Below are 72,089 nucleotides of genomic sequence, written 5' to 3'. Positions count from 1 at the left end.
ATACACCATTTTGAGCGTGGCCGTTGCCAGTACCACCTGACTGGCCTTTGTGCGGGTGACACGTAAAAGCACCCACTACACTCTCTGAGTGGTTGGCGCTAGGAAGGGCATCCAGCTGTAGAAACTCTGCCAAATCAGATTGGAGCCTGGTGTTGCCATCCGGTTTCACCAGTCCTCAGTCAAATCGTCCAACCCATGCGAGCATGGAAAGTGGACGTTAAACGATGATGATGATATATATATGAATATATATATATATAAATATATATATATATAAATATATATATATATATATATATATAAATATACATGTATATATATAGATGTGATTTCTGCGGGACAACCTGTTGAAAGCCACCGACCAGATTTGTGGGTGGTGTAAGGTCCCCTCCCGACCCAGAGTAACGTGGTGGTGGAACAAGGAGGTAGACAGGGCTATTAGACAAAAGAAACAGGCTTGGAAGGACTGGAAGAACGGTGGTAGCAGGGAATTGTACCAATGTGCCAGAAGGGAGGCTAGGCGACAGGTTTATTTAGCCAGAGGGGAAGCAGATAAGGAAAGATTTGCCAATGTTCTGCGCCGTGAGGACCAAAGACTCGAGGTATTTCGTGTTGCAAGACAGTGTAGGAGAGAGAATAGTGATGTTGTAGGACAGAAATGTGTTCGCATGGATGATGGTACGCTTGCATTAAATGAGGATGCAAAGAAAGAGGTCTGGAGATGCCACTACGATAGATTGCTTAATAAAGAGAATGAATGGGAGAAAGAGAGCCTGCCGTATGTCAACCCAATAGAGGGACCAGCTATCCGAGTTGATAGTACCAGGGTAGATAAAGCAATTAAGAGTATGAAGACCGGGAAAGCCCCCGGCCCATCAGGAATCACTGCAGAGATGCTCAAAATATCTGGCAGTGTTGGCTATAGCCTAGTCACCCGTATTACGAACCAGGTGATACACGAAGGAGTCATACCCAATGACTGGTGTAGCAGCATCATAGTCAACTGCTACAAAGGTAAAGGTGACGCTTTAGATACAAATAATTACAGAGGCATCAAGCTGTTAGATCAGGTTATGAAAGTTACAGAGAGGGTCATAGCCCAACTAATTAGGGAGCGAATCAATTTAGATGAGATGCAGTTTGGGTTTGTGCCAGGTAAAAGCACTACTGATGCCTTATTTATAGTGAGACAGTTGCAGGAGAAATACCTAGCTAAGGATAAACCTCTGTACCTGGCTTTCGTTGACATGGAGAAAGCCTTTGACAGGGTCCCCCGATCCCTTATCTGGTGGTCAATGAGGAAACTTGGGATAGAAGAATGGTTAGTGAGAGCTGTGCGAGCCATGTACAGAGATGCTGCCAGTAAGGTGAGGGTTGGAAATGAGTACAGCAATGAATTCTGGGTAGAGGTAGGGGTCCACCAAGGTTCCGTCCTCAGCCCCCTCTTATTTACCATAGTCCTCCAGGCAATCACAGAGGAGTTCAAGACAGGTTGCCCCTGGGAGCTCCTCTATGCTGATGACCTTGCCCTAATTGCGGAGTCACTATCAGAACTAGAGGAGAAGTTTCAGGTGTGGAAGCAAGGTCTAGAATTGAAGGGCCTTAGAGTCAACCTAGCTAAAACCAAAATCCTAATAAGTAGGAAGGTAGATAAAACACAAACCCCTTCAGGTAGATGGCCCTGCTCAGTATGTAGAAAAGGAGTAGGTAGTAACTCTATAAGATGTACCCGGTGCAAGCTATGGACACATAAGAGGTGCAGCAACATCAAAGGCAGGTTAACTAGCAAGTTAGTTTTTGTTTGTGGCAGATGTTCAGGTGCAATAAAGACTGCAAACAAACAAGAAACAACTTCTATCTCATTCCAGGGTGAAAAACTAGAGGTAGTCGATAGCTTCCGCTATCTGGGCGACCAAGTTAGTAGTGGGGGTGGGTGCGCTGAAAGTGTAGCTGCTAGAATAAGAATAGCCTGGGCAAAGTTTAGAGAGCTCTTACCCCTGCTGGCGACAAAGGGACTCTCACTCAGAGTAAAAGGCAGACTGTATGACGCATGCGTACAAACAACCATGCTACATGGCAGTGAAACATGGGCTGTAACTGCTGAGGACATACGTAAGCTCGCAAGGAATGAAGCCAGTATGCTCCGTTGGATGTGTAATGTCAATGTGAATACCCGTCAGAGTGTAAGTATCTTGAGAGAAAAGCTGAACATTAGAAGCATCAGTTGTGGCGTGCAAGAGAGACGATTGCGCTGGTATGGACATGTGGTGAGAATGGATGAGGATAGCTGCGTGAAAAAGTGCCACACCCTAACAGTTGAGGGAACCCGTGGAAGAGGTAGGCCCAGGAAGACCTGGGCTGAGGTGGTGAGGCAAGACCTTCGTACATTGGGCCTCACCGAGGCGATGACTACTGACCGAGACCTTTGGAAATGTGCTGTGCGTGAGAAGACCCGGCAAGCCAAGTAAGATCGTTGCCAGTGCCCCTGGACTGGTTCTTGTGCGGGTGGCACATGAGATGCACCATTTTGAGCGTGGCCGTTGCCAGTACCGCCTGACTGGCTCCTGTAGGATTTTCGAGCGAGATCGTTGCCAGTGCCCCTGGACTGGCTTGTGCGGGTGGCACATAAAAGACACCATTTCGAGCGTGGCCGTTTTCGTGCGGGTGACACGTAAAAGCACCCACTACACTCTGAGTGGTTGGCGTTAGGAAGGGCATCCAGCTGTAGAAACTCTGCCAAATCAGACTGGAGCCTGGTGTTGCCATCCGGTTTCACCAGTCCTCAGTCAAATCGTCCAACCCATGCTAGCATGGAAAGCGGACGTTAAACGATGATGATGATGATGATGATGATATATATATATATATATATATATATATATATATACATAGAAATATATATATATATATATATATATATATATATATATATATATATATATATATATACACATAGAAATATATATATATATATATATATATATTGCCTCGGTGAGGCCTGATGTTCATATATATATATATATATATATATATATATATATATATATATGAACATCAGGCCTCACCAAGGCAATGACTAGTGACCGAGACCTTTAGAAATATGCAGTGCGTGAGAAGACCTGGCAAGCCAAGTGAGAGCATAACCCGTGGCCTATGCCAGAGGTGTAACCAGCCCATTTATGCGTACCTTTCTTTCATATACACCAAACTCTGCTTGCGAAGACTTGTTGAGGCAAGTGAAATTGAAATCAAATCAAATTTGATGACTGGCACATATGCCAGTGGAGCGCTAAGAGCACCATCTAAGTGTGATCATTGCCAGAGCAGCTGACTGGCTTCCATGCCGGTGGCACGTAAAAATACCAGTGGCATGTGAAAAAACATTCGAGCAAGGTTGTAGCCAGTGCCGCTGGACTGGCTCCTGTGCAGATGACACATAAAAAACACCACTTGAGCGTGACCGTTGCCAGTACCACCTGACTGGCCCTCGTACCGATGGCACATAAAAGCACCCATTACACTCTCGAAGTGGTTGGCGTTAGGAAGGGCATCCAGCTGTAGAAACTCTGCCAGATCAGATTGGAACCTGGTGCAGCCATCTGGTTTGCCAGTCCTCAGTCAAATTGTCCAACCCATGGTAGCATTGAAACAGCTGGTAAGCGATGATGATGATGAAGATGATACATATATATATATATATATATATATATATATATATATATATATATATGTAAGCGATGATGATGATGATGAAGATGATACATATATTATATATATATATATATATATATAATAATAATAATAATAATCATAATAATAATCCTCTGTCTTGAAATGTGACCACTGATTGTCAACAAAGAATCACTGTTCATAGACAAATGGTGTCATCTATTTGCAGTTTCCCATGAAAATATGTCCAGGCTGTTCATTGATATATTAGGGGAAATATTGTTTTGCTTGGAAGCAAGTGAAGATTGGCAACAAGAAGAGTGTCTGGTTATAGAGAATTTTACATTGAAGTCACATCTGAGCCAATCAAGCATAGAAAAGTGGACATTAAAAATGAAAATGAATCTCTCTCTCTCTTTATATATATATATATATATATATCGAAAGAGAGAGTCAGATAAATAGAGATACACACATATGTGTATGTATACAGAGAGAGAGAGAGAGAAGGAGAAAGAGATGTGTATGTGTGAATGTCTAATTCAGAGAAATGCTGTGTGTTTGTGTCATTAGATTATTAAACTTGTACAACAGGAAAAGTGAAAAAGAAGGAACTGATGAAACGGTTAGGAAGTGGATCAGTGTTGTAGTTGTTGTGCAAGGCCACAATGAGTGGCTGTAAGGGATGCATATACTCAGGCTGACAACAAAATATGACCCATAGATCCATCTTCTTATTTATACCATGTGTTAACTTAGCTAAAGAGTAAACTGCACAATCTGATGCTGGTTTATTAGAATCTGGACATATTCCACTTTCTCCATTGTGCAGTCAATTTCTTACAGCCATAGGTTTTTGTGGTGGCCACAGTGGAAGCTGGCAAAGTGGACTTATTCAAAATACAGCAGTTATTGTTCAACTGTTCTTATTATTTGTAGTGTGTGAAGGAGGCAAGCTGGCAGAACTGTTAGCACAGCAGGCAAAATGCTTAGCAGCATTTCATCTGTCTTTACGTTCTGAGTTCAAATTCCACCAAGGTAGACTTTGCTTGTCATCCTTCGGGGGTTGATGAAATAATTACCAGTTGAAAACTGGGGTCAATGTAATCAACTTATCCCTCTCTCAAAATTACTGGCCTTGTGCCAAAATATGAAATCATTATTAGTAGCGTGTGAAGGCAGACAACTAGCAGAAGCATTTGCATGTTGGACAAAATGCTTAGCAGCATTTCTTCTGGTTTTACATTCTGAGGTCAAATTTTGCCAAGGTCAATTTGCCTTTCATCCTTTCAGCATTGGTGAAATAAGTACCAGTTATGCACTGGGGTTGATGTAATTGACTAGCCCCCTCCCACAAAATTTCCATTTAGCCCTCAGTCAGCCCTTAACATGCATACCTGTAATCAAAGATATTAAAGCAATGACAATCTCAACTTTTTCCCCATGTGCAAAAAACCTATGTCTACATTATAACAATGTCTCCTTTTTTAAAATAGTAGGGTTTCACTTCAAGGAAATTTGGCTGCTATTTCTGGCAGGTCAGCTGGCCTTGCAAAAATTTGCCTCATTGCTATTGTAGTTATGTTCTGGGGTGTTGTGTATGTATCTACATGTTTGGAGGTGGGTTTTGTTTTACATGTGGTGGCAGGTCTGTGATTGTTGAAACTTGGGTGTGGCAACAAAATATGCCTCTCACATATCCTGGTGGTCTTTCAATTTTCTCATTTTTGTTTTGTTGTGTTGGTACTTGGTGCTTGAAATTGCAAAATGTTCCTCAAATATTACTCGGTATCTTAAAAATGGATAAATCATCATCATCATCGTCATTGTCATAGCTATCAGTTTTACATCTACCTTTTCCATATTGGTAGAAGCTGGACGAAACTTATTGAGGCTGTATGTTTACACTGGGTGTTCTTCTTGACACCAACACTTGATTTTCAAGTATCTTTTATCTTTGTCTTTCAGTTATTTGATTGAGACCATGCTGGGGCACTGCCTTGAACAAATTTTAAGTCAAACAAATTGATTCCAGTATTTTATTTTTAAAGCCTGGTAATTAATCTTTCTGTCTCTTTTGCTGAACTACTAAGTTATGGGGACATAAACACACCAACACCAGTTGTCAAGCAGTGATGGAGGTTAAAAATAGACACACACACACACACACATGCAGATGCACACACATACAACCAAGCTTCTTTCACTTTCTGTCTACCAAATCCACCTACAAGGCTTTGGTCAGCCCGAGGCTATAGTAGAAGACACTTGTCCAAGGTGCCACACAATGGGTCCGAACCTGGAACCATGTGGTTGGGAAGCAAACTTCTTACCACACAACCACACCTTTTTATCCTACTGATTTTCACAAAGGATGAAACCACTGAGCTACAGGACACACTGTGTTTTTGCCAAAATGGTGACAATATGAAGATACATGAAAAGACTCACACATACCCCCACACACACACACACACAATAGGTTTCTGTACAGTTTCTGTCAACTAAATCTCACCCACAAAACATTGGTTGGCTCAAAGCTATTATAGAAAACACTTGCCCAAGGTTCCACACAGTGGGATTGGATCTAAGAAATATGGTTATACAATGAACTTCTTAACCACACAGCCATGCTTGCATCTATAAATAGACCAGATAAACATATCCTGAATATAATATGCTAGAAAAAACTACAAGTTGGTCATGACTTAAATGTCAGTTGATCAATGTTTTTTCTTCAGACAAGTGGACAGGTGTAGAAACGAAATCTGAGGATGCAAAGAATGTGAGTTAACCAGGTAATCATAGAATATAGTTGACTAAGCAAATCTTGAAAGAAAGTAATTAAAATTAACTCTAGTATGTAGAGAGACACACAAATGAAGTATTACAAAATATAAAACAGCAATATAAAAAAAGGAAGTCATTTTTGACTCTTCCAACACTATATTAGAAAACAAAAGGAGCAAATGTTAATATACATATGAAAATTAAACTTGATAATATTAATAATAAATTGTCAAGAATATATATACACACACATATACACATGCATATGCATATGATGATGATCAGGTTAAGTGGGTGGATACATTTTGTTTACATTTACATTTAATAGTTTCACAAATAGTATTAATCTAAATTCTTTAGAAATAGAAAATGAACTTTAATCAGCTTGAGCTATTATGAAGAAATATACTTTATTTCAACTACTTCAGTATAGTTTTCTCTCAAGGGTCTTTGTCACATGATCAATTCAATTTGCTTGTTTGGTCCTTTTTTTTTCTAATTTTGTTTTTGATTATGAGTGTGTGTGTGTGTGTGTGTGTGTGTGTGTGTGTGTGTGTATGCATGCATGTGTGCGTGTGTTTTGTTTAATTTTTCTATTGTTTGTTTTTTTATACTTTTAAAAATCATTGGAAAAGAATATAGGACAAACCTGTTATATTAATGATTTACAACAATTGCTGTTTTCTGTGGAAGAAATGGAAGAAATTTGTATGATAAATTGATTTTTTTAAATATATTATTTTATTACTTATTTATTTTATTTTGCAATTTTCTATTTACAGTCTAACAGTAATGTTAGCAACTAGATGAAGGTTTTAGGGTTTAGAAATAGCACAAGAACTACTGTGTAGATGGTGCAGTTGGAGGTGGAAATGGTGGGCAAATTGATGTAGAAAAAGCAAAAGTTACTAGATAGGAAGGCTGGCAGTGAAATAGGTTGGGGGATGTTTGTGGTTTGGATGGGGGTGTAAATATCAATGTAAAGTGTATTGAAAAGAATGCCAGAGAAGAGTTGGATAGGAGGAATTGAAATTTAAGAGAAACAGAAAATAATAATTACATGATGAAATGAAAGGGGAAAAATTTTTTGAAAAGTGTGGTGGTTGTTGTGGGAAGTAGTTGTGATAGTGATTATAGTATTTGCGATAGAAGTGATGGTGGTGGAAGCAGATAGTGTGGGTTGGGGGGGGGGGGAATAAGTGGAGATGAGTTGGGGTTGAATGAAGTCAGATGATGTTGGTGGGGATAAGATGTGTGGTGGTAAAGATGGTTATGAAGTTAGATGCTGTCGGCAGGAGAGGAAGAGGGGTGGATGAATATGTGGTGATGAAGTTAGATTGTGCTGGTGGAGGAATGCCATATGGTGGGGGTGGGGATGGTTATGGAGTTAGATGTGCTGGGGGGTGGGGGGGTGGATACATACATAAATGCATACATATATCTATCTATTTATCTATCTATCTATCTATCTATCTATATATATATATATATATATATATATATATATATATAGTGGTGGTGAGGAAGTTTAGATTATGTTGGTGTTGGTGGTGGGGGAAATATGTGGTTGTGGAGTTAGGGGATGGAGCAGCAATGATAGCAGTGGAAGTGAAGGTGGTGGAATGCCAGGGGGGGATGGTGCTGGAGTATTAACAATGATGTTGTTGGCAGTGATGAAATAATGGTGAGGTGTGGTAGGTAAGTGAGTGGTTAGAAGAGAAAGTAAAAGAAAGACGCTAAGAAAAAAAAGCAAGACGAAAAATAGCTGGTCAAAATGAAAGAGAAAGTGAAAGTTGGGTCTTTCACACTGAGTTTTGGTGGGAACTGTATGGGATGAAGTGTAGGAATTGAGAATATTTCACAGATGTATAGTAGATGGCCATGGTGATAAACTTGACAGGAAGAGCCTATAAAATATTGGCATACATTACTGACTGTTTACTTAATCTCTACACAAAAGGTTATTTTAGTATATTCAGGTATCAGTAACAGACTCTGGTCTTTAGAGAAAAGAAGTAAAGAAACTATAAAAGAAAATAATAAAATAGAATAAAATAAATATCACTTTGGAAATACTAATCAAAATGATAGAGAGAAGAAATGAGATGTTTGTTCAAGGGAAAGGGAATAAGGGTTGTGGGGGAGAAATGAAGAGAAAGTGGGAAGAGATAAGAACAGGAAGAGTGAGAGAATAGAAAGCCTGAGTGTGAGAGGCAGCAAGTAGGAAGGGCCAAAGAAGCTTGTAGAGAAAGAGAATGGATGTTCGTGTGTGCGTGTGTGTGTGTGTGTGTTGGTGTTGTTGTTGTAGTGGTGATGATGATGAAGAGAGGGAGTAAATGGGGAGCTGGAAGAACGACATGAAGCGAAATGTGACAGAGAAGGAAGAAAGACACTAGAGAAGGGAGGAGGAGGAGGAGGAGGTAGAGACAAAAGGATGGCTGCAAAGATGCGTGTGTCTCTGCGTGTGTGTGTGTGTGTGTGTGTTTATGCGTTTGCTTGAGAGAGAGAGAGAGAGAGAGAGAGAGAGAGAGAGAGAGAGAGAGAGAGAATAAGAAAGAGAAGGAAGTATAATTGATAACAGAGGGAGAAGTCAGAATGAGAGAGAGACGAGACAATCACACATTAATGAGTAGAGAAAGAGTGATAAAGACAAGCGCGCGCGTGTGCACACACGCACATACGCGCTGACAGACACACAGACACACACACACAGAGAAAACAAAGTAAAAGTGAGAAATATAGATGTAAACAGCAAAGAAGAGAGCGAGAAAAAAAAAACAAAAGATAGAAAGAAAAAGGAAAATAAAGGTTAAAAACAATTGTGTATATGTGTGTGTGAATGTGTGTGTAAGAGTGTGTATGTGTGTGTGAAGGTGGTGACATTAGTGTTTCTGTGTGTATGTAAAGGTTGTGAGATTAGAGCGTATATGTGTGTAAAGGTGGGGAGATTACTGTGTGTGTGTGAAAGAAGGCAGTGAGTGAGAGAGAGAGAGAGAGAGAGAGACGAAATAGGAAGAACAGCGTGTGAGTGGGGCGCGCGTGAGAGTGAGACGATGTGAATGAGCGGTAACAGTGGAATATGTGTATGTGTAAGGAAAAGGTGAGAGAAAGAGAGAGAGTAAGAAAGAAAGAATATGAACAGTGGAAGAGAGAGAGAGAGCAATGTGTATACATTAAGGTATAAGAGATATGAGTGGATAGCGTATACGAGAGAGAAAAAGACAGTGTGAGAAAGTGAGTGATATCTGTGATAAAGAGAGTATAGAGAGAGCGAGAGTAGGAGAGAGAGAGAGTATAGAGAAAGAGAGAGTAGGAGAGAGAGGGAGGCAGAGAAGAAAGTAAGTGAAATAGAAAGAGAAAAGTGAAGAAATTCTTTCATCATTCAAAACTAATCTGTCCAAAAATTGTCATCGGAAACATAGATTCTTTGTTGTCAGCAATGTGCATAGTTAGTGTGGCTGTTGTGGTGGCTGCAAATGGTGCAGTACAGTAGCAAGAGCGGCAAACATGCAAAATATAATTGAATATTGGAGAATAGCATCTTTCCCCGGAGGGAGGTGGGGCGGGGGTGGAGGGTGGTGGCAAGAGACAGCTTCTCCTGAAAATTGTTGTCTTGCTGGTAAACGATAACGTTAGCAATGTAGTGTGACATTCAAGGCATTGACTTTTAGAAATAAATCAAGTAGGTTCCATCCTAGTCTGCGCTTTCATTTCTTTTCACTTGCTTATATAGTTGTTTTCTTTCTATCCATCCATTTAGCAAGGGCTTAGATCTTTATTATATTTGAATACAAACTTTGTTCGTGTGTGTGTGTGTTTGCGTGTTATTGAGTGCTCCCCACATTTCCTGTATACAAAGCACCTTTTTGCCCTTGCTCCTCCACTGGTGACATGGTGGAAAGCTGTCAAACCATACCACCGTTAGGACTAGTGACATTCTCTTTAGTGGTGGTACCATAGCAAAGTACCCTGTGCATACAGAAAATGGTTAACAAATGAGTAGAAAAAGCATAGCACTACAAGATCCCTATAGTTCTGTCACGCCAAGGACTGTAAAACTCTCTAGACTTTGTACCACAAGAAAATGCACCTAGTACACTCTGTAAAGTGGTTGGTAAGAGGAAGGGTATCTAGGCATAAGAAGAAACCAAATGGCATGTATGAATACCAGCCTATGGCAGCAAGTGGAACCCACTAACCGATGACTAAGACGATGATCACCAATCTAACCCATTCCAGCATTGAAAGTGGACATAAAAGGATGATGTTGATGATGATGATGTGTGTGTGTGTGTGTGTGTTTGCTGTAGAAAAGAGCAGAATCTCAAAGGTAAATGTTTCCCTGATGTTAATATATATTGCAGTATGAAGGATGTCTTATTTGAAGGACATGTCTGTGTGTGGTAAGAAGTTTTAGAATTCCTGATCTATTCCCATGGCCACAGCAGTTTGAATAAAAGTCTTCTATCATAACCCCTTTAGTTGACTAATATTTTGAGATGTGAAATTTGGAAGCTGGATACCCATCACATGTGTGTGGGAGTGGGGGGGGGGGTGAGGGGGGGACATGCATGGCCTAGGATTTAGGGTATTATCCATAAGGATAACCGTTTCGTTTTTGGACCAGGCAGTGTATTTTGTCCTTCAGCAAAGTGCTGCATTTCACATGACTTCAGCCTACTAACCTGAAATGAGTACTAGTGGCTGATGGTCATTAATCTTGCAGCAGACAGGTGCTTTGTTCATGGCATGTCTTATACTCTCAATGTTTATACTGTTTGGAAACTGTGCACTGGCATAATGAGCCTGTAAACTCTAGGAAAATCTCTCTCTTTCTCTTTGCTCCCCTTTCTCTCTCTCTCTCTCTCTTTGCGCCCCTTTCTCTCTCTCTATATATAACACACATATACATACACACATACATATTTATACATGTACATACACATATTTATACATACATACATACATAAAAGAAAAGGTATAAATAATGGGCTTTATACATTTATTTGTGCATTGTGGACTTACAGCTGTTTCTGACATGTATTTTAGGTGCATTCACCATGCCAGAACTATCATAATGTGGTCATAAATGTATATACATATGTCCAGATATATACACACACACATATACACATATATATATATACATATGAAAATGATGATGGTGATGATTGATTGATACATACATGCATACATTCTGCATCAAAGCACGTTACATATTAATGATATCATGTGTGATATCTGAAAAGGATGGCATTCCCTACTATTTCAACTTTGCATAATCTATGCAAGTCTTGTGTAATTCATCACAAAGTTAATTATTTGTTTGTGGTCTGAAGTGGTATGCTACTGAAACAACTGTAACCATGTTAAACTAATGTTATGCTGGTGTCTTCATCTTTGTCTTCTATTTTACTCTGCGATAATATGTCCCAACTCATTCTATCAGAGATGTGTACCTGAGCTTCTTGCACCAATGGAGTGTATTTTATGGAATCACAACATTGAATACCAGTCTTAACATGCAAATAGACAGGGATTTGATTTGCACACTATATAAAGAACATTCAAAGATTTTATCAATTTGTTTTGCAAGATTCCTGATGTGAAGTCATGAGTTGAAACAGATATTGTGATATCTTGGATGTTTTTTTTTGTTTTTTTTTGCTTGATCAGGAGGAAACATGTGGATTGAAGAGTCGCTGAAGAGGTCACAGATGTGTGACAAAAGACTTACAGACAATGGACATAAAATGAAATAATAACAATAACAAATGAGTGAATAATGAATATATAGTGAGTGTGTTTATTTGGCAAGGAAAAAAAAATGACCATTCCAAAATATAACGATACTTTAAGATTTTGCTAAATACAAACTTAACTCTTGGTTGAGGTGGCTTTTCCTTTGTCTGGCAAGTTATTTTGGGACCTCACTAGGTACTCTCTGTATCAGCATCATCATCATTTAATGTCCAGCATCCATGCTGGTATGAGTTGCACATTTTGAGAAGATCCAATAAGATGGAGGATTGCATTGAGCTCCAATATCTGTTTTGGTAAGGTTTCAACAGCTAAATGCTCTTCCCAATGCTAGTCACTTTATAGAGTGTACTGGGTACTTTTTCCCTGGCACCAGCACTAGAGTGGTCACCAAGTAACTCACAAGACAAAGTAAGATGGGTTTATGCCAGGTTACAAGAGTCTAAAGTATGACAGAGGGACAAGCACAGGTGTCTTGCTAGAGAGGAGAGACATGGCTACTCTGCGTTAAATAAAGTAGTTAGCAAGAAGATAAAAATGGAGTTGACAAGATACAAGAAGGTGAGTACAAGAGAGAAAATGGACAGAGGATAGGGAAGTGTGGGTGGGTAGGTTCATAAGAGTGTGAGAGCAGAGCGACAGATATCTAGAGGTGGGATAGGACTGAATGTAATGAATCATAAATAAGGATGATTGTGGGTTCAATGATAAATATTTGTTTTGGGGGAAAGATGAAAGAAATAGGAGTGACTCAGGAAGGAGGCGATAATGCATATGGTACAATAGGGGTGAAGAGCAGTAATATAATAAACTGTAGATATTTTTAAAATAGGGAGGTAATGTGTGAGGTGGGAGAGTGCAGGGAAAAAGAAAGAGATATACAGTGGCAGAGATGGTTGTCATGAGTACATAGGGATAGAAAGAGTGAGTGGAAGAAAAGATGGATGGGGTCTGTGGACATCAGATCTAAGAGGGTGTTGAAAATAATAGCAGATATGAGAGAGCGTTGAAGATTAGATATGGAAGTCAAAAGATGTAGCTCAGGTGAGAGGGAGAGATAATGGGAAGCACATAATACAGTGATCAGTGAAAAATAAAGGGGGAAGAGATGAAATTGAGAATGAGGGATAGATGTTAAAAAAGGAGTGGTTCCAGAGAGAGGTGGAGGCGGGGCATAGAAGTGGCTGTCTGGTTAAGAAATTTTCTCATCCCAAACATTGGTTTCAGGTTCAGACCCACCACACAGCACCTTGAACAAGGGTCTTCAACTACAGCCACAGGCCAACCAAAGCCTTGTGAGAAAATTTAGCAAATGGAAACTGAAAGAAGCCTGTTGTGTGTGTGCATATGTGTGTGTGTGCATATGTGTGTGTGTGTGAGTCTCTGTGTGAATGTGTGTGTGTGTGTGTTTATGTGAAAGAGTTGTATTTCCCTTGCCTTCATATGTGCTTGCTGGTTTTAAATAATGTCCTCGATGACAGTGTCACCTGCTGACAGTCCCCTATGAGAGCATGTCTGGGCTTCTTGATGTGTCTTGACATGTGCAATTTTTATAAATAAAAGGCTCATTCAAATGGTGTATTTTATATCATTGGTGTTTATGCTTGAGTACCTTCTTCAAGGGTTCAGTTAATTTAGTTAATTCTATCAAACCCTGATGCTTATTTCAGGATGGTATTTATTTTATAGGTGCAGGCATAGCTGTGTGATGAGAAGTTTGCTTCCCAACCACATGGTTCTGCATGGCATCTTGGACAAGTGACACCTACTATAGCTTCAAGCTGACCAAAGCCCTGTGAGTGGATTTGGTAGACAGAAACTGAAAGAAGCTTGTTTTCTCTGTGTGTGCGTGTGTGTGTGTGTGTGTGTGTGCATGCGCATGCTCATGCATGTATGTGTGCACATGCATGCACATTCATACATGCATGTGCGTGTGTCTTTGTGTTTGTCTCTCACTAATGTTTAACAATTGATGTCCTCTTAATTTAGCAGTTCAGCAAAAGCAACCAATGGAGTAAGTACCTGGCTTAAAAAGTAGAAGTATTAGGATTGATCTGTTTGACTAAAATTCATCAAGGTGGTGCTCCAGCATGGCAGCAGTCTGATGATTAAAACAAGTAAAAGATAAAAGATATTAACGAATGATGACTGTATAAGTACAGTACAGAAAGAGACAACACAAACAATAGGCGCAGGAGTGGCTATGTGGTAAGTAGCTTGCTTACCAACCACATGGTTCCGAGTTCAGTCCCACTGCGTGGCACCTTGGGCAAGTGTCTTCTACTATAGCCTCGGGCCGACCAAAGCCTTGTGAGTGGATTTGGTAGACGAAAACTGAAAGAAGCCCGTCGTATATATGTATGTGCGTTTGTGTGTGTGTTTATCCCCCCACCGATGCTGGTGTGTTTACGTCCTCGTAACTTAGCGGTTCGGCACAAAGAGACCGATAGAATAAGTACTAGGCTTACAAAGAATAAGTCCTGGGGTCGATTTGCTCGACTAAAGGCGGTGCTCTAGCATGGCCGCAGTCAAATGACTGAAACGAGTAAAAGAGTAAAAGAATAGTAGTAGTAGACATCCGTCGACCATGGATGCCATGGATCTGTGCCCAAAGAAATTGTGTCAGCTGCTGATGGTGGTGCAGAGTCTGTTGTGGCTGTATAGGCCCACACATGAATGGCAGTCATGCATACAGAGACTGCATTTGATGGAGCTCTCTGCTGGCGCTGCTAGCTTTCCTTCCTTCGAGTATGCTTTTCTTTGGTGGCAAGTTCCTGTTTTTCTTCCACTCACTTCATCCCCTTTTGCAATATTTGTCTCCAGTGTGGGTAATCATTTGCAACCTCCTCCTATCTTAGGACATCCACATCAAGTGACTTCATATCCCTCTTACAGACGTGATTGAAGCGAAGATGAGGTTGTCCTCATGCTCTTGTGTCGGTGGCCAATTCCCCATACCGGAGGTCTTTTGGGATCTATCTGTCCAACATGCGATGTAGATGACAGAGCCAGTATAAACAATGCTGCTGGAGCAGGGTGAGTATGCTGGGTGTCTTGGCATAGTTGAGGACTTTGGTATTGGTGATGTGGTTGGTCCACTTGATATCCAAGATGCGTTTCAAATTATGAAGGTGAAAGATGTTGAGACACCACTCCTGTTGGGAGTACAGGCTCCATATCTCATTGCCATAAAGTAGCGTACTAAGGATGCACACCTTATAGACAGCAATCTTGGTGTTTGCAGCCAGTTTTTTGTTTCCCCAGACTTTCTTTGTGAGTCTGGCAAATGTGGAGGATGCTTTTCCGATTTGCCTGTTGATCTCTGGGTCCAGGGAGAGGTCATCAGCGATGGTAGAGCCAAGATAGGTTAATTCATGGACTACCTCCAGCTTGTAGTTGTTGATGGTGTGGGGTGGAGTGCTTCGCACTTTCGCCTACCACTTTGGTCTTCTTCAGACTGATAGTCAGGCTGAATTACTGCCAGGCCTTTGAAAGTTTATCCACGAGGTGCTGCATTTGCTCTTCAAAGTGTGTTGTTAGTGCTGCATTGTCCACAAACAGCATTTCTCTGATAAGTACCTGGCGCACCCTGGATTTTGCTTTCAACCTCAGATATGGTGTAAAGGTAAACACTATCAGTTGATGTCCCAAATGCATGATCCAGCATGACTGCAAAAAAGATGCCAAACAGAGTGTGAACAAGCACACAGTCCTGCTTCATGCTGCTACGTATGTTGAATACCTCCAAAGAAGTGTCATCAAACTGAACAATGCTTTTCATATCCACATGAAATGATTGGACAATCCTGAAGTCTTGGAGAACAACCAATCTTAGCAAGGATTTTGAACAGGCTGTCTCTACTGATGAGGTCAAAAACTTTGCAAGGTCAATGAAGGTGATAAAGAGTGGTTGCCTTTGCTCTCAGTACTTCTGTAGCTGTCAAAGAGAGAAGATCATGTCGATGGTGGAGTGTTCTGATCTAAAACTGCACTGAGACTTGGGTATATCCTCTCAGTAATTTTCTGTTGTCTGTTTAGGACCATGTGGGCAAAGACCTTCCTGTTGATGCTTAACAGCAAGATGCCTTGGTAATTATTGCAATCACCTTTGTTCTTATATAGGATGACAATGTTGCAGTCTCTCATGCCTTCTGGGACTGATCTCTCCTCCCAGCACTGACATAGTAGCTTCAGCAAGTGGCTAAGTGAAAATCAATGTTAACATCAACACAAACACACATATAGATACTTACACATACACACCTTACATATATACAAGGGTGAGCTGAAAAGTTTATAGGCTGACTATGAAACAGTGATGCTACAGCTGTGAAATCTTGCATGCATTAATATCAACTCTTCTTATTAATAACTGCATTGTTTCTTTACAGGTGAACTGACATCTGACTATTCAAAGAAGACTTCAAAAGTAACTAGTAGTGGCTTTTCTTGAAAATGGACAAAATTTGGCATCATGGCGTTATCAGGTACCAGCAGAAAAAAGGTTTGGCCCCATAGGAGATTTGTGCTGACATGGTTGTTACATTAGGGGATGACTCTCCAGCTTACCAAAAGTGCAAAAGTGGGCAGCTGAACTTAGGAGTGGAAGGGAGAGTCTTGAAAATGATGCAAGATCTGGATGTCCTGCAACTGCCACTACTGAAGAAAACTTTGATCATGTTCAACACATGGTAATGGATGACTAGTGATTGACTATAACTCAAATAGCCAATGCTATTAGCATATCCTGTGAAAAAGTTGAGAATATTCTGCACAATGAACTACTCAATAGGTGTCACATCTTCAAAAGTATACTAGGCTGATCACACCATGGGAAAATTTGACATTGTTTCAGGAAGATCCAGCTGATTTCCTCGAACATTTCCTAAAACAAGGTTCATCACTTTTCCAAACACAAAGAGACATTCCATGCAGTGGAAACATCCCTCCTCATCTGCTCCAAAGAAGGCCAAGGTTGTTTTATCTGCAGGGAAGGTGATGGCCTCAGTTTTTTGGGATGCAAAAGGCTTTGTGTTTATCGGCTATCTTTAAAAGAGCCATACCATCAATGGAGAATACTATGTCAACTTGCTGAGGCAGTTACAAAAGGCTATCAAGACCAAATGCACAGGAAAACTGATGACAGGAGTTTTGTTTCATTGAGACAATGCTCCAGCATACAAATCTTTGGTTTCAATGGCTACTGTGCATGATTGTGGCTTTGAACTGATTGATCACCCTCCCTATTCTCTTGATTTGGCCCCATCTGACTATCATCTGTTCCCCAACATGAAAAAACACTTGGCTGGGAGACAGTATTGCAGTGATGATGATGTCGTATCTGCAGTTGATGACTTTTTTGACCAATGGGATCCAAGCAGAAGTGTGTGGACTGCAAGGGGGACTATACTGAAAAATAAACCTCATTTGGCCACATTCCAAGAGAGAATCTTGGTCAGCCTATGAACTTGTCAGCTGACCCTTATGAAATACTCCACTGAATCATGTGATGGGGCAATGAAACGGAGGTTCTATGTTTCCTTGTGACCTAACACCAACAAAATATCCTGATAATAAGTCATTCTCAATGAGTGACAGCATCTATTAACTTTCACTCATTTGATATGGATTAAATCAAGGCTATGAATGGTAGAAGACACATGTCTAAAGTGGTGCACAGTGGAATTGAACATGTAACCATGTGGTTGCAAAATGAAACTCTTAACAAAACAGCCACTTTTGCAACCATGTACATAAAAGATGTTGAAAATTGAATTAACAAATACTACCATAACAGAAATGAGTACATAGCACAAGAAGAGAGACAAGATTTCGGATGACTTTAAAGAGATTTAAACTAATCCATATCGGATTAGTGTAGCTGCTTAATGTATGTTACAACTATTACTTATTTTATGAAGCCAAAAAGAATTACTGGAAAAGTCAACTCAGCAAATTAAAGTTCAGTTACTGATTGCCAATAAATTCATTTATTCTCTGCTGTTAACTGGTTAAAACTATTTGATATGACTATTATGAAGTAATTACTTGAAGTCAAGTCAAGTAGACTGACCTAAGAACGAATAAAAATACGTGTGTTTCTTTAAGCAATGAAAACAGTTATAACAATACATGAAGAATCAGTAAGAAGACCTTGTTGAGTTGTGAGAAAACATTATTATGGGTCAGTCAGCCAATGAGATGACAACCCCCCAGCCCCCACCCTAGACACAAAAAAAAAAAAAAAGAAGCACTGTCTCTATCTAGAGCTGTGTAAAACATAGTGCCAAAATGTCGGCAACAACTCTAACAGATAGCTGTCACTTGAGATATACTAGTAGCTGAAATAATCATTCAATGTTTAAGTAAATAGATTAAGATTGCCTTTAAGAGCCAGAGGGTCTTTTCTCAGCTGAACAAGAGGAACAATTTAACAACTGACATCTAAAAGAAAGTCACAGTTGTATTTATTTGGTCAGGTATTAAGTAAAGGTTGAAGATAAGGTGAAGAAAGTGCATGTTAAAGGTTGTGTATCACTGTAGGGAATGATGATGAATCAACAGCACATGAACAGATTCATATGTAATGGAGGATGCAGAGATGAATGATGATAGCAAAGAACTGGAAAAGTGGCTTGCTAATGGACGCATTCAAATTGTCTATCCATTATTAACATTTGGGCATTGTTTACAACAAGTTGCTCTTTCTATTTCACTCTCTTTGCATTTCTTTTTCTTTCTCTTACAAACTCTTTCAATATCTCAGATTTATATTTTTCTTTCATTTCAATCCTCACTCTCAATTCACTTCTCTTTTTCTCTTCACTCCTATCTGCTTCTTGTGTGTGTGTGTGTGCATATATGCATACATATGTGTGTGTGTATATATGTGTATACATATATATACACACACACACTCATGTATACATATGTATATATATATATATATATATATATATATATATATATATATATATACATACATATATATAGACATATATATATACATATATACATATATATATACATATATATATATATATATATACATACACATATATATATGTATATATATATGTATGTATATATATACACACGTGTGTGAATATGCATATTTACATGTTTGTACATGTATATATATATGTACATATTATATGCGAATATGTATATCTACATATGGATGTATATATGCACACACACACACACACAAGTACATAAATATATAGTTATACATATATATATACACATACACACACTCAGGTATTTACAAGTGCATTCCAGAAGTTTTAAAACTTTTCAAGCGATACATGCAAAGAAGTACAAAACCCTAATCTCCTTCAAAGTAGGATCCTCAATTGTTGTAGTGCTCCAGCCACTTCGTGAAGTCCCCCATGGAAGTCCTCTAAAGTGACGGCATCTAGGATTCTTGTCATAGCCTCCTTTATTTTTTTCTTCAGCTTGGGGAACAATCAAAAGTCACAGGGATCAAGGGCTGGACTGTTGGGAGGGTGGGGGACAGTTTTGTTGCCTATCTATGTCAAGTAGTGGGTTACCAGGGTGGAATTGAGGACTAGTGCAGATGCTCTGGCCTTTTGTGATGAAATGTCTTCCCGAAGTCCCGTTGTTCTTTACTCAAATTCTATTTAAGGATGATTGTAAATGCCATCAACTGAAATTAAGTTACATAAATACAGTTCTTTGAAAAACAATATATCAACCTGTTTGAGCCTAGCTTGCCGCGATCTACGAAACCTCTAGGGTTTGGGAGTTGTCCGCTTTCCTTGAATGACTTACTGATAACTATTTCGACAGCAGCGATAACGAGATCTATGCCATCACTTATTTCTGATTCATTTCGTTATCAACTTAATTATATTGGGGTCGATGGCATAGAAATCTACCAGAGAAAATGCACTAAAAGTTATTGATTTAGACATTGCTTATTGTCATAATTGAATATCTTATTAAACAAATAAATATGTTTGTTTGTTTAGCTTTGAAGTAAATATATTTTGTTGCGCATAACATAAAATTAAAAGTGACTAAAATTCTTTTTAAAAAATAATTACTCACACAAACAAAACTAGAAAGCTGAAGTTCGTGGTAATAGTCAGCTGTGTGAGAGATTTCCTTTTAATTTGTCATATATATTAAAGGCTGAATGCGTAATACTTTAACGTTGAAAATATAGTAAACAAGATGACATTAGAGACTATATTTTGAAGAATAAAAGCATGCAAAAAAAATAGACATTAACTAATGAAGAACGATTCCCCTTAACAGGAAGACATGTAATGGCAGCCATCATAATATATTCTTATTTACTGAAATGGAATAATTTTCTCATAAAGAATGCACGATAGAAACAAAAATATTAATCTAAACGAAGGTCAGCTCACATAATTTGCAACTGAAATCCTATTCAGAGTTTAAATCAAAACTTATTCTTTGTAATTAAATTTTAACTCTTCTCAGTGAAACAATTTCACGAATAGTTTAATGGCATTGATTGCAAATATACATTTATGAATTTTATTTCGTTTCTGAATGCAAACCAGCTCAATTGCTTAAACATTAACATTTCTCCCTTATTATTTTACATCGTAAACTGGCTTTAAAATAAATGAATTCTTTTTCAATAACTATTAAGAATCACTTTCAAAAATGGGTTCGTAATCAAAATATCATATATACACAAGAAATTGCTAAACATTTAATGTTTTCGTTCTTCCTGCGTTTTACATGTACCAACAATTACACTATTTGATAATATAGGAGTGTATGCCTGAAATTCAAGATAGTTTTCTATTTACAACATAACACTTTAATCACTATTACTCTGTCAGAGAGAAAGAAAAGTAGCACCAATGAACTTCTTCAGAATCCCAGAGACTTGTGGAGGAAATTATCTTCAGACTCGAGACCTAGTCTAAATGATTACAACAAAAAGAATTTACAATGAGTCGCTCGGTCAATACCACCCTCTGACAACTTGGGCGCCTTTAGCGGAGTACCAATGCATTTGAGCCAGATCTCCGCTTCGAGGGTACCTTACCTGCTTTCTTCTACCATCCTCGGAGGCCCTGTTAAAGGTTATGGACATTGCCTTCTTGCTGGCTAAAATTTTTTTAGAAAAACAACTAACCTCCAGAAAAATAAAAGGCACACAAACATTTTGTAGCAGTGGTGTTAAACCGAAAATCGGATTGTCTGTTAGCTAGACAGTATGAATGTGCCACCTAACGGTCTTCCGCACAGTTTCCATTTCTGTGTCTGGGGTAAGTAAGAATCACAATCTATTTAAACATCTAAAATACTTGACGTATAAAATAAATACCCACTAAAAGAAACAGATCTTATGTGAATTTATGCAATATTTCTACGTTATTTAGGTAAATTGTTGAGACACGCTTATTGCATTAAGTTCAAGTTAAGTTTTTTTTCCTACTCTGTTGTCAAGACAGTAGATACGTAAATCATTGAAATGATGCTCACTGAATTATGTTAATAACTTGCTTCAGCGATACTCTAACATTGAAACCATGCAATGGTGAACTTGGTTCTTGAAGAAGGACGATATTCAATTCGTGAAACAGTCTATATTTTGTCTTGATGGCAGTCAGTGCATCATTATGAGATTCGGTATATTGTTGATTGAGGGATAAGCCTGTAATTAGTGAGTATCAATGATTAAATCCTGCAAATAAAGCGAAGACCGCTCCTATTGATAATATTTAATGGAAATGTGCATCTTACATATGTGTCGAGGAGCATAATATCAAAGGACATGTTGGGACAAGTAAAACAATAATAGCCCCTCTTACATTAAATCCATATTTTTATGATAATTTATTGGGTCAGTGTTTGGATATTAAAATGTTAAGTTTAATCCGTGGAACGTTTTACTTCTGTTGTCTCCTTGATAGGGATGAAGGGTGGGGCACAACGAGGAGTTTTTACTGCATTTTTTTTTTACTCAGAGAAGAAATATAGTTTTTACAAATGTACACTACTTTAAAGAAAAAAACCTATATCAGCTAAGCAAATGATCTTCACTAAATGCAATGCTCACATTATAACATAATCTGAATGATATTTCAGAAAATTATCTCCGTTCTCTTTGAGCATGTAAAAGACACATTTAACTGGGGCAAAATGAGTCAGCCAAGATAAGGTAAATTTGCCTCTTTATTTCTCCAGAATCGCATTTGAAAACAGATGCATACACGTCAATATCCATTCTTTGACATCAGAAATGCAACAAAAATTTTAGGTAAAATAAAAGAGGGTTAGGGAAAAATGGCACATGATGAAATTAACGAAACTTGACTAAATAATAAAAAAAAAAAAACTCAACATAAAACATCCTCTATTGTTTGTTCACAATCTACTGGAGTGGATCTCTTCCTGTTACATCATGCAGTTAAAGAAGAAATTATTGAAATTAGTTATGGTTGATTTTGCCTCATTTTAGACATCGTTTTTTGAACATTGAAAATTATCATTAGTGCGGGGAAAAAATTGACTTGGAATCCAACGGAGGAAACAATATCGAATGTTAAACACCAAAAATTCTCCAGATTTATTAGCAACCTCAATTACAAGTTGAAGAAAAATTTCTTGAAAAAAAAAAATGTACCTGTCACCTGATTATGTTCCAAACTCTATCAACTTCAACAATTATGCTGACCAATTTTTACTCCTAAAGATGATGCAGAAGTACAAAATGATGATGCAATACTTGTAATAATTTCAGTAAATTTTTGTGTAATACCCACACGATTTTCACTAAGTAAAAAAAAAAAAAAATCCTCGGATTTTTTTGCGTGGAATCAAGTACCCTGACCTCCTAATATGTTGTAAATCCCTTATTCTGGTTCGGAAAAAGGAGGGGGCGAGGGGGGGGGACCCCACCCCGTCCCGGAATCATTGGATTTTTTTTTTTTTTTCGTTGAATGAATTCCTGTGACCTCCTAATATGCTGCAAAACCCTTTTTGGAGTCCGAAAAACGGGGTGGGGCGAGGTGGAAGCCTCGTAAATTTCACCCCCACCCTACTCCATTGATCTTTTCACCAGCACGATTTTCACTAAGGAAAAAAAATCGGACTTTTTTTTTTGCGTGGAATCAAGTACCCTGACCGGGTGTACCAAAGTTGCACCTCTTCTAATACTTCGTAAACTTTCTATATATCATCCATAATCATCTCACGTAATGAATTTATCGATACAAATATTGTATGTGACGTAATTACCGATCGTATGCGTTCTTTATTTGTTTATACTTGTATCATACCGGGCAACTACAAAGTTGGTGGCCCGCTTGTACACTTACTTGTCTATAACTCTGACACCGCCAGTTGACGACAGCTTGACTGCGTTCGCTTCGATTGTTACTCGCGATTTAAAATTTGTTTAACAACATTTTGAGTGTGTGTTTTTGTTTTGTAACCCTTTGCGAAGTAATGGCATCCAAAAAGAGGAAGTGGTACACCCAGAATTTCAAGAAGTCGTGGTTGAAGGATGCTGAGCTTAAAGATTGGTTACGGCAAGATGATAAAAATCCTGACACCTGCTACTGTGTTTGTTGCAACGTTGTGTCGAAAAATACTAACAGATCAATGCTGATAGCTCATAAAAACACTGCTAAACACAAGAAAGCTTTTGATTGTGCGAAATCTGCTATTGAATTAGATTCATCGGTTGTTAAAAAAAACAAAAAAAAAACAGATGATACATTAAATGAAAAGGTAGTTAAGGCAGATTTGCTACTAAATGGTTATGAACATCACATACCTTTCATCCATATAAACCGCTTAGCTGAAATTTGTAAAAAGGCCTTTCCCGATAGTGAAATAGCTAAAAATCTACAAATGAAAAAAAAAAAAAAAATTAACATACATTATGCAAGACGGAATTGCACATTATAAACAAAATGAAATTTTGGAAATTTTCAAGAAACAAAAGTTTTCATTATTGATAGATGAGAGTACGGACATCTCAGTGACACAAATCTTAGCAATAGTTGTTTGCTTTTCTGGATACAATTGTAATGAAAAATGGTTCATCTCCGGGTTTATACGATGCTGTCAAGTCTACGCTTACAAAAGATGTATCTATGAGCAACATACTTGGATTTGCTAGCGATAATTGCTCAACAATGATGGGTAACGAGAGCGGGTTTCATAAGTTATTGAGAAACGATATTCCTACTATTTACAATAGACTGTGTTTGCCATTCGTTTGCACTTTGTTCAAGTCATGCAGTGAAGGTGTTACCTTCGTATCTCGAGTCGTTTTTAAAGGACTTAACTTTTCACTTTTCTCGAAGTAGCAAACGTCAAAATGACTTCAATATGATACAAAGCGTTGTTGGCACAGAAGAAAACAAAATTCTAAAGTTTTTGCTAACTAGATGGTTGTCGTGTGAAAATGTAATTAACGTTATAATAGAACAGTGAGATGCCCTTGTACTTTATTTTCAGTCAGAGGCTAAAGTAGAAAAAGTGGACGGAGCAAAAAAGGATCTATGAAACAATGGTTAACAAAGGGATGAAGCACATGCTGCTCTTCTTACATTATATATTACAGAATGTAAAGGCTTTTAATGTCGAATTTCAATCGGAACACTTTTGACTGCATCTGTTGCATATACTTGTATCTAGTGAATATAAAAATATCGTTAGTTGCTTTATAAAAGAGAATGTTTTAGCTGTATCTAAATTATCAGATATTGATCTTAATAACACAACAAATCACAAAGATATGGGTGATGTTTACTTCGATGGATGTACAATGAGATATCTGGAACAAAACCCCATCGTTGGTGGCTTAGCTAGATTCAAAACTGATTGCAAAAATTTTTTAATAGAATTATGCTCTCAAATAAAAACGCGCTTTCCTCTCGATGAAGCTGGAGTGTTTACCATCTTAGAAATACTTGATCCAAAAGAAGCACGCAATCTCACTAACTCTCCTCAGTCGATAATTCCCTTGGCATCAAACTTTCCGGCAATTGCACCAGAAAACATATTTAATGAACTAGACGATGAGTGGAGATTATTTCGGCAATATAAAGATATTCCTGTTTCCTCAAAAAGCATCCTTGAATTCTGGTATTCCATACGCAATTTTAAAGACGGGCTCCACCACACTAAATTTGAGAGGCTGTCACAATTCATGACTAATTTGACGGTGTTACCTCATTCATCAGCGTGCGTGGAGCGCATATTTTCCCAAGTAAATTACACAAAGACAAAGTTCACTAATATGTTGAATGCCGAAACGGTCACCGATCGTCTACTCGCTAAACAAGTAATTACAAGAAAAGGAACGTCATGCATTTCTTGGGAGCCAAACGTTAAACTTATTAAAAGATGAAGTGGATGAGTCTTGTCATCGTAGATATACGAGTAAAAAGAAGAAAATGAGTCTTTCACCATTGAAGGAGTGAATGAAGATAATGTGGATATGTATGGAATTAACAATTAGCTGCCGTATGATATAAAGTAAGTATTAAATTCTGTATTACTTTTGTCATATAACATATTTTATCATTGAATTACCAATTATATACCTATTTTCTAACATCTGGGTTTATAAAATAGGATCTGGGTTTTTTGCAGCAAATAATCTGGGTGTTTATATTATTTGATGAGTGGCAACCCTGATCCTAATTGATGATATGCATTATCAACATTAAATTGGGTGACATAATGAAAGGGTTTTCCGAGTTTATTATTTGCCTACTATATACATCGAGAGTGGAGGCGCAATGACCCAGTGGTTAGGGCAGCGGACTCGTGGTCATAGGATCGCGGTTTCGATTCCCAGACCGGGCGTTGTATGTGTTTATTGAGGGGATGGTGGCGAACCCTGCTGTACTCTTTCACTCTTACTTCCTGTTTCTGTTGTGCCTGTAATTCAAAGGGTCAGCCTTGTCACACTGTGTCACGCTGAATATCCCCGAGAACTACGTTAAGGGTACACGTGTCTGTGGAGTGCTCAGCCACTTGCACGTTAATTTCACGTCGTAAGCAACGGAGTGTCAACAACAACATCGAAAGTATTCTGGAAGTTATTCGACAACGCACCCCGTTTCTCTTAACTGATATTATGTTGGGCAGTGATCATGTACAAGTCAAGTTATTAAATAGTTAAAAAGTTGCCGATTTCTTTCAAAATAAGGAAAGAAAAAAAATTTTTTAATTCATCAATAATAATGTACACCGTCGGAAACGTATCTGTACAAAACTTCATTAAAAAAAGAAAAAAGCATTAAGTTATGAGGAAACAGAATCGGTTAGGGTACTAGACTAATTATGCCATTTACTATTCAACGTGTTATGTTTTTCTTTACACGCACTAAAGCACACATTGCGAGCAACTGACAACTTCGCGACTTCCTTTATTTTCTGTACTTCCTCTGCGTTAAAAATATGTTCTGCTTGTTGTTTAGACGGCTTTGATTGTGCAGACTTCTGAACAAATCCTTTCAGCCACGATAATCCCACTTTTTAGGGCTGTTTAGGCTTTATTATCTAGCGTTGGAGCGCAGGAATTCAATCACTACCTCAACTAAGGTGTAAACTTTGGGAAAAACTGAAAGTTGGGCGAAGGTAAAGAATACGCACACCTGGTGTTTAGAGTTAGGGTTTTTGTTACGCCGAAAACGGGTGGTGTGCGTATTCTTTATCTTCGTCAAAAATGAAAATATTGCATTATTTTTGATAAAATCGTAAGTTGTACTGGTTAATGTTTACATCTTGACCCATTAACCGTTGTACTAAATAAAATGAAATATTAACATTAATTTCGTCGTGAAATTACAACAATAATGAAAATTTTGTCATTATACCTTTCTGAAACACTCGACTTGCTCCCCGCTTGCAAACAAGTACTTTAGCATCCTAAATACACTTTATACTGTGACTGTTTATAATTACTTGATACTATGGTCATTCAGCAAGAAACTGATATTAACCCTAATTCGAAAGTCATCGCCGTCCATAAAGAGAAGTTATCGTCTTCTGTTTCCTACGATAAGTGGTTGTTTAGTTTCCTCAACACCACCTTGAATGGTGTTTGCCCAGCTCCTTAATCGTTTTTGTCAAGAGAGCGATATCCTCATTATCTGTAGCAGGGTTTCTCAACTATTTTTTTCATCTATAGACCCCTTTGATCACTATTTTATTCTGGTTAACCACCATAGCTATTCGATGTTTAAAAACTAGCTTAGCTTTATAGAAGCTTCTTCCAATATTTCTGTTTTCTTTTTTGCACATCAACTTGTGTAGGCTGAACTATGTAAAATGTCAGAGAAAGAAACCTAGCTGTGTCTTGCAATACCTACCAATACATATAATAGAAATTTTTTTCAGGGGCCCTTTTTACTGTTTTCTGTGTGGCTTCCCAGGGACCATATGGCCCCTGGTTGAGAACCACTAATTTATAACTTTACCCTTTTGAAGACTAATTTGTAGGCACAGCATAGTAAAATGGTTAAAAAGTTTACTTCTCAATCACGACTATGAGGAAAATGTAATTTTCTTAAGCTTTGGGTTGTGATTGAAATTGGGTAGACAGAAACCGTATGGGGGAAGACTCGTCTGGTGGATTGTACTTGTAATGCAAAAGGTGTCACGCTGATTCTGTCTGTGAATTACATTAAGAGTGCGCGTGTCTTTGGAATGCTCGGGTCACTTACACATTAATTCGGGAACAAGTTGTTCAGTTGATCGAACAACTTAATTCCTCATTGACGAACTATGAAAATCTACCGTATGTGTTATTTGAGGGAAATGTGACTGCTATTTCTAGTAGGTCGACTAACCATTTAGAAACTCACACTTTGGTTCGATATGCACTACTTATTTGCGATGTGGGAATAAACTTGAAGGAAAGCGATCTAGCTGTAAATTGCCAACAATTCATTCAACTTCTTAATTTACAGAAATTTAATCCACGAGTTCATAGGAAAGTTGAGGCAGAAAATTGTAATGTAAACTAGTTATGACGTTACTGTGCACCCCTGTACTAATTAACAAATATCATTTTTTTTTATTCCTTTTCAAATATTTTCTTTAAACGTGTTTAATATTCAATGGAATTACAGTGAAACTATTTACCACAAACTAAATAGCGTTTGTTATTTAGCTGCGATCATTTCTGACTGAGCAAACTTTGATCAAAGATTTTCTCGCCAAGGCCACCCTGTATTTTTTTTTTATTCATAGTATATCTATGACTATATTATTTTGTAAATCCTTCCTTTTTCAAGATGGTAAGGTAATAGATCTCGATCTTTTTGACTTTGTAGTACAGTAGAAATAAAATTTAAAAAATTCTGCTCCTGAAATGATAGCTGCTTTAAGGTTAAACATTTAGACCAGTAGTTCTCAACTGGGGTCCATATAACCGACAAGAATAATAGACAAAAAATTATTTAGAACCACTGATTTAGATTTAAAAAAAAAAGCTATCGAAAACCAAATCTTTATTGTGTTAAGCAAAATTGCACCCATCAAAATTATGAATAACACAGTTTTCCAGATGATCAAGTATTAGAAAAGATATTCTAAAGCCTTAAATTAATATTTATAAAAATCGAGAGGGCACATCCGCTGCAATCAGGTGAATTTTTCTAGCAATTCTATCTATTTCTAGCAATTCGAGCAACTATGTAAAGGTTCTCTTTTTGGCTTCTGTTTTTTTTTTTTTCCGGAGTGGGGGAGGTCACGTGATACAATGTATCGTCTGCTTTTGATATTTGCTTGTGTCGTTACGTTGCCATTCATTTTACTCTCTTTCTTTCTCACCCCCTTTCCTCCTTAATCACTTCTTTCTTTCTCTCCCCCTTTCCTCCTTAATCACCTCTTTCTTCCATTTAAAAAAATTTTCTCACCTTTTTTTCCTCCATTCTCATTTTTATTTCCAAATTCTCGCTGATTTATATATCACGATAAATAGATGAGTTTCAGATTCGTGTAATTAGAATATTAGTTACTGGATTTTAGTGCCTTTTGGGAATACATAGAGGAGAAAATCTTTTCACAAGACAGATCATGAAGAACTTAGATAAGTTGTCAGCTGAGCACTTTGACATGTGCCTCATCTAGGCTAATGTTTCACAACCCTGTAGTGTGCAGACTGGTAATTAGAGTACACTGCATCAAGTTTCTGATATCTGAACTATTGGTGTTTGCATTGGTGATAGGCAAAGTTGTTTGTTCCCATGTCAATACTAATCAAGCATACATGTGATCCAAGACATTTTCATTGTTCCATCCTGTCTTTTTTTTCTGGGTAGAGTGTGGACATAGGAATGCATTATCCAATTTGTTCTTCTTTTCTAAGAGAGTTAAGTATTATATGTGAGAAGCAACAGATAGCAACCTTAATCAAGCAAACCTATGATGAAAAAAACCATTCCAGTTATGACTAACCTGTCTTTTAGGAGTATCTAGGTTTACATTATTATCCATTGTGTCTTTCTTTGGAGTGTTATATGATGGAGATTTGACTGCTATTCTTTGCAGGTCAAACAATTATGCAGAGGTTCCCTCATTCGTTTAAGGATGGCAAAGTAGAATCTGATGGTGAATAGTTGTATCATTTTCTTAGAATTTATTACAAGAGATTGATAAGTCAGTATATCATTTTAACCTAATTGTTGCAACTGGTTTAGTCAGTATTGTTGAGTGGATGAAATGAAAAAGTGTTTCAAAATTACCCTGTAAAACCCAGGCACTTTTTCAGGAACACATATTTTGGTAGAAAATATCTTGAAAAGGTAGGTAAACTATCATATGATGCATTTTTATATAAGTGTTTGATAATAATTAACTGACTGTATTACTTCCAAAGCAAACAGAAAACACATTCAAGGTTGAAATAATATTTTCAGAAAATTAACAATAAGAACTGTTTTTAGACATAGTAAAATAACAAACGATTTTGGTTTTTAGTCTGTCAGTAAGTGCCCCTTCTAAAGAAAAAAGTGCCATAAAAAACTGGTGAAATGAATAGTGTTATGTCAAATAGAAAGGCTGTATTAGAGTATTACTAATTATCAATGTCATAAATTCATACTCAACTAAATAACTGACATTTTTTTTTTTTGAGAAATTCATTTTGTTTCTGTTGATTTTGAAATGTTTTTATTCTTTCTATCATTCAGTTGATAGACAAAACATTTTAGAGAAATATTATTTCTTGTCTATCTTCTTAAAGTTTTGCTGTAAATTTATTTGTAGGTAATCATTACTCAACAGTATTTAATAATGGATGAAAAAACAAGACTGATAACTTCAGGAAAGCTGAATGAGCTATATAGATATGATCTTAATCTAAATTTACATACATTGTCCAGGAGTGGGAACAGTTGCTGCTGCTTTCTTTACTATCTGTTGGATCAGTTGGTTTGAAACAACTAACCAAATGGATAATATACAATTCAGGAATATTACTGTGAACCTATTAAACCAAGTAAGTGAGAGTTTATTATTATTATTGGTTTAACAGCTCTAACAGAAAATAAAAGCAGTTAAGCTTTGAATTCCACTTCTTTCTGTTAATGTCTTTCTTCCCTCTCTTCGATACTCAACTTTATTATTTCCAGTTTTTTTATATGTATTTATACTTCTTTGTAACTAATATTTCTTTTAATACTAATACTTTCTATCTTTTTTCTTTAACCTGATCAAATAATCTCAATCTATTTTGATATAGCAAAATTCTGACCAGAAAGTTCATATCAAGAATGAATCTGCTTTTTACATTTTATTTTTTTATCTTGTTATATTACTTGTATTTATCAAATCCAAAATGCCGAGCAATTTGATTTAGCATGTAGGGTTTTGCCTGATCATAGAATTTAGTTTGCTATGTGTAATTAAAATTTAAGGATGTTTAGAGATAATGATAAAGTTGTATGAGTTTTCCTATATTTTCTAAATACCACTAGAAAGATAGACTCTTCCATAATTTTAAGGTAATTAAACAGCATGAGTTCTTCCAAGGTCTGATGTACAGGTTTGAAAGTGGACAGTTGTTCATACCTGAAAAAATAAGTTTCAAATTATAATGATAAAAGTAAGGTTTATGTAAGTCTTTGCAGGAAATATATAACTGTTCATTGTTGATTCATATATTGTAGGAAACTATAGATTTGTTCATGAATTACTATTCCTTTTGCATTTTGCACATTGATGCACACATATATGGCAGAAGTAACAGAAAGGAAAATAGCATACATATTTGCAACCTGATGGAAATAGAAATGTAGCAGTTGATTTTTCAGTTTACACCAAGTACTTATATCAAATCTCAGGAACCCATATAATTTATTTTTAATAGGATTATTTTATAAATGTTAAAATAGCTAAAATTATTCAATTATCACTTCTTTCCAGCTTTAGAAAATATTTACTTATGTGAGTTAAAATGTGAGTGAAACAACAGCCAGTGCTTTGAGCAGCAACACAGCAACAAGTCACTGTAGAAAGCAAGAGGAGCTAAGGCAAAGAGCCTTTTTAATTCTTGTACATATTGCCATAATGACAGATATTGGTCCAAATAAAAACAGATTACAAAAATAGTGAAGTTCATAGCTTCACCTGACTGTATGAGGTTATTATGTAACCTTTGACCACACTGTATTGAATTGAATGAGCCAAAGGAGATAATTCAAGAAGGCCAATGGCATGAATTTTAGACAGATCAGGCAAGAAATGATGTTCTGAATGATGTATGAAAAAAATTCTCAATATATAAAAAAAATTACCTCTTAACTAGAGAAAGTACTCTAGCAATAATTATTAGTTACATGTAAAACAAGGGGAAATAATTTCAAGAAATTAATTATTAATTTTACAAGAATGTTAATTCACATACTTATATTTTTGTGGTCTTCTTGTTCTTTGAGAGTCACTAACAATTACTGCTAGATTTTTGGTTTCTTTCTTGAAATTTCAATTAAAATTCTTTTACGTTCATCATTACATACATTATCCTTTACTATATTTTTCTTTGAATTAGGAATCGGACTTTGTAATCACAGTTGGCAGTTTGATTTCAAATATTTTTAAAACTGAATAATTTATATAAAATCATCTGTAAAATAATACTCTTTATGGTGTAATTGATAATATAACAAACACAAGTATGATTTAGTCATTCATGAAGGTATTATTTTTACATCACTGACTTGTGAAAAGTTTAGTCACTTGCTGAGAAGGTAAAAATAAAATCTTAAGGAGAAAACTAAGTGTAAGGGAGTGAAACTAATCGACCCTGGAAGATGGCTAATGAAGCTTACATCTAAAATGAATTGTCAATTTATATCAATCCATATCATAGTCTTATGAAGGTAACTGCAGAACAAATACCTACACCAAGTACTTATATCAAATCTTGGGAACCCATATGATTTATTTTTAATAGGATTATTTTATAAATGTTAGAATAACTAAAATTATTCAATTATCACTTCTTTCCAGCTTTAGAAAATATTTACTGCAAATCTTGTATTTAGACCTTGTATTTCTTGATTATTTTGAGTGCTTTGATTTCATATATTTAATTTTTGTTCAAATAACATATTACATTAATAAAGATATTCAAATATTTTTGGTCACAGGTCAGGTTGTATTTGTTGATTTTTATTATTATTAAAAAAAATTTTTTTTGGTGTCATACTGTTAATCAAATATCCATTTTAAACAAAACTAAATCTACAAAGTTTTTCTATTAAGAATGAAAATTTGTTTTTTTAGTTGAAAAATGAGTTTTTTTTTTTTTTACCTGCTACTGATATTCTTATGTGCTTTTTAGTGTCTAGAGACGGATACACAATTGTGTAGCTTTCTACAGTATATCCATGTTAAGTAATATATGCAGAATGCTATGTGAAATGGTTTTCTAAACAGTTTCTAAAATTCTAAAGAGTTGTTTAATATCACATCAGCTCTGATTGAGCAGATCTATGATCACAGGCACTCCAGCCATGACTATCTCAACTTATTGAATATGCAGAGGTTCCCTTTGACTAGTTATTCATATCACTGTCTTCAGAACTATGGAGAGAAAACAACTGATATAAAAATGTAAGCATATTTTTATGTATCTAAGGGGTCCTCAGATGGGTCTTCCTGTGAGGTCTCCAGCCATCTCAGTCCTCCAAACATCTTGCCTTCAGTTTGTTTCTCCATCTTGCTTTAATAATAAACTTTTAAATGAATTGATCTTTGCATATTGTATGAAATTGTGGAGGCGCAATGGCCCAGTAGTTAGGGCAGCGGACTCGTGGTCATAGGATCGCGGTTTTGATTCCCAGAGCTCCACGAGGCTCCAGCAGGGGATGGTGGCGAACCCTGCTGTACTCTTCCACCACAACTTTCTCTCACTCTTACTTCCTGTTTCTGTTGTACCTGTAATTCAAAAGGGCCAGCCTTGTCACACTGTGTCACGCTGAATATCCCCGAGAACTACGTTAAGGGTACACGTGTCAGTGGAGTGCTCAGCCACTTGCATGTTAATTTCACGAGCAGGCTGTTCCGTTGATCGGATCAGCTGGAACCCTCGTTGTCGTAACCGACGGAGTGCCAACAAATTGTATGAAATTATTTGTATTTCATGTTCATTTAAATTCTATTTTCATTAGATGTTAAATAAATAGTAGATCATTGGAGATGAAACTTTATGGTTATGGCTTTAATGCAATTTATCTTATTTCTCTTTTTAACTTTATTGGGTTACAAGGTTTGGTTGTCATTTGATTCAAAATGTTAAATTATAATGCAATTTAGAAATTCACAAAATTTTGAACATCTGCTTTAAAATCATTAAAGAAATATTGGAACTATACTGTTTTTGTTTTATTACATATTAAGACGATTTTTTGGTACTCAAAATTCACTATTTAAAATGAACAGAGCTGCTATTCTCAGTCCTATTCATCTAAAATATCAGCAGAACACACCTCATGTTTTGCTTCTACTCTGTTGACTGTTGTTGATACAGGCTACCATTAATCTTGAAATCTACGATTATATTCAATTATCACTTGCATTCAGCCTTCTTTGAAAATCAACTTTGAACATTCAACAGCCCATAATTAAGTCATTCCTCGTCAGTCGAAAGCATTTCCTCTACACTAACTTCCAATGTTTCAAATAAACATTATTTTTTATGTGCACCTCATACAGTCTATTCTTTGTGTCAAGAGAGAGAGAGAGAAAGAATGGGATAATTGTCACAGTTTAAAAAAATATTTAATTTAACTGTTTTACACCTGAGTTTCTATGCTATTATTGCCTCCATTTTCAGTGAACATTTTAGATACTTTGATCAAATGACATAAAAGAGATTGTGTATGTCTTAATATGGAATTTGTTTTAGTGTCATTTACTCAAAATCTATAGCTTTGAGTATTGCAATGGTCCTAATTCCCTCTTCCCACTATTTAATCTGCTTCTTAACTTGTAATTTGCATTACTCTTTGACACTCTCTTTAGCTCACAGAGGGTTGCTGCTTCTTTTCCTTACAAATGGGAGTCAGTGACAACCATTAACACTTTTTTCTAATGAGAGAAGCATTTTGGGGTTCACTTTCATGTTAAAATATGTTATGAAAAGGAAATTCTGAATTTCAACTTGCAAGAAATTTTGTCTCAGTAATCAATCTATCATCAGAGTATGAACATCTATAGAACATCAACAGGGTTAGCAAAGTACTTGACATTAGTGTTACAACATGATTTACTCTTTTAAAACTCATTCAAAATGTCATGGAACTTCTTGTGTGAATTGCTTTATTGCAGTGTCCATTGAGACTCCAGCTGTCCTATTAGCTAGTTGGTGACAGCTCTGCTATTTCTGTACTCATTACTCTTAGCAGCATATGTGCTTCATTGGCTACACACATACACACTCAGTTACATGATAGCTATGCAGGTATATCTTAAAGATCAGTTATATCCCATTCTCTTTTTTAGTGGCTCTGCTTGCTAAACACATACATTTTTGTGAAAATCATATCTGCTGCCTAACTTTCCATGCTTTGGCTTCATCTTCATGCAACTACTACACCTTTTACTTAGCATGTATAATCTCCATGACCCAAAACTCCAAAAATATCCTAGAGCAGAGATACATCATTGTTTCAGTTAATGGTACAGAAACACAAGCACTGTGGATACTTAGAAACTTGTGTATGACACTATATTTCTACCTATGAACAGCATACATCTAAAGCATTCTGCTCTTCCCAAAAGACTTTATAATCATTAACCTTCTATAGTGACCCCTCATAATATAGCTAAGACTATATCAAAGAGGCTGGATTTGCTTCTTATGGCCAGAATATTATTTTAATTTATTTCTATATTGACTATCTACAAAGTGACAGCACAAGTAAGTCAGTCAAGAAGATGACTAGTTCAGAAGATGGTAGTTTGTATCTGGTCACCAGTGCTATATTGTGTTTGTAGCAAAAATATGTAACTTTCAGTTAACAAATTCAGCTAAGTTGTTGAGATCCCTAACTGAGCAGATAAATAGTCAAAGCATATCAATGACCATCTTGTCTTTTGTGTAAGTAACAAATCACACACTAATGTCTTGTGCAAAAACTAGATTACGCTCTGGGAGGGATTTGGCTGCTCTTTCTAGCAAAGTGTCTGTAAAGGCTTCTTATCTATAAATAGATGCTACAGGTAATATAATTTATTGCAGTACTGTAATTGAGTAATTCATTAGTAGTAGTGCTGAGATCACTTGTAGTGTTGGGTTATGAGGAAAGCTCAAGCAATAACTCAAAATCTTATTCAAGAGTTATCTTTTGTCTTGGTTAATACTATAGAAACCAGAAATATGATTTGGTCCTCTGGATTTTTGTGATTTACAACAACTTTTCTAACTTCACACATTTTTGACAATGTACAGAAAACCTTCAAATCCAAGCAAACTACAACCACTTGACCACAAATACACTGAATTCTTCTCTTATTTATTGTTGTTGCAACAGTTTATCCTGGTTCAGATTAACCATTAGCTAGTATAAACATGTACTTGAGGAGGCCCTTTTTTTTTTTTTTTTTCAGTGCTGGATTTACTGTAGTGCATATTGTTAATTGTAGTATTTTATTTTTAAACTAATAAAGTGTTGAAACTTTGCCGTTTTTCTTGTTGTTTTAGTCGTAAGTAAATAATTTGTTTATAATACTGCTATTTTGTGTTGAATAAGTAAATAAATAAAAACTGGTTACATCCAATGTAGCTGTGGAGTCTGGCCTGAAAGAAAACTAAATTTTTAATCTGATATTTTACATTTGGCACTTAAGTCTTAGGCAATAGTGGTTTTGATCAGGCCCTATCTCTGTCCCACCAAAACTTGTTTGATGAACTTGCTTCTTTTGTTATTCTTCTTATGCATCTTGTCTGAGTATAGTGAATACTTTCTTCAACTCTGCCTCTCCAGGGGCAATCATCCTAGCATATATATTCCCCTCACTTAGCTGATCTTCAACTTCACCAAACTATCCTTATCCTTCAATTAGGTATAGCTAGCATGTTTTGAAATTGTAATTTTAGGTTCAATCCTATTGTGCGTCACCTCAAGTTGATTATAAAGTGTTGTGAGTAAAATACTGATAGGTGAAATCTGTAGCAGCCTATCAGAGGGACTACTACTGTTTTAGGTGGTATACTTAATCAGTTGCCTGTTTTAACATCTTTACTTGGGCTATGAGTACCTTTAGCAGAGTTGTTAGTGTTACTAGCATTTGGACTAGGTCCCTGGTCTGATAACTTCTTTTCTTCCTCCTACCAACAGTCATAAAAGCTGTCCTTCATTCTCTGATTAAACCATGAAAAAAGTAAGAAAATTCAAAATATCTAGTAACCTTCAAGAACATAAGAAATCTCTGTCTCCCTAACTTTATTCATACGCTTTCATTTTTTTATAAATTCTTTTCTTTTTGCATTAAATTATACTCTTTTTTTGTATTTTGCTAATTTCAACTGAACTTCAAGTAATATGCGAGGCTATAGCTTTAGCTAAGATTACAAAATAATCCACAGTTAGCTTATCAAAATCTTGGTATTGTTTAGCCAAATGTAAACTAAGATATATCTATTCAGCATGAAACTGATTCTCTTCATTTTAATTTTTTTCCCCTGTATTATTTCTGCACTTGAATTTTCAATACATAACTTCAATTATTCCTAAACTCAAGCTGTTTTATAATTCTTACAAGTTTCTACTAATATGAATCTCATAGCTGGTTTATGCTAATTTTATCAATTTTATCATGTTACAGCTGAGGTCACTGTTTTAAGGGATTCTCTTGTTACAAATTGACTTTCCCTGGGTTTTATTTATATCTATCTGTCTGTCTGCCTGTCTGCCTCTCTGTCTGTTTGTTTATCTATCAATCTAATGCAATAACATCAAAATGACATGCATGCCATTCAGATATAGCCAAGCATACTTTTAACTTGAGGGAAATAGAAGAGACTGGAATAAACAGACGGCAAACAAAATTAAGTTACATTATTAATTGGCATATCTGTCAAAGAAGTGCCATTTCAGAATAATGTAATAGTATAATTTTTAGTGAAGTATTTTTTTTCTTTTTCTGACATACTACACCTGATTGTATTAATGAATCTCTTGCAGTTTCTGTGTTCCACCAAATAACCTCTTTCTCTAAGACCTCTTTTACTTAGGAAGGTGATCTTCACAATGGACATAGCTGATGGCTGGTTCTGTCCTTCCCATGACAGCATGTGTTTGACATAACTCTACTAGTCAGCAGTGCTTGGGCACTGGATGAGTGTGTGCAGAACAGTTTTGTTGCTCTGCACACATCACGGGCAAACCTGGATGACAGCATTCTCGCGCCCGAAATGTTGGACTAGATCTCTGATCTGATGATAACCTTTTCCTCCAACCAGTTTTTGAAGACCTGAAAACAATCACAGGATGCTGTACTTCATTCTTGGATTAAGCCATGAAAAAGATAAGAAAAATTGAAATTTTTCGAAATGACTACCACCCCTGGTTGCACTTCTAGGCCAGAGATTTCTGGCAATTATGCATTGGCCCCTGCCTAAAAGTCGTCCAGAACAGACCAGCAAGTTGATTTTCCTTGGTGTCCAGAGTCCATGAGAATAATGCTCTTGCTCACCTCTATAGAATGCCAAAGTGGAACTTCTACTGACTGCATGGCCCAACTGGTAGATGGCTGTGTGCGCTTGATGACATTCCAAATGCCAGCTGTTGTCTTGGTCTTTGCTTGACCAAGGACTACAACCCTTCTAAGAAATAAGCCGTGGAAATACCCATCTGACAAATAGTGATCACACCTGCTCATTGTCAAGGACGTTTACTGCTAATGGAGCGCCTGACCAGTAGAATGCAAAAGAGTGTCCTAGTCGAATCATACGTGAACTGGAGCTAGTGATGAAGGTCAGGCAATCATATATGACAGAAGCGATGTTCGTTACCTCTGCCCCACTTTTCAGGGACAGTTTTCTTTCAGTTAACCAGAAAATTATAACCTGAATATTCTGACCAAAATAGGGTGATCAAGAACCCCAACTAATTCCAGAACACTGATCGCCAATGGCAAAGTTGACTTCAGTGGTATTTGAACTCTTCTGAGTAAAGAACCAGAAGAAATGCCACCAAGGCGTACTAACGATTCTGCTAGCTGACCGCCGTCAATGATAGTTCTTTCTATTATACGAACAAGGCCTGAAAATTTGAGGGAGAGCAATAGTCGTTACATCGACCCCAGGGCTTAGCTGGAACTTACGTTATCGACCCGGAAAGGATGAAAGGCAAAGTCGACCTCGCTTAGTACAAGGCCATCAGTTTTGAGCGTAGGTGTGCAAGTCGATTACATCGATCCTAGTAATTGACTGGTGCTTTATTTTACGGACTCCATAGAGATGAAGGGCAAAGTTGACCTTGGCGGTATTTGAACTCAAAATATATAAATCCGGAGGAAATGCTGTTAAGTATTTTGTCCAATGCGCCAACGATTTTGCCAGCTCCCCGTCAGTCAATAATCATCCTAAATATATTTATAATTCTGCTTGTTACACAACGTTAGTAAGCACGTGCGTTACGCTCTTTTAGGCAGGTATCACTAAAAAATTGAAATGGTTAAGGCGGCCAACTATCAGAACCGTTAGCACGCCGGAGAAAATGCATAGCAGTATTTCTTCCGGCTCTTTATGTTCTGTGTTCAAGTTCCACTAAGGTTGCCTTTACCTTTCATCCTTTCAGAGTTGATATAAAATGTACCAGTTGAGCACTGATAGTAATTATAAATCTTTCTACTATAGGCACAGTGCGTAAAATTTTGTGGGGAGAGGCTTGTCGATTGCAATGACCCCAGTGCTCAACTGGTAGTTATTTTATCGACTCCGATAAATTGAAAGGCAAAAATAAAAATCTTGTTTACTTGCCTATAGTTTGTTCTTAATTGCGGTATATAGAACTAATATCGGTGAAGAAACATCCACAGACTTTGCTAAAGCTTTATTCTCTTAGCAAAAAATATATGCATATTATTTACATGTTTTATTTCTATGCACGATAGGTATTTTCCTATTAGGTGTTTATTTTCCTGTATACATATTAATACTGTAATTAATATATCTATCGTCTCCATAACGCGTGCGTACCTTTTTCTTTTTACATGAATATTCGAATTCTTGTTAACAAGTATTTATTGTTCATGTCTAATACTTATATTTCCATCGAGACTTTTACACCTGACGTTCTGCTTGTTAGCGCGAGCGGATCATAATAAAACCTGATTCTAGTTGTTTTCTTTCCGCTATCTCTCTTTTATATCTAGCTCCCTCCTCTATCTCTCTTTGTACATTTTGTAATCTGTCCTGTTATAGATCCGTAAATGTAAACTACCAATGCATGACCTGTTAACAATATCTCAAGTATTTATCAGACAAACAAGCAGTAGAAAGAGCGGCAGATTGCTGGTGAAGGGCCTATCTATCAATGCTAACTCGACTCACTGATTTAACTGTTATTTTATAGTACCATCTGTTTGTCCTGATTCAATACCGACCCGTTTGGCTTTCTTTACGCGTGGAAGCAATACTCTCCTTCTGTCTTCCTCTCCCCCTTCACACACACATACTGTGTATATAATAGTAAATTCGTTCTGGACATATCACTGCAGCTTAGGGCAATTTTCCACGTTTCCACCCGGTTCGGAAAAATCACTTCACTTGTTACACAAAACCTACCTCAAATTGAACCTTCACAAATCTGTGGCGTTCTGCATGTTTCAAGAAACCGTTATCTAATTAGCTCTCGTGTTCTTTTGTTGTTTAGCTCCAGTCAGGCGTACTTAGCACTACATTAGCTAATATATCCTTTTTTCTTTAAATACCTGTAGGATGTCATTTGAGGAAGATTTCACTGCTACTTCTAGCAAATCGAGCAATCACTTAAAGGCATGTGTATCATTGCATATATTAGGTGGTCTTTCAACGCGCACACACACACCAGTCATCTCAAATAAAAAGATTATTTACTTTGTTAATAAATACAATTCTGCAGCCTTGTTTTCAAAACCTGCGATAAGTGTATTTTCTCGCACCCACTAGGCTTTTACAAAGGAAGTGAAGTCGATCAACGTGTCTCAGAAAACAAGACACATCAACATAGCTAAGGCTATCGGCGCGTGTACACACACACACATTCACACTCACTTATACACATTGTGATCGGCTTCTTGTTTTCCCTCCCTCTCTGAATACTGGCAGACCTCTCCAGTCCCATAACATACAGCTAATTACGAGCTTTTGTCGTGTGTTAAAAATATATGTCCAACAGTAATTGAAGCAAACACACAGACACAATGCGTGCACTCACTTCTCACACACACACACCGGTTCCAACACACGCGTATATACAACGCACACACAGACACACCGCATAGTATACCTAGCTTACTATGACACACCTGCCCACACACACACACACACTCACTCATACCATGACGTATTGAATTGTTTGGTCGCAGATTCCGATTATTTGTATTTAGCTATTTACACATACACCAAAAAATAGACACATTTAATTTACTAGATCAAATGATAAGTTAGGTAAATGGAATGCAGCTACGTAAAATTTTATCCGGTTTTTCATTCGTAAACACACACACACACATATATATATAATATATATATATATATATATACACACATATATAACAGGAGAAGGGCGCGCTAAAATGAGCTATTTGGACAAGGTTTAAAAGAAGGGCTGAAAGGGAAAGTACACTGACAGATATACATATACTTATAATTTGCTATTGTTGCTTGCATGAATTTGTTGGAGAGGGAGAGAAAGACAGAGAGAGAGTGAGTGAGAGAGAGAAAGCGTATGTATGTACAGTAATGTGTGAGTATATGTATGCAATATGAAAGTGGGAGAGAAGTAACGAATACAATTGGTGTACAATCGACAAACAGGAGTGAAGGAACAAGGTATCAATAATGGAGGAGTGTTTACGTGTACATTAATTAATACTGGGGGGGGGGCTAATAAAATAAAAATAAAGAAAACGGGAGTAATGTTGGAGTACATTGCATTTGAAAATAGAGAGCAAGGAAGAAGAAATGCTGTGCTTTGGTGACGTCATATTGCGGGAAGCGATATCTGGTGGCGGTAGTTTGAATCTGTTGTTTGATTGGACAACAATGTGATCAGCAACATGCAAGCCTGGACCAACCAGTTCGTCAATATTCGGGACTGTTCGGAATCAATCCGTCAGGGCTGGCAGTATGCTGGTGACAAGGGTAAACGTAGATTCATGTGGAAAACGAGGCTGTGACCTATTTATTTTCTTTTATTCTCTATCTGCTTTCTAGTTTTTCGGTGGAGGGCGTCACGGACACTTGCTATCTATCGATCGATGAGAGGAAAGAAACGTTAAGGATGAGAACATAACTGTTTGTGTGAGTGTGAATGTGAGTGTTTGTGTAGCTAGCTGTAAGTGAACCTTTATAAGCATATTTACTTTATGCTGTGTGTTAAAGAGCGAGCGGTATGAGGGGGAGGATCGGGATGAATGATGAAGAGTGTTTCGGGGGTGAAAAAGAAAGAAAGGGTGAAGGACATTAACTTATTTATCATCATTATTATTATTTGGTCTTTTTCGTTCTAAGCTTGTGGCTGTGTACACGTTTATGTTGGTGGCAATATATGAATCTCTCTCACACTCTTTTTCTGCTCTTCTCTCTATCTCTATCTCTCATCTTTATTAAAAGATTATATAGCAAGGTTAGAGAGAGAGAGAGAGATAGTGACAGCAGAGAAAGACCGAAGAAAAGAAAGAAAATAAGGGTAAGTCGACGACGGAGGGGGGAATTCTTTCTCGTTATAATAATTGAAAGAGAAGTTAACGAAATGGAGTGGGGAATATAAGATTGAATGCATAAAGGGAAGCTGTTTCATAGATATAGCTAAGGTTAACGTTGGCATACAATGTACATAAGGTGAGTTAAAGACACGAAGAGGGTCGGGGAAAGGAAAGGGTAGTAGTGGGGGAGGAGGTAAATAGATGATTGGGAAAGGGAGAGGAAATAAGAGGAAAGCATGGAAATCTTTAGCAACCCACCAGTCAGGGAGAAATGTTAAATGTAAAAGTTGAAGATTAACCATTGTATGAAGGTGGAGAGGCGGAGAAACTTGAAGGTGGAGAGTATTACGAGTGCGTCAATAGCCAAGGTGCCCGTTTATATATGATTACAATAGATTGCAAAGCGGAGTTGATAAATATTACTCAGTGGAAACATTGCAAATAGTTTAACATTTCATTACAGCCGACATCAATTTGGTTTACGTGAGCGTGCATATACATGTAGACACGTACGATTGGATATGCACAAAGCCTTGTATATGTACGTGTGTGTGCAATGACTCTATTTACTATATATATATATATGATTTCGAACAATCTTTCCCGCTACCTAAATATCTCTAAACGTCGCTCTGTCAAGCTACTATCCATATATCTACCTACCGATCTATGTGTCTATCTTAAATACACATCGATCTCTATCAAAAGATCTTTCTACCTATCCACCCATCTAGGTAAGCATCCATCCATTCACATATCAAGGTAACTATTCGTCCGTCCGTGCATCCACCCCTCGATCCCCTCATCCATTTGGGTGACTGACTATTCACCCATCAATCTATCTAGGTAATTATATATTCATCCATCCATCCAGGTGACTATGTGTCCACCCATCCAGGTAACAATATATTTATCTAGGCGACTATGCATCCATTCATTCTTTCTCTATCTAGATAACCCTCCATCTATCCAGGTAACATTCCATCCATCCATCTAGGTAACTATCTTTCTATCGATCTGTCCAAGTATTTATCCTTGCATCTATCCACCTATCCAAGTAACTATCTGACTAGGTAACGCTGTACCCGTCCATCGATCTATACCTGCCTGTCCATCTATCTGTCTACCAGTCTATTAACTATCTATCTATCTGTCCATCCATTTAGATAATGCTTCCGCCCTCCCTCCATCCATCCACCTAGGTAACTATCCATTCATGCATCTATCTATCCATCTATGAAACTCAATCCATCTAAACACCAATTTAGGTAGCTGTCATCCCTCCATCCATCCCTCTATCCATCCATCCGTCCATCCAATCATGCATCTAGGTAAGTATCTGTCCTTCTAAACTAACCTCCATCACTCCATCTAGTTGACTACACTGCAGCTACCCAGGTAACTATCCATGAAACTATCAATACATTTACATAACCATCCATCCATCCATCCATCCATATAACTGTCTATCCATCTATCGCTCAGTTTAGTTATCCAGCCATCCATTCAGAAAAAAAGTATTTCAATCTATCCAGCTATGCAACTATCCATCCATCCATATAGGTAACTATCCGTCCGACTATCCATCGAATTCTCTTGGCTAACGATCCATCCATACATCCATCCCACTTGGTAACCATCCAGCCTTACTGTTCAGTAACTATCCATCCATCCATGCACCCAGGTAATTGTCTATCCATTTATGCATCAATCTAGGTCACTGTCCATCCGTCTATCTATCCATCCATCTAGGTAACTACCTGTCCAGCTAAATAACCATACACCTCTCCCTCTATCCATACATCCATAAAACTGTCAATCCATCTATGTACCTATCCAGCAATCCATTTCCATTACTATCCATGCATCCACCCAGGTGTCTATCCAGCCATCAAAACAAAAAAGGAAAGTAACAGCCTATCCATCCATCCATCAAGAAACATGTTACCCATTCTATCCATCCATTCATCTATGTAACTCTCCATACGTTCATCCAGACATCCATCCATCAATCTAACCATCCATCCATCCATCCATCCATCCATCTACCTGTCCATTTGTCTATCTACATGCCATTCCAACCATCTATCTATCCATTCACCCATCTATCTACCTACCTATCTATCAATCCATCCAATCGTCCATCCAATCTACCCATCCATTCACCTATCTATTTATCTGCCTATCTATCTATCTGTCTATCCATCCATTCATCTATCCATCCTACCATCTGTCCATCCTTCCATCTATCCTTCAGTCCATCCATCTAACCATCCTTCCATGTATCCATCCATCAACCCATCATTCCATCTATCCAGCCAGCCAACCATCCACCTTTCCATCTTTCCCTCCCCTCCATGAATCCATTCATCCATCTCTCCTGTCATCCATCCTTCTATCCACCCATCCATGTTTGCATCTATCTATCTGTTCCATCCATCCATTCCTCCGACTATCCTTCCATCTATCCCCTCTGTTATCTATCTTTCTATCCACCCATCCATGTGTGCACTATCTATCTATCTATCTATCTATCTCTTCTCATGGATGTGCTGTCACATCGGCTGCGAAGGTAAACGTTTATTTGACCTTTTACTGTCCACATTTTGTTGGAATTTTTAAATAATTTTGTTGCGAAGCACCTAGGCTTCATTTGTGTGTATTTTCAAGGGCAGGAATTGACCCCCAGGGGCAGTTTCGGCCCTAGCAAAATACAAAAATTTCCTTCTTGACATTTGAAAAATGTCGAGAAACATAATTTTGGAACGCTTGTCTTGTTCTTTTGACAAGCATTTCCCGAGGCTTCAGATGCCAGAAGAGAAAAAAGAACAGAATAGCGCGTGCTCATGCAGTGACAGGAACGCAGTTGTTGTAAACGTCACAAAGACTGTGAGTACAGCTACTAACAGCCCTCTCACCACCACCACCAACACCAACAACAAAAACAAAACTGTAACCAAGGTTACAAAACCATGCGTAAAAACCGTCACAAATGTCTCTGACGTAAGCACCACTGCTGCTGACGCCATCATCACCACCACCAACGACAACAACAACAACAACAACAGCAACAACACGGAAGTAAAGTTATCGGCCTTCAGCAATGACACCATCATCTGTTCAACAAACTCTGCTGCCACTACCACCACCTTTGAACCAGGCAGTACATACACCAACATAAACAAAAATATCCAGAAGAATATGTCCGCCAGCACAACAAAAACAAATTTCGCAAATGCTCTAAAGGAAAAAAGAACAATAGTGACATTCACACAAAAACAAATAAAAGACACAAAATCCCTTCTTACGAAAGAAGGAGATGATGTCAGAATAAACATACCAAAAGATATTATAGAAATGAAAAACAAAAAGTGCATCATTTATAAACTGGTAAACACAAAAACCAGACGTGTAGAAAATGTTAGCACAGATAAAATTGAAGTTTGTCTTAGAAAAATTTGGCCTTATCAGAATCATGTCACCTGGGGAAGGAAATTTGGAACGGTGCAAGTGAGATTTCTGGATGCAAATTTAGCTAAACAATTTTCGACACTCTCTCTCCGCACAGATGACTTGGTAATGATACCGTGTTATCTAGGACAGAGAGTGACCAAAGTTATGATAAAAAATGTGCCATCGGAGGTGGACACCCAATGGCTGATATCGGCCGTGTGCCTGGAAATGGAGGAGGCAAATATTTTGGAGATTACAGTCGGAGAGGAAAAGAACTGGGGAGGGAAAAATCTGGAAATCCTTCTCCACATCACGGAGGAGGCTTCACAGAAAATTCCTCCAAACATTAGATTGGCAGAGGACCACAAGCTGTATGTGGTGGTAGAGGGCAGGCGACCTCGCTGTTACCTATGCAACAGCGAAGCACATCTGAAAAAGGACTGCCCTCTGGCCGCTAAACAAAAACAACAACAACAACAACAACAACAACAGAAGCAACTACCAAATACCCCCAACAGAAAAACCTTACTACCAACACCACCAGCAACACAAAAAACAACAACAGAAATAGCAGCAATAACCACAACAGAAAAGACAACAGAAACTGCAAAAACAGAAGAAGAAAAAGAAAATTCCAAGACTGCCTCTCCCTCCCCCATATCACATACACCACACATAAATAACAAGGAGCCAACATCAATAAAAACAGCAACACAAACATTCACAGAAACACACACAGACGCACAAAATTTGCCGTTACCTCTTTCTGACTCCTCAGATCTCCCATCATCCGATGAAGAGAGTGGGGAGGAGTGGAAAATAGCTACGAAAGGAAAGAGGAAGCGCAGTAAGAAGAAAACAAAACAAAATGCAAACACAAACAAAGCAGGGAGATTCACATCTCCCGAAAATACTACTAACACCAATAGTAATATAAAAAAAACAATGCTAACAGCAATAGACAGTACAAACACAGAGTTGATGAATTACATCAACTCTAAAACAAACATCTCAAATAACGATATCAAAACCAACAACCACCCACGTACAACGCCGCCAAAACACATTAAAATTATTCATGTAACACCAGCATTACACAACACAATAAAATCCCTCTACCCCAACTCGGTAGGGGGATTCCAGAAATATTTATGCAAGAAATTGTACAATAGCCCCCTTGGTGAAAAATCCAAGGAGGAAACAAAACTTTCTAACGGTAAGTAACACTCTGTTCTTTTGTTTTGTGCTTTAAAGCACACGTATAAATAGAATCATGGTGAAGATTGGTTGTGTGAATGTGCGTGGCTTAGGGTCCCCTTGGAAACAAGGGTACCTCTTAAATGACATCAAGTCACACAATTTGGATATCATAGCCATTAGTGAGACCAGACTCCATGAACCGCGGGCCCTAAAGTCCATGTTTGGCGGACAGTTTAACATTTATTTTTCTCCCTGTCTGCCGAGGATGGGCGGTCGTGGCACGGCGGTTCTTTTTCGCAAGAGTCTGGATCTCCAAGTAAAGACGATATTTACGGACCCGGAGGGTAGACTGGTTGTCCTAGATGTGGACGGCAGCGATGGAGGCGCTTTTCGGTTGCTGGCAGTTTATGTGCCTCCTTTAACAGGTCGGTCGGACTTCTTTCGACGTCTAGAAGTATTCCTGGGAACGTCTCGTCCCTTACTTTTAGTGGGGGATTGGAATGCTACCTTGGACACGCATCTAGACTACGTGGGGAGTGACAAAAGTAGAAGGGGATGCAAAGGCCTCATAGACCTGCTCAGACGCTTCCAGTTGTCTGACAGGTACCGACTCGACCACCCAAATGTGCCAACGTGGACTTGGAGCAACCGCATTGGGTCGTCGAGATCGTATCTAGATAGGATAGTGTGTAGGACAAGAGATAGAGATAGTTTAGGATGTCCACAGTTCCACATAGTCAGCTACACGGATCACAAACTTGTGACGTGTACGCTAGACTTAGATAAGGCACATAGGCAGGGTCCCGATTACTGGAAACTAAACGCGTCTTTCCCGTCGAGACAGGTTTTCAGAGACCGGATTAGCACGTTAGTAAAGAGGGCTTTGACGGGAGCCATCGTCAACAACAAATGGTGGTTTGCCCTCAAGAGAGCAGTAAGGGCGGAAGCAATAAGGTATAGCAGGGCACTAGCTGTAGAGAGGAACAGAGAAGAGGGGGAGCTGGTGATAAAGTTAGAAGAGGCATTGCGAAGTGGCATCACATCCGACGTTTTAGCGGCGAGGTTGGCCCTCGACCAACACTTCAATGCTAAACACGAAGGGTGTGCTGTCAGGGCAAGGATGCGTGCTCTGAGGAATGAAGGTGTTGGAGCCGCACGAGAGGCCCGGGTGGCGGAGGCACAGAGGGGTAACAGAGCCACCATCCGGTCTCTGGTAGACGAACAGGGGCGCGAATTGCTCGAGCCGAGCAAGATGTGCGAGGCGTTTCAGCGGCATTTTGCCCGACTGTTCGGGAGGAGTGGCGAGTGAGAAGGCAGGGTGGACTTTAGTGCCTACCTGCACAGCTTGCCACGACTCTCGGCAAGAGAGGCGGAGTGCTGCGAAGGGGTCATCACGGCGGAGGAGGTGAGGGACGCGATGGCGGGTTGCTCGACGGACAAATCTCCGGGTTTGGATGGTCTGCCCTACGAGCTTTACAACTGTATGCCAGACTTGTTTGGAGAAGTCTTGGCGGTCGTGTACTGCAACTGGCAGCAGAACGGGAGCATTCCCGGTTTTGTGAGCCGAGGAGCGGTAACGCTGCTGAAGAAAGATCCAAACAAGGGGGACGCCATAGATAACTTTAGGCCCATCACTCTGCTCAATGCAGACATGAAAATTTTGGCCAAGGTGTTAGCCAAGCGGTTGGCGCTTGTCATCGAGAAACTGGTCGGCACGGAGCAGACGTGCGCCGTGCCGGGCCGGAGCATCCATGACAACCTCCATCTGATGCGCTACATCATAGAGAGGGTAGTTAAGGAACCTGGCATGGGTGGGGCCCTGATCAATTTGGATCAATCCAAAGCTTTCGATAGGGTAGACCATCGATACTTGGAGGCCGTCCTCGAAGCGGCCGGCTTCGGTCCCGTTTTCCGCGGCTGGATGGCTGCCTTGTACACAGGCATCCGTTCGGTTGTTCGCGTCAATGGACGTCTATCGGGACCCTTCGACATTGCACGTTCGGTTTGTCAGGGATGCCCCCTGTCGCCGCTCCTGTACGTATTGACTCTCGAGCCACTACTGCGGAAGCTGGCGACGCTGAGGGGCATCCCACGAGAACTGGGGTGTGGGACGAGCGTGTCGGCATACGCGGACGACGTCACCGTCATAGCGTCTAGCCACGAGCACATCGAGCTTGTCGGCGAGACGCTGAAAGACTACGAAGCGGTGACGGGAGCGAAAATCAACCGGGATAAGTCGGTGGGTTTGCTGCTCGGCACCTGGAGAAGCAAGCCCATACCGTCCGGCAGCGCCTCAGTAGTGGGACGCTGGACGGACGGTCCGGTCAAGTTGCTCGGAGTCTGGTTCGGTCCGGACCTGCAAACGGAGAAGAACTGGGACGAGATAACGAGTAGGGTGGCCACTCTCTGCCGGCAATGGTCCGAGAGGAAGCTGAACCTAAAAGGTCGGGCGGAGGTGGCGAACGCGTACATCGCGTCCGTCATCGAATACCGCCTGACCGTCGTGCCTTGTCCCGATCGCGCCATCACCGAAATGGAGCGCATCCTCTTCCGCTTTTTGTGGAAAGGAAGCGTTCCGATGGTGAGGCGATCCGTTTGTTGCCAACACCCGCTGAAAGGAGGGCTGGGCATGCCGTGGTTGATGATGCGCAGACATGCGCTGAGACTGCGACATCTCCGGCTCTACGTAGACGACGGTGAGCAGGTGTGGTCGCCGTTTGTGCGACGCGCTTTCCCGCAGCTCGTCTCCATGACCGAGCTGCAGTCGTGGATCAAAAAGAGGCCGAGGAATGGCGAATGGCACCGTGAGTGTCGCGTTGCTCTGCAACAACTTTGCCGTCCCGGGTCGACCTTGAGCGGCTGCATCACAACGAAGTCATTCTATAGGGGATTAGTGGAGGGCAGGTACGACGACGATCTCGGGGCGAACCTGGGCGTCGACGAGGAATACCTGACCCGCCTGTTCAGGACGACTTTCGGGCCGGGACCTATGGACAACTTCCAGAGATCCCTGGCCTGGCAGTGTTACCGAGAGGCGCTACCCGTTCGGGATAAGCTCTATAGACACGGCTCGCGAAATGCGGGGCCGACCTGCCCGAGATGCGGTCAGAGCGATGAAACCGTTCTGCACGCACTCGTGCAGTGTCCAACCATTTCGGAGCTGTGGGCTTATGTCGAACGACTGCTGTCGCGTGTGGGACGAGTCGGTTTATCAACCGAGTCTATCGTCAATATCGTCACGCCTCCTTCCTTTAAACGGGAAGGAAGAGCTGTATTTATCGTACTTGTGGCTATGGCCAAAGAATGCATCTGGTGGACGCGTCTGAAAGGATTAGAGACAACTACTTTCCTCTCTGGTCAATCTCTCATCAACTTTTTCAAGTATCACTTGAAAAGGAAGGTGGGAGTAGAGAGGCAAGTGTTGTCTAGCAAATGTTTCGAAAAAAGATGGATACATGTAGCAAGAATGGCACGTATAAATGACGAAGCCACCTTGACCATGATTCTATAAAACGTTTTAAAATTTTGTAAACAGAGAGTTACTCACGTTTCTTGCTTAAATAAAAGAAATTTTATTTAACAAACTGTGACGCTAAAGACCGAGGTTACCGTGGTCTTTTCGTAGGTTTTTCTTTCCACGGATAACCTCCCCATCTATTGGGAATTTTTTGTATTATTTCGTATTTTTTGTAAATACCCCAAACGTTTTGCGATGTTTTTTTTCATCGTTGTCCCCACTTTTGTTTTTTTTTCTGCTTTGTTTTCGACCCCCTCGAAAAGAAAAACTCTACATTTGTATTTTGTCCCCTCTGTGTTGAGCCCTGTGTGGCTAATAAAGAAACCTATCTATCTACCGATCCATTCATTAATCTATCTATCCATCTATCCCTCCATTCATCCATCCATCTATTTACCTGTCTATCCATCCATCCATCTGAATATCTATGCAACCGTTCATCTGCTTGTCTATCTGTGCATCCATCATCTGTCTATAAACACATCAATCTATCAATCCATCCACTAATCTATCATTCATTCAATCTATCACTCATCCATTCATCCGTACATTTGCCTATCTACCCATCCATACATCACTTTAATTATCCATTTATCCATCCTCTCATTCATCTATCTATATACCTATACATGCGTCTACCCATCCATTATTCAATCTACCTGTTTAACCATCCATCCATCCACTCATTCATCCATCATTCAGTCTGTCTTTTTTTTCCTTCCCCCTCCCAAAAAGAAAAGCTCTACATTGTATTTGTCCCATCTTCGTTGAGCCCTGTGTGGCTAATAAAAGAAATGTATCAGTCCATCCATCCACCTACCTATCAATCCATCCATCCATCCATCCATCCAGCTATCTATCTACCTATCCATCCAACTATCTATCTATCTATCTATCTATCTATCTATATATATATCATCATCGTTTAACGTCCGCTTTCCATGCTAGCATGGGTTGGACGATTTGACTGAGGACTGGTGAAACCGGATGGCAACACCAGGCTCCAGTCTAATTTGGCAGAGTTTCTACAGCTGGATGCCCTTCCTAACGCCAACCACTCAGAGAGTGTAGTGGGTGCTTTTACGTGTCACCCGCACGAAAACGGCCACGCTCGAAATGGTGTCTTTTATGTGCCACCCGCACAAGCCAGTCCAGGGGCACTGGCAACGATCTCGCTCGAAAATCCTACGGGAGCCAGTCAGGCGGTACTGGCAACGGCCACGCTCAAAATGGTGCATCTCATGTGCCACCCGCACAAGAACCAGTCCAGGGGCACTGGCAACGATCTTACTTGGCTTGCCGGGTCTTCTCACGCACAGCACATTTCCAAAGGTCTCGGTCAGTAGTCATCGCCTCGGTGAGGCCCAATATATATATATATATATATATATATATATTTATCTATCCATCTATCTATCCTATCTATATATCTGCCTGCCTGCCTGCCTCCCTCCCTCCCTCAACTGGCAGCAAAACGGGAGTATTCCCGTCTCTGTAAAGTGAGGAGCGATGACACTGCTAAAGAAAGATCCAAACAAGGGGAATGTCATAGATAACTTCAGGCCCATCGCTCTGCTCAATGCAAACTTGAAGATTTTGGCCAAGGTGTTAGCTGAGAGGTTGGTGCTTGTCATCAAGAAGCTGGCCGACAAGGTGCAAACGTGCGCCATGCTGGGTAGGAGTATCCATTGACAACCTCCATCTAATATACTACATCATAGACAGGGTAGTTAAGGAACCTGGCATAGTTCGCGTAAATAGTCATGTCCAGAACATTTAGCATCACGCGTTCAGTTCATCAAGGATGCCCCCTCTTGTCACTTCTGTACGTATTGACTCTTAAGCCACTACTTCGGAAGCTGGCAGTGCTGAGGGGCATCCCGCGAAAGCTGGGATGTGGGAAGAGCATGTCTGCATATGCGGACAACATCACCATCATAGTGTTGAGCCACAGGCATATTGACCTGGTCGGTGAGACACTAAAAGAATATGAAGCGGTAACGGGAGCAAAAATTAACTGGGAAAAGTCAGTGGGCTTGCGGCTCAGTACCTAGAGAAGCAAGCCCATGCCATCCAACAGTGTCTCCATTGTGGGACGCTGGACCGACGGACCGGTTAAATTGCTTGGAGTTGGGTTTGGTCCAGACCTCCAAATGGAGAACTGGGGCAAGAAAGCAACTAGGGTGTCCACTCTCACCCAGCAATGGGCCAAGAGGAAGCTATCCCTAAAAGGTTGGGTGGAGGTGGCGAACACATACATCACGTCCATCATCTACTACCGCCTAACCGTCGTGCCTTGTCCCGACCCTACCATCACCAAACTGGAACCCGTTCTCTTCCGCTTCTTATGGAAAGGATGCATTCTGATGGTCAGTCAATCTTTTTGCTGCCAACACCCATTAAAAAGAGGGCTGGGCATGCTGTGGTTGATGATGCGCAGACACGCACTGAGACTGCAACACCTCCAGCTCTACGTAGACAACGGTGAACAGGTGGGGTCGCTGTTTGTGAGGCATGCTTTCCCGCAGCTTGTCTCCATGACTGAACTGCAGTTGGGGATCAAAAAGAGGCTGAGGAAGGGCGAATGGCACAACCAAAGCATTCTATAGGGGATTAGTAGAGGGGAGGTACGACGATGATCTCGGGGCGAACCTGGGTGTCGATGAGGAATACCTGACCCGCCTGTTCAAGACAACTTTCAGGCCGGGACCTATGGACAACTTCCCGAGATCCCTGGCTTGGCAGTGCTATCGAGAAGTGCTACCCATTTGAGATAAGCTCTACAGGTATGGGTCAACCTGCTCGAGATGCGGTCAGAGCGACGAAACCATTCTGCATGCACTTGTACAGTGTCCAACCATTTCCAATCTGTGGGCCTATGTCGAATGACTGCTATTGCGTGTGGGACGAGTCAGTTTATCAGCCGAGTCTGTCGTGAATATTGTCGCGCCTCCTTCCTTGAAACGGGAAAGAAGAGCTATGGTGGACGCGTCTGAAAAGTCTAGAGACAAACACTTTCCTCTCTGGTGAATCTCTCATCAACTTCTTCAAGTATCACTTGAAAAGGAAGGTGAGAGTAGAGAACGATGTTTTGTCTAGTGAATGTTTCAAAAAAAGATGGGTGAATGTAGCAAGGATGGCACGTGTGAATGACGGAGCCACCTTGAGCATAGTCCTATGAATCAGAAAAAGAGAGTCACTTACTGTAATGTGTTTTTTGCATGACATTATTGCCTGCGGTTACTGTGGTCTTTTCCATAGGCTTTTCTTTCCACGGATAAACCTAATCTGTTTCCCATTTTACACTATAACACTTCTGTGATACATGATCCCTATTGATTGTTTTTTTTTTGACCATGATCCCTTTTGATTGAAATTCTACCCCCACCTACTTTGTATTTTGTCCTCTCTGTGCTAGCTATCCATCCATCCATCCATCCAGCTAGCCAGCCAACCACCCATCCAGCCATCTATCCACCCACCCATCCAGTTATCTATCTATCCATCCATCTATCTTCTTCGAAAGTGTCTGGAACTCAAAGTAAGGGCAGTACTCCTAGACTCAGAGGGTAGGCTGGTCATCTTGGATGTCGATGGCAGTAATGGGTGTGCTCTTCAATTGATAACGGTATACACACCATCCTTAACAGATTGGCCAGACTTCTTTCGATGTCTAGAAGTTTTCCTGGGAACGTCTTGACCGTTACTTTTAGTAGGGAATTAGAATGCTATCTTGGACGTGCATCTAGACTATGTAAGTAGAAATAGGAAGAGAAGGAGGTACAAATGCTTCAAAGACCTGCTCAGACGTTTCTAACTGTCTAATAAGTACTGACTAGGCTACTCGAATGTGCCAATGTGGACATGGACCAACCGTCTAGCCTCAGTCTCTGTTTAATCCATAACTGCAGTTTGACCAAGGAGACAAGCTGCAGGAAAGCACGCCTCACAAACATCTCCAAACAAGTCTGACATATGACAATAAAGCTTGTAGGGTAGACCATCCAAGCCCGGCGACTAGTCTGTCACTCAGTCTGCCATCGCATTCTGTACATCAGTGGCTGTAATGGGACTTTCACAACACTCAGCCTCTCTTGCTGAGAGTCGTAGCAAGCCATGTAGGTAGGCACTAAACCAAACACATGATGTTAAATGGTCTGGGCAGATGACCATTTACACAAACTACCGAGCTGATGCTGCTGTATAAGGCAGCGATCCAATCCTGGAAGACGGGACCGAAACCAGCCGCTCTAAGGACAGCCTCCAAGTAGCGATGGTCTACCCTATCGAAAGCTTTTGACTTATCCAAATTGATCTGTGCTCCACCCATACCAGATTCCTTAACTACCCTGTCTATGATGTAGCGCATCAGATGAAGTTGTCATGGATACTCCTGCCCGGCACGGTGCACGTTTGCGCATTGTCTTGATGACAAGCACCAACCTCTCGGCTAACAACTTGGCCAAAATCTTCAAATCTGCGATGGATGGATGGATGGATAGATGGATAGCTGGATGGATGGACAGATAGCTAGGTGGATAGATTGATGGATGGTTAGCTAGCTGGATGGATGAATAGTTAGATAGATTCCTTCATTTCTTAGGGCTTGTATCCTAGCTCTAACAATGCAAACTTCATGTTTGACATTGAAGTGTTGGTCAAGGGCCAACCTTGCCACCAGCATGTTGGTCGTGATGCCACTTTTAAATGCCTCTTCTAATTTCTTAATTTGGTCTCCCTCTATTCTATTTCAGTCTATCACTAAAGCCTTGCTAGACCTAACCGATTCTGTTTTAATTGCCTTCTTTAGAGCAAACCACCATTTCTTGTTGACGATGGCTCCCATCAACGTCCTCCTAGCTAATGTACTAATCCAGTCTCTGTAAGCCTGTCGTGCCGAGAGCGATGTGTTCAGCATCCAGTATCTGGGACCCTGCCAATGATTCCTATCTAAGTCAAGCATATAGGCCACAAATTTGTGATCAGTGTAGCTGACTAAGTGAAACTGTGGACAACCTACACTATCCCTGTCTACTGCCCTACAGAATACTCTATCTAAATATGATCTGGACGACCCTATCACAAATTTATAGCCTGCATGCTTGACTTAGACAAGAATCATAGGTAGAGTCCCAGATACTGGAAGCTGAATGCATTGCTCTCGGTGCGACAGGCTTACAGAGACCGAATTAGCACATTAGTTAGGAGGGCGTTGATGGGAGCCGACATCAACAAGAAATGGTGGTTTGCCCTAAAGAGGGCAATTAAAGCAGAATCGGTTAGGTCTAGCAAGGCTTTAGTGATAAACTGAAATAGAATAGAAGGAGACCTAGTTAAGAAGTGGCATCACGACCGATGTACTGGTGGCAAGGTTGGCCCATGATCAACACTTCAATGCCAAACATGAAGTTTGCGTTGTCAGACCTAGGATGCTTGTCCTAAGAAACGAGGGAATTGAAGCCACCCGAGAGGCCTGAGTGGTGGAGGCACAACGTAGAAACAAAGCTACCATTCGGTCTTTCGTAGATAAACAGGGGCACAAGTTACTTGAGCCTGAAAGGATGTGTGAGGCCTTTCAGCAATACTTTGCCCGACTGTTTGGGACAACTGGTGGGTTGGAACACAGGATAGACTTTAGTGCCTACCTGCATGGCTTGCTATGACTCTCAGCAAGAGAGGCTGAGTGTTGTGAAAGTCCCAATACAGCCACTGATGTACAGAATGTGATGGCAGGTTGAGTGAGGGACAAGTCACCGGGCTTGGATGGTCTACCCTACGAGCTTTATTGTCATATACCAGACTTGTTTGGAGATGTCTTGGCAACAGTCTACTGCAACTGGCAACAAAACAGGAGTATTCCCAGTTTTGTGAGCCGAGGAGTGGTGACTCTGCTAAAGAAAGACCCAAACAAGGGGAACGATATAGATAATTTCCGGCCCATGACTCTACTCAATGCAGATTTGAAAATTTTGGCCAAGGTGCTAGCTGAGAGGTTGGCGTTTATCATCGAGAAACTGGTCAACAAGGTGCAAACATGTGCCATGCTGAGCAGAAGTATCCATGACAACCTCCACTTCATGTGCAATATCATAGACAAGGTAGTTAAAGAATCTGGCATGGGTGGAGCACTGATCAATTTGGATCAATCAAAAGCTTTCGATAGGGCTGACCATTGATACTTAGAGGCTGTCCTTAGGGAAGCTGGTTTAGGTCCAGTCTTCCATGTTTGGATCGCTGCTTTATACAGCAGCATCCGCTCAGTAGTTCAGGTAAATGGTCATCTATGTAGGCTATTTAACATCACGTGTTCAGTCTGTCAAGGATGCTCCCTCTCATTGCTTCTGTATGTATTGACCTTAGAATCACTACTGCAGAAGCTGGCGATGCAGAAGGGCATCCTGTGAGAACTGGATGTGGGAGGAGCATGTCTGCATACACAGACAATGTCACTGTCATAGTGTCAAGCCACAGGCATATTGACCTAGTTGGTGAGACACTGAAAGAATTTGAATTGGTAACGGGAGCAAATATTAACTGGGAAAAGTCAGTGGGCTTGTGGCTTGGTACCTGGAGAAGCAAGCCCATGCCGTCCAACAGTGTCTCCATCGTGGGACACTGGACTGACGGACCAGTTAAATTGCTTGGAGTCTGGTTCGGTCCAGACCTCCAAATGGAGAAGAACTGGGATGAGATGGTGAGCAGGGTGGTCACTCTCACCCAGCTATGTGCTGAGAGGAAGCTATCTCTAAAAGGTCAGGCTGAGGTGGCGAATGCATACATTGCATCTGTCATCTACTACCGTCTGACCATCATGCCTTGCCCCGACCCTACCATCATCAAACTGGAACGCATACTCTTCTGCTTTTTGTGGAGGGAAGTGTTCTGATGGTTAGGTGATCCATTTGCTAAATGGAGGGCTGGGTATGCCACGGTTGATGATGCGCAGACATGCGCTGAGACTGCAACATCTCCAGCATCTCATAGAAGATGGTGAATAAGTGTGATTGCTATTTGTGAGATGTGCTTTTCCACAGCTCGTCTCATTGACTGAACTGCAATCATGGATCAAGCAGAGACCGAGGCTGGGTGAATGGCACCATGAGTTTTGCTATGCTCTCGAGCAGCTCTGCTATTTGGTTTCAAACTTGTGTGATTTCAATTCCACCAAGGCGTTCTATAGAGGATTAGAGGAGGGGAGGTGTGACAATGTTCTTGGGTCGACTCTGGGCGTCAACAGGGAATACCTGACTTGCCTCTTCAGGACCACTTTCAGGCCAGGACCTATGAACAATTTCCAGAGATCCCTGGCCTAGCAGTGCTATTGGGGAGCATTGCCTGTTCAAGATAAGGTCTACAGACACAGTTCAAGAATCACTGAACTGACCTGCCTGAGATGCGGTCAGAATGATGAAACTGTTCTGCACACACTTGTGCAATGTCCAAATATTTCAGACCTGTGATCCGATGTTGAACGGCTGCTGTCATGTGTGAGATGAGTCTGGTTGTCAACCGAGTCTATCGTAAATATTGCCCTTAACCAGAAGGGCAAGGCAGTTTTCATCGTACTGGTGGCTATGGCAAAAGAATGTGTATGGTGGACTCGTTTGAAAGGCTTAGGGATAAATACTTTCTTCTCTGGCCAACTTCTCATCAACTTTTTCAAGTATTACTTGGAAAGGAAGGTGAGAGTAGAGAAGGAAGTTTTGTCTAATGAAAAGTTTAATAAAAAGTGGGTGAATGTAGCAAAGATGGTATGCATGAATGACGAAACCACTTTGAGCATTAACCTAAGGAACAAGAAGAGAAAGGGCGCTCTGCTCTCGTGGTTTTTTCCGAGGTCACCGTGGTTTTTTCATAGGTTTTTCTTTCCACAGATAACCCTAGTCAATGTTATATTTTCTTCCCCTTTTGGGAATTTCTGTTGCTAAAATGTTACCTTGTTATCTCTTTGTGTTCACATCCCAAAACGTTTTTGATCCGTACTGATCGATTTTGAAAAGAAAAATTCTACATTGTATAGTGCCCTCTGTGTTTGGTCCTGCATGGCCTAATAAAGAAATCTATCTGTCTGTCTGTCAATGTATCCATCCATCCATCTATCCATCCATCCATCTATCTATCTATCTATCCATCCATCCATCCATCTATCTATCTATCTATCCATCCAACTGTCCATCCACCCTGTCCAGGTATGTGGCTGAGTTTTTTACTTTATTCAACTCAATCATTAGGTCCTGTGTGTAATTCCTGATGGTGTGTTGTGTCCTTGAGCAAGACACTTTATTTCATGTTGCTCCTGTCTACTCAGCTGGTAAAAATGGATAGTACCCGTATTTCAAAGAATGGATCTTGTCACATTGTATGTCACACTCAATGTCCCTGAGAACTATGTTAAAGGTACATGTGTCTTTGGTGTGCTCATCCACTTGCACACTAACCAGACAGTTCTGTTGATCGGATCAACTGGAATCCTCATCGATGTTACCTACAGTGTGCCAGTTTTTATCTATCAGTCCATCCATTCATTCACCCTTCCATCCACCTATATATCCCTCTGTCTATCTACCTGCCTATCTAGATGTCTGTCTATTCATCCATCTACCTGTCTATCCTTCCCTCTACCTATCTCTCTATCTAACCATCCATCATTCCTCGTAGGTATCTATCTATTCATCCATCTATCCGGCTTTCTATTCACCTACATATCTATTCATCCTCCTATCTATCTATGTATCTATCTGCCTGTCCATCCATCCAACTATCCATCTGTATATCTATCTACCTACATGTCTATCTATCCATGCAGCCATCCATCCACCTTCCTGTTTATCTATCCATCTTGTCATCCATTTATCTGACTCTATCCACCCACCACCCACCCACCAACATCCCTGTATGTATGTATCCTTCTACCTATCTTTCCTTCCATCCATATACCTTTCCATCAGTCCGTTTGTCCATCTATCTACCACTGCATCCATCTGTGTCTGTATGTATGTATGTATCTTTCCATCCATCTGTGTACGTATGTAAGTATCTAGCTATCTATCCATCCATCTATTTATCTCATCTATCTATCTCTATGGACGGACGGTAGACGTGTCGGCTCTGTAAGTTTTGCCTTTTTCATGTTTTAAAAAGTTTGTTTGTAAAGTTTATTTTATATACAAAGTTGTATAACAACTTGTAGACTCTCTGGTGCAAGTTTTTTGCGACGGAAATCTGCCCTGTGTGGCACATTTCCAGGATATAAAAACCAATTTCGGCTTTCTAGCCATTTTTTTTTGAGACGATGGCGTCTTGTAGCCATGAAAATCTTTGTGACACGAACGCTGCATTTTGCAGTGTTTCGTTCGAAAAAGAATTTCCTAGTCTTCCTTCCTCACAGTTAAACGAGAGAATGGAGAAAAAGAAAAAAGAATTTACACACACAAATTCAAGTGTTAACACCGCCACCACCACCAACAACAACAACAACAACAAAAACAAAACTGTAACCAAGGTTACAAAACAGAACATAGACAATATTTCCAAAGAATGTGACGTCAGCACTAATTCTGGTGACGACATCATTACCACCACCACCACCAACAACAACGACAACAACAACAACAGCAGCAGCAGCAACATTTCAACTCAACCTTTGCTCCCTTCACCAGCAGCAAGCGAAAGAGAGGAAGGAAAAAGCCACAACACCACTGAAACAAATACCACATCTACTACCAATACCAGTACCAGCACCAGCAACAACAATAACACAAACAAAAACTTTGCTGAAGCTTTGAAGCAAAGTGAAACTGTTGTGTCCTACACAACAAAAGAAATAATAGAGATGAGAAAATTAATCACCAAAGAAAGCGGTGAAATACGCTTAAACGTACCACAACACATATTAGACGAAGTAAATAGGAAAACAATAATTTATAAAATAATAAACACAAAAAGTAAAAGGCCGGAACAAGCCAGTATAGACAAGATCGAAAGATGCTTGAGATCTATTTGGGACAAAAAAATCCTATATCACGTATTATAGGTTTGCACAAGTTCAGGTGATTTTTCGAAATGAAGAGTTGGCGAAGACGTATTCAACGCTAACTCTTCACACACCTGAAATAACAATGTTACCCAGTTACCTTGGCCAAAAGGTAACAAAGGTAACAATAAAGCACGCACCTCCAACAATCGACACACTATGGTTGATATCGGCCATATGTATTGATATGGACAACATTAACATACTGAAAATAAACGTTGGAGAGAGCAATTGGACCGGAAAAAGCATACAAATCTTGTTCCACACAAACGAACAAGAAATCAAAAAAATCCCACCATACATCCATTTGGCAACAAACCAAAAGTTGCATATAGTAGTAGAGGGCAGGCGGCCTCGCTGTTACTTATGCGACAGCGAGGCACACCTTAAAAAGGAGTGTCCGACTGCCCGAAAAACACAACAACAACAACAAGAACTAACTAAACACACAAAAAAAGCCTTGCTGCCCACACCGCCATCCACACAAAAAACAATAAAAGCAACATCAACAACATCAACGAAAGAAAATACAACAAAAACTACAAAATTAACAAACAAAGAAGACGAAAAAAGAAAAGACAATACAAAAACTGATACCCCTTCCCCCACATCACTTACACCACAACCAAAAATTCAACAACCAACAACAACAAAAACAACAATACAACCACTTACACAAGCAAACACAGAAGCATACAACATGCCTCTACCTCCTTCCGATTCCTCAGAGTTTTCATCTGAAGACGAGTCAAGTACTGAGGAATGGAAAATTGCCCAAAAAGGAAGGAGGAAGAGGAGCAAAAAAAAGAAAAACGAACAACAACAAAGCAGGGAGATTCACATCTCCCGAAAACACTCCCAACGCCTACACGATAAACACCAATGCTAACACACCAAAAACAATGCTAACAGCAATAGACACTACAAACACAGAGTTGATGAATTACATCAACTCTAAAACAAACATCACAAATAACGACATCAAAACAAACAACCACCCACGCACAACACCGCCAAAACATATTAAAATTTATCATGTGACACCAGCATTACACAACACAATAAAATCCCTCTACCCCAACTCGGTAGGGGGATTCCAGAAATATTTGTGCAAGAAATTGTACAATAGCCTCCTTGGTGAAAAATCCAAGGAGGAAACAAAACTTTCTAACGGTAAGTAACACTCTGTTCTTTTGTTTTGTGCTTTAAAGCACACGTATAAATAGAATCATGGTGAAGATTGGTTGTGTGAATGTGCGTGGCTTAGAAACAAGGGTACGTGGCTTGGAAACAAGGGTACCTCTTAAATGACATCAAGTCACACAATTTGGATATCATAGCCATTAGTGAGACCAGACTCCATGAACCGCGGGCCCTAAAGTCCATGTTTGGCGGACAGTTTAACATTTATTTTTCTCCCTGTCTGCCGAGGATGGGCGGTAGTGGCACGGCGGTTCTTTTTCGCAAGAGTCTGGATCTCCAAGTAAAGACGATATTTACGGACCCGGAGGGTAGACTGGTTGTCCTAGATGTGGACGGCAGCGATGGAGGCGCTTTTCGGTTGCTGGCAGTTTATGTGCCTCCTTTAACAGGTCGGTCAGACTTCTTTCGACGTCTAGAAGTATTCCTGGGAACGTCTCGTCCCTTACTTTTAGTGGGGGATTGGAATGCTACCTTGGACACGCATCTAGACTACGTGGGGAGTGACAAAACTAGAAGAGGATGCAAAGGCCTCATAGACCTGCTCGGACGCTTCCAGTTGTCTGACAGGTACCGACTCGACCACCCAAATGTGCCAACGTGGACTTGGAGCAACCGCATTGGGTCGTCGAGATCGTATCTAGATAGGATAGTGTGTAGGACAAGAGATAGAGATAGTTTAGGATGTCCACAGTTCCACATAGTCAGCTACACAGATCACAAACTTGTGACGTGTACGCTAGACTTAGATAAGGCACATAGGCAGGGTCCTGGTTACTGGAAACTAAACGCGTCTTTCCCGTCGAGACAGGTTTTCAGAGACCGGATTAGCACGTTAGTAAAGAGGGCTTTGACGGGAGCCATCGTCAACAACAAATGGTGGTTTGCCCTCAAGAGAGCAGTAAGGGCGGAAGCAATAAGGTATAGCAGGGCACTAGCTGTAGAGAGGAACAGAGTAGAGGGGGAGCTAGTGATAAAGTTAGAAGAGGCATTGCGAAGTGGCATCGCATCCGACGTTTTAGCGGCGAGGTTGGCCCTCGACCAACACTTCAATGCTAAACACGAAGGGTGTGCTGTCAGGGCAAGGATGCGTGCTCTGAGGAATGAAGGTGTTGGAGCCGCACGAGAGGCCCGGGTGGCGGAGGCGCAGCGGGGTAACAGAGCCACCATCCGGTGTCTGGTAGACGAACAGGGGCGCGAATTGCTCGAGCCGAGCAAGATGTGCGAGGCGTTTCAGCGGCATTTTTCCCGACTGTTCGGGAGGAGTGGCGAGCGAGAAGGCAGGGTGGACTTTAGTGCCTACCTGCACAGCTTGCCACGACTCTCGGCAAGAGAGGCGGAGTGCTGCGAAGGGGTCATCACGGCGGAGGAGGTGAGGGACGCGATGGCGGGTTGCTCGACGGACAAATCTCCGGGTTTGGATGGTCTGCCCTACGAGCTTTACAACTGTATGCCAGACTTGTTTGGAGAAGTCTTGGCGGCCGTGTACTGCAACTGGCAGCAGAACGGGAGCATTCCCGGTTTTGTGAGCCGAGGAGCGGTAACGCTGCTGAAGAAAGATCCAAACAAGGGGGACGCCATAGATAACTTTAGGCCCATCACTCTGCTCAATGCAGACATGAAAATTTTGGCCAAGGTGTTAGCCAAGCGGTTGGCGCTTGTCATCGAGAAACTGGTCGGCACGGAGCAGTCGTGCGCCGTGCCGGGTCGGAGCATCCATGACAACTTCCATCTGATGAGCTACATCATAGAGAGGGTAGTTAAGGAACCTGGCATGGGTGGGGCCCTGATCAATTTGGATCAATCCAAAGCTTTCGATAGGGTAGACCATCGATACTTGGAGGCCGTCCTCGAAGCGGCCGGCTTCGGTCCCGTTTTCCGCGGCTGGATGGCTGCCTTGTACACAGGCATCCGTTCGGTTGTTCGCGTCAATGGATGTCTATCGGGACCCTTCGACATTGCACGTTCGGTTCGTCAGGGATGCCCCCTGTCGCCGCTCCTGTACGTATTGACTCTCGAGCCACTACTGCGGAAGCTGGCGACGCTGAGGGGCATCCCGCGAGAACTGGGGTGCGGGACGAGCGTGTCGGCATACGCGGACGACGTCACCGTCATAGCGTCTAGCCACGAGCACATCGAGCTTGTCGGAGAGACGCTGAAAGACTACGAAGCAGTGACGGGAGCGAAAATCAACCGGGATAAGTCGGTGGGTTTGCTGCTCGGCACCTGGAGAAGCAAGCCCATACCGTCCGGCAGCGCCTCAGTAGTGGGACGCTGGACGGACGGTCCGGTCAAGTTGCTCGGAGTCTGGTTCGGTCCGGACCTGCAAACGGAGAAGAACTGGGACGAGATAACGAGTAGGGTGGCCACTCTCTGCCGGCAATGGTCCGAGAGGAAGCTGTCCCTAAAAGGTCGGGCGGAGGTGGCGAACGCGTACATCGCGTCCGTCATCGAATACCGCCTGACCGTCGTGCCTTGTCCCGATCGCGCCATCACCGAAATGGAGCGCATCCTCTTCCGCTTTTTGTGGAAAGGAAGCGTTCCGATGGTGAGGCGATCCGTTTGTTGCCAACACCCGCTGAAAGGAGGGCTGGGCATGCCGTGGTTGATGATGCGCAGACATGCGCTGAGACTGCGACATCTCCGGCTCTACGTAGACGACGGTGAGCAGGTGTGGTCGCCGTTTGTGCGACGCGCTTTCCCGCAGCTCGTCTCCATGACCGAGCTGCAGTCGTGGATCAAAAAGAGGCCGAGGAATGGCGAATGGCACCGTGAGTGTCGCGTTGCTCTGCAACAACTTTGCCGTCCCGGGTCGACCTTGAGCGGCTGCATCACAACGAAGTCATTCTATAGGGGATTAGTGGAGGGCAGGTACGACGACGATCTCGGGGCGAACCTGGGCGTCGACGAGGAATACCTGACCCGCCTGTTCAGGACGACTTTCGGGCCGGGACCTATGGACAACTTCCAGAGATCCCTGGCCTGGCAGTGTTACCGAGAGGCGCTACCCATTCGTGATAAGCTCTACAGACACGGCTCGCGAAATGCGGGGCCGACCTGCCCGAGATGCGGTCAGAGCGATGAAACCGTTCTGCACGCACTCGTGCAGTGTCCAACCATTTCGGAGCTGTGGGCTTATGTCGAACGACTGCTGTCGCGTGTGGGACGAGTCGGTTTATCAACCGAGTCTATCGTCAATATCGTCACGCCTCCTTCCTTTAAACGGGAAGGAAGAGCTGTATTTATCGTACTTGTGGCTATGGCCAAAGAATGCATCTGGTGGACGCGTCTGAAAGGATTAGAGACAACTACTTTCCTCTCTGGTCAATCTCTCATCAACTTTTTCAAGTTTCACTTGAAAAGGAAGGTGAGAGTAGAGAGGCAAGTGTTGTCTAGCAAATGTTTCGCAAAAAGATGGATACATGTAGCAAGAATGGCACGTATAAATGACGAAGCCACCTTGACCATGATTCTATAAAACGTTTTAAAATTTTGTAAACAGAGAGTTACTCACGTTTCTTGCTTAAATAAAAGAAATTTTATTTAACAAACTGTAACGCTAAAGACCGAGGTTACCGTGGTCTTTTCGTAGGTTTTTCTTTCCACGGATAACCTCCCCATTTATTGGGAATTTTTTGTATTATTTCGTATTTTTTGTAAATACCCCAAACGTTTTGCGATGTTTTTTTCATCGTTGTCCCCACTTTTGTTTTTTTTCTGCTTTGTTTTCGACCCCCTCGAAAAGAAAAACTCTACATTTGTATTTTGTCCCCTCTGTGTTGAGCCCTGTGTGGCTAATAAAGAAACCTATCTCTCAATTCATTCATCTATATCTACCCATCAATCTGTCTACCTATCTATCCATCAACCTATCTTTCTCCCTATCCATCCATCCATTCAACTATTTACAAGTATCTATCTATCTGCCCATCCATCCCTTTTTCTATTTACATACCTGCCTGTATCTCTATCCATCCATTCATGTCTGTCTGTCTGTCTGTCCATCCATCCATCCATCCATCCATCCATCCATCCATCCATCCATCCACTACCTGTCTATCTATCCCTCCGTGTATCTACCTACCTGTCCATTCATTGATCTATCTTCCAGCCTACTTATCCATCCATCCACCTACTTATATATCTATCTATCTAGCTATCTATCCCTTCACTTCGTCTATCTATCTACTTACCTGTCTATCCATCCCTCTCCCTATCAACTAACTGTCTGTTTATATCTATTCCTCCACCCATCCATCCATCTGTCTCTTCACCCAACCATTCATCTAGCTATGTATTCATTAGCTATCCATTCATCCATCCGTCCGTCCATCCATCCATCCGTCCGTCCATCCATCTATCCATCCACCCACCCATCCATCCATCCATCCACTTATCTGTCAGTCTGTGTCTGTTTGTTTATATATCTATCTGTCTATGCATTCACCTATACATCTATCTGTCTGTATATTTATGGATCCATCTATTAGTCATCTATCAACCTTTCTGTCTGTCTTTCAATTTCTGTGTTTATCTGTCCATCTGTCTATCCGTGTGCTTGTCTGTCCATCTATCTGTTTGTCTGTCTGTCTATCTGTCTGTGTACATTATGTATCTGTCTATCTGTCTATGTACATATTTGTCTATCTATGTATCTCTGTGTCTGTCTCTCTATCTATGTATCTCTCTATCTATCTGTCTATGAATCTGGCTGTCTATCTTGATATATATTGGTCTGTTTGTCTGTCTGTGTATTTATTGATCTATCTATCTGTGTATCCCCTTTGCACCTGATCCATCTATGTATTTATTAATCAATTAATCTCTGTACCTATTTTTCAGTTTATGGAACTCTTTTCTCTTCCTCACTTTCTCTTTGTATCTATCTATCTATCTATCTATCTATCTATCTATCTATCTATCTATCTATCTATCTATCTATCTATCTGTGTGTGTGTGTATATATATATATATATATATCCATCTGTCAAGGTCACTATCTTTCTCTGTCACTATATTTATCTATATAGGTCACTAACCATCTATCCATCCATTGATCCCTTGATTATCTTCTGTGTGTGTGTGTGTGTGTGTGTCTGTTTATATATCTATGTAAATAACTATCTTTCTATCAAAGTAATTATGTCTGTTGGTAAATACGTATCCATTCATTTGCCTATTTAGATTATTATCTATCTACATAACTATCTGAAACTATACTCATCCAAAACTACAGTGGGACCTTGGTTTACAAATCCTTCTCATCACAAACAAATTCGTCCACGGACAATTTTTTGAACATAAAATGTCTTGGGTGACAAATGGTGTCTTGAGTAACAAGCATCCAAACCAACAACAATAGTTAGTAACAAGCTGAGATTATCAGCAGGAGAGCACCAGTTGTTGTCTAGCTTTCACTTAGTGCACGTCCTTGCTTGAATTTGTCTTACCTTCTCTTGAATTTCTCATATGGGAAAAACAGTTTTGGGTTCTGAACGTTTTAGTGATGAACGGCCTTCAGAAATGAATTAAATTCATATACCAAGGTTCCACTGTATCTGTCTGTCAGTTCATCAATCTATCTGTCTAGTCATCAGTCTATTCCTCATTCGATCTCTCTTTCTATTCATTTATCTCTCTATCTCTTTGTTCAGCCATCTATCTTTTTATCTATCAATCTATCTATGTATCTTTATCCATCTATAACTTTTTATGTATGCATCCATTCATTGATCAACCCATCCATCTCTCCAATCAGTCAATAATCATTCTTTATACAGACATGTATGTGATATAATACACATGTCTGCATATATGTTGTAATATTAACAGTAGTTTGTTGAAAGAGATGAGCTCATATCTGCTTCCTTTCACCAATTAAAGATAACCAGGCAGGCAACTGAAAACACTCAGAATGAATAGAGAAACTTATTGCCAAACATTTCAGCTGATTGCTGTTTTCACAATTTTGTAGATAACAGCAGCAATATACAGTGACTTTTTTTCCTCTTATTTTCATTTGATTTTTAACTAGACACAGTGAAGTTGTGCATGTCTGGTCTACATTTAAAAAATGATAAAGAAGTACAGAAGTATCTTATCCATGAGCAAAATTAAACAGATTTACGATTACCAGCAGCAAGAGACAGTGAAAATGAAAATGTTTAACCATATGACCAGTAACAACAACCTTTTTTCTATAAGGTGTCTTTCATAAAATTAGGAGACTATTGTTATGTGCTGAACAGGAAGAAATGCCATTTTAAAAATATTTTGAATTCACTGACAAATCCATGGAAAATCCTCTTAAGCTTTCAAAGTTAGTGGTACAAGATTATAAATGACAGCAATTAATTATGGAAAGAAGAATGAGGAAAATATTGATGAATCTTGGAGTACACAAGATTTGATAGAGTGAATCTGCAGTGCAGAAGGTCTCTGATCCAAGTAAAAAAAGTTGGATGTATATCTGAGGTGAGTAACTTAGCTTGGGAGTTTTCAGATCAGCTATTGAATAACGTGAACTTTTGTTAAAGTTCTCAAGGATGGTTGACCACTGGTGAGTGACATATGAGAGTATACCTTCAGTAGATCTGTCCTTGGCTGCCATACCGGTCTTCACTGGGAAAGTAAAGAATTTCAAGATGTTTAAGGAGGTGATTAACAATTATTTTAATCACTTTTTGTTATGTTGGAAGTGAGAGTAATAGATCAGTTATAAGCAGATATTTCAGAGATTGCTCTTTTTGCAGATGGGATACATTATTTCTAAATATCAGGGGACATTCATGTAGAGAAGGATTAACTCTTAGTTTCCTGAAGTGCTTTCTCTATATAAATCTCCTAATTCTGTTAGAAACTAGAAACTTTTTAATAAAATGCAATTAGACCAGTGTTAAATGTCTTTAAAATATAACTGCTGCATGAAGTTTGATAAAAATTGGTGATGAGGTATGATTGTTGGTGTACATGTGAATGTCATTTTTACCTGTTGTCAATATGTCACTGTCACCACTCAGGTAGGTTAGATATTGGTAAATTGATTACATGTAGGTGTTTTCATATATATTTACAAGTTATCTATTCTTAGGCATTGATTTTCTGTCTCTGCTGAATTTGTGTTCCAGTGTTTTCTTAATTTGGAAGCTGCACAGCCATCATTACAAAAAAGGATTCCAGGATATGTCTTCATTTCTTCCACTGATGTTATAGAAGTGGTGTTGTCCTGCTGATGCACATACCTTGTAGTCCCATTGTCCATCCTAACAAAAGTTTTTGAGGAAAAAGTTGAAAATACTCAAGGGCTTTGCTTCTAAGTTCAATGATTTTGTAAGTCCCACATCACTAAAGAAAGCATTGATATAATAATCAACTATGTGATCACTCCACTCCTCTGAATCAATAAATCCAAATATAAATTCCAGTTACAATCATTTAGATAACTGGTGTATATGGATGACACCCACAAAGAGGGACGGCAGAATAGTGAAATGTATTGTCTAAAAACCATTGAACTACAGCAGTAAAAGTGACGGTAGAGCCAACCCTTTGTCAACTCATACAATACATTGTGGGTTCCACAAAGCTGGACGTCATGGAAGAGCTGCAATTGCTAAACTTCTCTTGTTCCCCATCAACTTTGATAAGAAGAAAAAATGGTGGGTAAACTATTGGAAGTGGTCAATGACTCAACGGAACAATGTTATCTTTGATGAAACATCATTCACTTTTTTCCTCACTTCAAGGCATATTTATGCCTGGAGACAACTCCCAAAAATGTCTTTGACTCAGGCAACCATATCACAGCATTCTCTTGGCCCTTTAGTTGTTCTCTATAGCAGAGTTAACACCAAGGATTATCTGAGTATTCTGGCTCAACATGTCCCGCTTATAGTAGCACAATCTTCCAGAATGATAATGCACTAATTCACATGACTAATGTTATTCAAAATCAGTAAGAACACAAAAATGAAACAGACCACTTGAATTGGCCTCAACAATCACTTGATTTCAATATAATTTAACATTTTTTTGTGGCTTTTGGAGCAGTGAATGAAGAGCTGTTTCCCTCTCATCATTGATGAAAGATCTTAAGCAGCTTTTACTTAAAGAATGACTTAAATTTCCCCTAACAACCGTTCAGAACCTATACGAGTCAGTTCCTTAATATATTAAAGCTGTGATCAATGCCAAAGGTGGACCAACTTCATATTAAATAATAAAACTTCCATTTAACAAAGTGTTTCCATTATTTTTCCAGCTCCAGTATATATATATCTGGCTTCCATGCCAGTGGCACGTAAATAGCACCATTTGAGCATGATCGTTATCAGCGTTGCCTTACTGGCACTTGTGCTGGTGGCACGTTAGAAAACATTCGAGCGAGGTCATTGCCAGTGCCGCTGGACTGGCTCCTGTGGAGGTGGCATGTAAAAAACACCATTTTGAGCGTGGTCGTTGCCAGTACCGCCTGACTGGCCCACATGCTGGTGGCACATAAAAGCACCCACTACACTCTCGGAGTGGTTGGCATTAGGAAGGGCATCCAGCTGTAGAAACTCTGCCAGATCAGATTGGAGCCTGGTGCAGCCATCCGGTTCACCAGTCCTCAGTCAAATCGTACAACCCTAGCATGGAAAGCAGACGTTAAACGATGATGATGATGATGATGATACACACACATATATATATATGAAAATGAAAATAAAAGAAAAGACAACACAGAAGGAACAAGGGTTAACAACTAAAGCTTTAATGCTTTAATAGAAAGAGAAAGCAGCTTAACATTTTCATCAGAAGAGAGAAGCAATGAAATGACAGAGAGAAAAAAAGAAAAACAGGTGAAAAGTTAGAAACTAGGTGGGAATATGATTCTGTAGTGGGGGAGTTAAGGGAGGAATGTACTGATGTGTAGAGACAGGTATAAGAATGTATCCCTGTCTGGAAGTAGTCATAAGGTGCAGAGAGTCAGTGGTGTGCGTGTGTGTGTTTGTGTTTAATGTGGTATATATATGTATGTTGGGTTGTGGAAGTGTTGTAGCATAGGTTAGTAGGTATTTGTATAATCATTAACTGAAAGCATGTATGTGAGGTGAGAGCAGGTGTGACTGAAGGGAAAAAAGATATTGGTAAAGCCTAGGGGCTGGCAAGGGTATTGTGGTGAAGGTGGTGGTAGGGTCTGTAGTTGGTATAGTTGGTATGTGTGCAAGTTTATTACAAAATTATATGAGAATGTGAAATGCTTTTAACAAAAGGGTAAGTTTAAACTAAAATTTGAAAAAGAGAGAAAATGTATAAATTCTGTGAAGAGAAAAGTCAAACAAATTGGTTAAAAATTACACAACACTGGTAAAAGGTCCAGAAAGTTTGATAGAGTGTCCAAAGAATAAGAAACTGGTAAGATCCACAAGAGAGAGGAGATAAATGTGATGAGATGCTAGCAAAATACATGAAGAAGAAATAGCTATGATGAAAAGGTTTTAAAGCTAAAAGTGATGCATGTGGTGTAAAAAATTGGTTGTATAGTTAAATTCTATCTGTACTACCAATTTTTTTACATCACATGCATCACTCGTGGCTTTAAAACCTGTTCATCACAGCTATTTCTTCTCCATGTATTTATATATATATATATATATATATATATATATATATATATACATATATATATATACACATACATATATATATATATATATATATATATATATATATATATATATACACATACATATATATATATATATATATATATATATATATACACATACATATATATATATATACACATACATATATATATATATATATATATATATATATATATATATATATATATATATATATATACACATACATATATATATATATACACATACATATATATATATATATATATATATATATATATATATATATACACATACATATATATATATATATATATATATATATATATACACATACATATATATATACATATATATATATATAGAGAGAGAGAGAGAGATTGATAGATACACATACACAGAGTTTCAATGTTCAGGGCTGTTCAGAAGAAAG

The 72,089-nt window shown here is 39.8% G+C and overlaps 1 long non-coding RNA gene across 1 annotated transcript; it reads left to right on the top strand.

Moving 5' to 3' along the window:
• The first annotated feature begins 25,066 nt into the window (after positions 1 to 25,066).
• LOC149137867 (uncharacterized) lies at positions 25,067 to 30,557 on the top strand. Its single transcript, XR_016244345.1, has 2 exons — positions 25,067 to 25,725; positions 30,472 to 30,557. It is a non-coding gene; the product is annotated as an uncharacterized LOC149137867 (long non-coding RNA).
• Positions 30,558 to 72,089: the final 41,532 nt, after the last annotated feature.

This window comes from Octopus bimaculoides, chromosome 1, assembly GCF_046866305.1.
Source record: "Octopus bimaculoides isolate indiv1 chromosome 1, ASM4686630v1, whole genome shotgun sequence".
Lineage (NCBI taxonomy): Eukaryota > Metazoa > Mollusca > Cephalopoda > Octopoda > Octopodidae > Octopus > Octopus bimaculoides.
This window is presented reverse-complemented; position numbering and strand designations above follow the sequence as displayed.